This window comes from Cryptomeria japonica, chromosome 10, assembly GCF_030272615.1.
Source record: "Cryptomeria japonica chromosome 10, Sugi_1.0, whole genome shotgun sequence".
NCBI lineage: Eukaryota > Viridiplantae > Streptophyta > Pinopsida > Cupressales > Cupressaceae > Cryptomeria > Cryptomeria japonica.
In genome coordinates, this window is record NC_081414.1 from 501,395,927 (window position 1) to 501,468,015 (window position 72,089).

Below are 72,089 nucleotides of genomic sequence, written 5' to 3' on the forward strand. Positions count from 1 at the left end.
AAGCTTTGAGTCTTAATTTTAGAGAAAATGATTAATTTGATTTAATTGCTTTTCTGATTTCTCAAGTTATCTCAATTTTACCAACTTAAAACTTAATAGGCATATAAGAAATAACACCAAGTATGCAATCACCACATAAAGCATAAACCACATGACACAAGAGTTTATACGTGGAAAACCCAAATGGGAAAAACCACAGTGGGAGTAGGTACCCACAAAGATCCACTATATGCAGTATAGAGATCTGACCGGTTAAGGTCTACAACACCCGGTTAGGGGCACACCCTGTTAGAAGTGTCTAAGCCCGGTGAAGAGCTTTACAACAAGGCCTGTGAGGACCAGCCTTGTTAGGAGCTACCCAAGTTACTGGGATTTGTAAACACAAGTTAATGTGTCACCTGGTTAGAGGATTTAATGATCAGGCATGTTAGGATCCGACTGCACCCTGTTAGGAGTGACCTTGTAAGAGGATTTTCTTGCTGCAACTGTTAGGGAGACAACAAGTACAAATGTTCTCAGTATAACACTTTCAATGTCTGATAAGATCCGCTTCAAAACATTACAACATCACATAAACTTCATCTCTCAACTACTCTGATCACCGCACTATCAAAAATACAAAATTCGCTTATTAATCTTTCACATTTTCAAGCTCATACTCATATATCCTTTCATACCTCATCACACATTTAAAATCATCATTAGGTCAGCTAGAACCTTGTTACAATTCCCTAGGTTCAATGCATCTAGACAATCTTACATTGCACGCTTTATTTATGTCGGCCACCGACATAACAAATCCAATTTTGTGCCATTTTACCGATCAAAGTGATTTTCATCACTACCGGTTAAGTCTTTGTTAGAATACCTACTCTATCAACCAAATCTTGTTCATCTGATTGAATCAGCATGTGCGGTCGTGAACATAACTTCATCTACTGGTCTTCATTGCTGCTGTAAAACTGCATCATCTCATTCTTCATAGATTTCCTGTACCGGTTGTCAGAATAAAATATTGTCTATCTTTTACCGGTTAAAGTCCAAATTACTGGTTATGATAAAACTGTCTCTGCTTACCGGTTAAGCCTTGTCAGTTGACCTGTAGGAATTAGATGATTGTAAATACATAGTTGACATCAATGAAAACATACAACATAGTCATCATACAACAATCTAATCAAACATGTACTGGTTGCATCAAGCAAGCAAACAATTATCGGTTTAAATCAAATGATCAAATGCCAACAATCATATCAATCGAGTATATGAGAATGAATAGGATGTTAAAATACCCTTCAATGATTTGAGTTAATTTGATGAATTATATTTATATGCATGAGCAAGTATACTTGGTGTGTGAATAATTCAAAGCCTATAAGTACAAGGCATTGACTCCACAAGGCTCCACAAGTCTAAGTGTGCCCATATCCCTGATGGTGGTTAAAAAGAGATAGCAAACTAGCCAAATACCTCAACCAAAACCTATCACCCCTTGATTAGGGCAATCTCCTTGATTTAATTACTTTAATTGTTTTATTATTTTGAGCCCCAACTATCACAGTTGATAGGTTTTGAAAACCCAGTTGTCATGTTTAGTTAGCCCATAATGACTATTTATGCATATTCAGTTAGTTGAGATATGTTGTCATTTATCACATGCATCATCCTCATCCTTATCCATCCAAACTATTCCAAAAATTTAAAAAAATTAAAAAATCAAGAAAAATACAAAAAAAAAATCAGAAAAAGTAAAGAAAAATCACTTATCCAATGGTGAAAACCACTTCTTGTGGCGCCTTGGGTAAGTACCATGATGAAAACATGGAAAACATACATCATGTGTAATCCCCTCATCCTCTTACACTCTACACTTGGGGGCAAGCTTCATCCATGCAATCCTACCATCCACATTTCTTATCTTCTATCTGCATCCTATCTAGGTTCATCCTCCTTTCCTATCTTTGATCTTAACTATCCTATCCATATCCTCCATCTCATATCCCTCATCCTATCAAAATGAATCCTCCATTCTTATCTTTGGAAATAATGTATATGCATGCATGCTTTGGAAAACACAAGCCTTAAACGTCTATCCATCCATATTGATTACACATTATCTTTCCATCGCCCATCTTTATTATCCTTCATTCCACTACCCTTAGTGGGGCATTTTCCTCCTTTGCAACATAGTCCTTGGCTCTCCATCATCCTCCACTCCATCCTTTATTCCTCCATATCCATCCACTCAATCCATTTATCTCCTATCCAAGCAATATCTCCATCCATCCATCCATCCATCCTTTTACCAATCCTTGGTTCTCCCTTGTCATTGGTTCCAGTCAATCAAATGCTATCCACCAATCCACCCCATCCTATCCAATTTCTAATCCAATCCTATCTCATCCAATCATATTCTCCATCTCTTCCAATTCAACCATTAATCCCATCCCCAATCCAATCCTACTCAATCATCCATCCCCCTTTCCATCCTATCTAATGATTTATCCTTCTTCCATCCTATCCAATCCATCAAACTGAGCTTTTCCCATCTACCCGAGATTACAATGACTTGTGCCTAATCCAAACACCCATCCATCTTGTGCTTATCAAATCCAAGCAACAATCCTCTCATCTGCAGACCTTGCACATCCAACTTGTCTTCTGTCATCCATCAATCTATCTGCACCCTGCCCATTGGGATAAATCCTTCCCATGTCTAGCAGTTCATCCAAATCCATCACTTGTCCATCTGGATGCATCCTTCCCTAGTCCGATAGTTTATCCAAATTCATGCCCTACTCTTGGAAAGAGATGTCAGTTGATCAGGTGCATGTTGTTTGCATGCTTGAGCTTTTCACTTTAATTTTCATCTCGTGTCCCAGGACTATACTTGTTCAGGATTGCCTTGATCATCCTATATCTTGGTATGTCTTGGTTGGTGTATAATGGGGCATAGTTTTCATGGCATGGTGTGTTTGAAGGTTTTCCTTGTATGAACCGACAACCCTGCATTAGTGTTTATCAAGACTTGCATGATTGTGTGCAGGGCATACCTGTTTGACTAAGCATCAGTCCACGACTTGGATCTTCATATCATCCTGGTTCTTATAATCAGTGGTGTAGACTATCCATAGAAATATCAAACCTAGGTTTGCTCTCTATATTTTCTCGGCAATTAATCCCATCCATTTATCATTTGTTTATCTCATTTCATTCACAAGACTCCATTCCATCCTTGTTCCCTCTTTCATCATCTTCATCCTTTCATCACCTAGTCTTCTAATCCATTTCGAGAGCACACCCACATTCTTCAAACTTGCATGTCCTCTTGAGGGGGCATACAACTTCCTCGTCATCCTTCCTCCTCGTCATTCTTCCCCATCTTATGATTGGGGCATCATGCTACTAGTCCTTATCCTTTTCATCCACTATGTTTTGTTTTTCTTTGATATAACATCATTTCACGACGCTATATCAAAGAGGGGCAAAATGTAGACAACTAAAATTAATATTTAATTAATTTAAGCTTGTCAACATAATTAATTGGTTTAATTGTGTTATCCTTATTCTTCTCAATGTTAATTAAATCTAATTTAATTAATCCTGACACTATTGTCCAATAATTAGTTTATCAAATAAATTTATTATTTCCCTATTCTTCTAAAGTCCCTCCAATAATTATTTCCTCTAAACCCACTCAATTAATTAATTTTAATTAATTAACCTATTCATGCGATTCCTACAAATCACATTTTCCTAATCCCACTCAGCCTAATTAATCCTTCTAGAATCTCTCATAATCATGCTTATCATTATTCTACAATTTTAAATTATCACTCATGTCACATCAACATTGAGCCTCTCAAAGAAATTCAAATTTATTTGAATCCCTCCATGCATCCTTTATTTTGTAATTTTTAATTCCTCGTTTTGAAATTCAAATTTCCTTCCCCTCCTCTTCTCAAGGAATTTTATATTCTTGTTTATTTTCCCAAGGCACCCTTGATCCATGCCTTCCATTTCAAATCAATCTCAACCCTACATAACCAAATCAATCTTGGCCCTTCATTGGCCTCCTCCAATCTATAAATTGGAGGCTCATTTCCTCACAAAAGGATCCACTTCTCATAGCATTCTCATGTTGCCCATTTCTCTTCTATCTTCCTCCTATCATACCCTCATAATGCCCAAATATCCTCTCATCTAATCCAATTCGTATCATTCATCCTCATCATCCAAACCCAATCCAAATATAATCTTGTTGAGCAAAGGAGAGCAATCCACAACCGTATCAAGCAAGGATCACATCAAGTGGAGCATCAAAAGGGGCGCCTTCACTTCATCAAGCTCAATCTAAGGGAGAGGTGAAAGACAAGGTATAAAGTTGGTTGTTTGCATTCGTATTGCGTCATTGTTTGATTTATTTGCATTCTAACCTCCTTTTGTCCCTTCATTCTTCTTCCATCTTTTTCCCCTCTTCAATTAACTAGGTCTGCAAAGAGTTGTACAAAATGATCAATCTCGGGCTCAACATTTAGATTTTCAAGTAGATATTATTTAGAGTGATTCTGGTTAGGAAGGAATCTCCCAAGGGGATCTCTTCTTCTATGCATACAAATATTGAAAAGCTAACATTAGACCTGCATGAATGACATGAATAACTTATTCTACTCTAGGAAGTAAAGTACTGCTATAATAATGTCTTAACAAAATGAAATCCTATGTTCCCATAAACTCTCAGTTTGTCAGCATCCCTGACAACGGTGCCAAAAATGTTAGTTCAAAACAATGGATGTTACACATAGCTTAGTACTCAACTTAGAGACACGAGTTCCTAACTGAGAAACTATCCAAACCCTACTACCTTGACTCATTTATCTTATCAAATTGAGGACGAACAACTTGAAATGAGACAACAAAATATATGCACCACGAGTGCCTAGGAACAAATCTATCCTACTTTAAGCAAATGGAAATATTAAACAAATCTTCATAGGAAAAGAACTTGTTTTGAAATCATAACTTAGAAAGATTATACTAACTTGTACTATCAAAATGTAAATTCTTATAACTTATACAGAAATAACTATTCTACTCTGTCTTGGTTGCAGGAACAAACATAGAGTAATAGTCCATGGATGAAGGAGTAGACAATGAACAATTTAACAGAAAAAAATTAGATAGCTCAAAAGATAAAGTGCATAAAAGATAACCAGATAGAATCCTCACCAAGTGGGCCCCCTTGGGTGAGTCTTCTAGAATGAAAGTTATAGCATAAACTAACATATTGAGCTTGCACAACCATATTAAAACACCATAAGCTTATTCAGAAAGTAGATATACTCTTTATTCAGAAATTAGTTGAATAACATCACATTGCATAATACCAAAAAGTAACTAACTATTTAAGGAGCACAAAAACGATTTATAACATCCATTACTGCAACAATTCCCATAAGAGTCACTCCACTTCCTAATATCTAGGTGGAGGTTTTTATTTAGACTATGAAATCTAGGAAAACTAAGACAATTAGGACTCTATCCCATCCTTGGAAATCTACAAATCTTCCCTAAATATGCTCTAACATCCATCATGACTATTAATAGAACTATTAATGAATCATGACTATTATGAAGATTCCTTAATGAGCTTGGACAACTAGTGCCCGAGTTGCAACAATCCTTGACCCCTTCACGCCTTGTTGTCTAGTCTTGTCCACGTTGCCATGCTTCTATAAATGAAGCCATGTTTCATCTCAAAGAATTTTTCCACGCAGCTAGAACACCAAGATTAGAGCAAGCATTCCCATCCACATTTCATGATCATCCATTACAACACATTTATTAATCACACAAAGACAGTAAATACTTTATACTTCATTCATAAAGTTCAAGGTTTTGTCAAAATAAAGGTCTCAAACTATAGGCAACATAATTATCAAACAGGTCCATAAAGTCGGTTAAAGCATGATATAAAGCCCATCAAAAATTCCAAAGCATTGCAAAATATCTGCAAATAAAAGCATAAAACTAAGGCTCATCAGGTGCTAGGTACCCTAATCTTGGCATTATAGGATGGAAAAATGTTTTAGAGAAAGGGATTACATCGAGTTCTATAAATGCTCCCGAAACTGAGCACAATATGACATAAGTCAAGGGTACAAGGCACAACCACCAAAGTGAGCCCCAAAACGAGTGTGAAATTGTAAAGGGATAAATTTGTGACACTACAACAGCCATTTGGAGAGCATGGAGGTACATACAAATGGCTAGAGAGCATAATACAATGTGGTTGCCTCTCACATTTTATCCACCTATACCTTAGAGGCCTATTCCACACTAGCAAGGAAGCATACCATATGATGAAGAGGCAAATGCATATAGGTGGAGTAGAATAACACATTTAAAGGGATTCCATTAGATTCTGTAGTCATAGAACAATGGTATTGTAACGTTGTAAATTGTAACTATGCACAATTTATACTACTTTTTATGCCCCTGCCTCATTGTGATCCATTTTAGCTCTCATCCAAGCCTATTTCTAGTCTTTCACCTTGAAACTAATGTAATTTCTTCACATGGTAGTCTGAACCTCTATCTCAGGCTATGTACACCCTATCTATGGCTTGTTCACTATGTTTTAGGTGGACAATGGTTCCTAGGGAATCATTGTCCTAGGACAATGGCACCCAGAGCGCTTTTGTCCTCCCAACTTGGGCCAAATTTTGTATATCTTGGTGCATGTTTCTCATTGAGTGGTTTTGGATCATGATGTCTCAATTTGATCATTAGAGGTCGACCTAATTGGGAAAATACCTTGAGAACCCTATATAAGAGCATTCTTCTAATTCATTTACACATTCATCCACTACATTCAATTCATATCCACCTTCAAGCATTCATTGAGAATCAAGGCAAGATTTCATCCCACCATATTCTTCAATATATAGACACCATAGAGCAACAAATTACTTAAATCATCATACAATCATGTGTTTATGATTAGGTCATTCATGTATTGTCATGTTATGTCATGTTATTGCATCAACACTTGTGATCAAATTCAAAGAGCATTGCATCATCAAGCTACAATCATCTACAACAAATTTGAGGTATAAGATTCAACATTTGATTTAGTATTTCAATTCATTTCAAGGGTTAATTACAAAATCAGGGTTTGACTTAGGCAAAGCCCTATTCCCAATATTTTTCTCTTTTGTAGGTGCAATTTACAGGTTCAAGAGCTGTAAATCTAGAATTAGTCAGAGTAGACAAAGACAATCAGATCTAGGTTTTAATGATACAAAAAGTGGAGGATAGGGTTGCTCCACACTCCTTTGACCAATGAATTTCCTGCAAATATTATGTGGTAGGTTATGAGCAACATTTTGGTTATGAAAAAATAAAGTTCATCTACATCCGACATTCTGAGGATAGGGTCATTTAGAGCTCCATTGATCCACTTTTTCAGGATCAGATTACAGTCATAGGTTCCATTCATCTTCCTCATCTCAAATCTATACTTATAGCTTTGTATCAAATTTGCAAGTACCTGTTCATATTCATTTACATCATTTTTCCATCTTTAGCCTTAGATCTAGCTTTCAACTTTCATATTTTTGGTATCTAATTCAACCCTCACAAAGGGAGCCATCTAAAATCAATCAACATTCATCCCTTGGAGGTGAATCTATTGATTTCAATTCCCTTTAATGTAAGGATTGTGTGAAATAGGTTTATTCATTGTTTACATAACTAAACTAGTGAATACCCTATTTCATCACTTCACATTTTGGTGAACTTGATGCTTTTAACATTTTGAATATTCTTTATTTGGTGTTTTCAAATCTAAATTTTCATAATGGAATTTACAAAATCTAATTGGTTTGCTATTTCACATATGATTACATTACTTATTAGTTATTTTGATCAAAACCATGTGTTGGGTAATAGCTTCTTTCACTTCATGTTGCTTGCATTCATTCATACAACTTTAATATATTGCATTATGAGGGTTTTAGTTTTTTTTTTTTCATTTAAATCATTTTTCAAATCTTTCATACACATTTGATGTTGCTCTATAATGATATTTTAAAATAAATTAATGAAATATATGGATTTCATAAAAGCTTTGGTAGATGTTTCAAATGAAGTCTTAGCTAATCTTAGAGATGGTATTGAAATGAATAATACCTCTCCTAGAGTATCTTTTGTTTATGAGGAAAGAATCAATAATCCTATCAATTATCTCTCTAATGGAGATGCAACATTGAAGAGCAACATTGAACCATCCTCTTCTCACAAAGATACTTTGGTGCAAGAGGAACAAAATAAGCATGTTAATCTTAGTACATCTATACCTCTAGATCCTCCTTACTCCTCTAGAACTTAACTGAACCATCAACATACTTTGAGGAAAGATGACGTTATGCACTTTATTCGCGACCTATCTCCTAACATAACATTGAGTAGAAATGAAGCTTTAGATGATGAGAGTACTTCTCCCCAACCTAACAAAAGTGGACATGAATAGTAGTGATATGAATGAGAATCTCCCTACAAAGGATATTCCTTCGTCATCTATTCAACCCTTTGGCCCTTCAACATGTCCTTGTCACAATGAAAATAGTCCCTCTCCTTTATTTATACTCTTACCAAAAAAAATTTCTTCAATCCCTCAAATGACAAGACCTATCCATATTTTCCAATCAAGAAAAGATAGCAAAAAGAATATTTTGGAAACTCAAATATGACAAAAACATTACCCTTCCTTTTGTAACATGTATCAATAATTATAAGAATAAATATGGCGGTGTATATTGCCTTTTTCATCATATTTATTCTCATTATATTGGAGATTGTAAGGCTTTTAAAGCAATTGTACAAGATTTATCTGATAGAGCCCATATTCATATATATTACACCTAATCTCATGCTTTTCCTCAATCCAAACTTGAAAGTAGTGCATTAGAACTTCATCTATTATGTTACTCCTCACTATGTGATCTTAGTAGCTTACCCTTTGGAGGCTCTTTGTCATTCTTGGTGGTATAATTTCATGTGCAATGATACTTGGGTAGCAACATAATGTTAGAAGTATGGTTGTCATTGCACCAAAAGATCAACCAATTAACACTCGATACAAACACTAGACTTATAGAATTCACATGAGACGGTTAAGCCATGTCACAAACACAAGTAAACCAAGGGCACACACCTTGCAACAATCCCCCCTAGCACAAGAAAGGGGGTTTAAACCTATGACCCAAACTCTTATACCACTTGTTAGAAGTACAATTGTCACTACACCAAAAGATTGACCTGTTAACGCTCGATACAACCACTAGACTTATAGAATCCACGAGAGGCAGTTAAGCCATGTCACAAACCCAAGCGCTATGCTACACAACACAAGGAGACCAAGGGCGCGCACCTTGCAACACATAATATCCTAATTCTTGTCTCTACATTGGGAGGCAATAATAGTTTGTTCAATAATTCCTTCTTTCACTTTGTGGAGTTGTGTCTTTTATAACAATCTCTTCTTGATTGCAGAGGTGTTGAGGGTCTCCTTCCTCTTATTGTAAAAAAAATCATTCCTAATGGGGATCTTTTCTTTGTTATAGAAGTATGTGTATTTATAAATGATCTCTCCTTGGTTAACAACATAGTCGTATTCCTTTATTTTTTCTCCATGCTTGGGGGATATAATATATTTCAATCACCCTCTCTCTTTTCAAGGATTTCCTTTTCCTTTGTTGAGTTGTATCTTTCATAACTTGATGTCCTTTCTTGTATAGAATTATCCTCCATGCATGTGCATATGTGTTCTTTGGTTTGGACTTATTCCATGCTTGAAACGGTGCGTCTTTTATGATTAGTCTTTCCTCAGTGATTGTGTGTAGTCAGTCACTAAGAATCCACTTCTTATAGCAATAAGGAAGGTGTGTATTATTATTTTTCTTCCATTTTAAAAGACATCTTATTTATTAAAGATCTCCTCTACTTTTTGGGGGTAAAAATCTTTAGGCAAAGATCTCTTCTCCTTTCACTGTGTACCCCTAAAAAGGATCTCTTTACACTTGTTGCAAGTTATTGTTTTACAACTATCTATTCCTTGCTTTTAAATAGTTATGCCTCTTTAGCTTAGAAGTAATATACATTATTTATTAATAGATATATCTTTGGCATTGAAGGTCTGTATCCTTGTCTCTCATTTATACCTTTAGACATCAACATGGGACTATACTATGTTGACATCTAAAGGCATGGGCGAGGGAGGGCAGTATATATGCGGCCTCCTTGTTGCTTGTTTTTAATTCAATGTTGTGGATTTCCATGTAAACAATGCTTTTCTTGGTTATCCTTGTTCAATTCGTGTTTCAAATTTCCTTGCATACAATGCTTTGCTTGGTTATCCTTGTTGAATTTGTGTTTCAGATTTCCTTACATACAATGCTTTTCTTGGTTATCCCTTTTCAATTCATGTTGTGGATTTCCTTGCATACAATGCTTTGCTTGGTTATTATTTATCAATTTATGTTGTGGATTTCATTATATACAATGCTTTGTTGAATTATCCTTATTGTGGTGTCCTAATAATACATTTATAGTTGCTTGCCTTGTAATAATAAAGCTTCAGTTAGAAAAATATTTCATTACAATTTGCACAAACCAACCACCTTTCAATAAGAAAACTTTGCTTAACACCCTTTTGCGGGATGAGTTAACCAGCATAACACAAATTGCTAAACAATTCAACTCTTCCTTTTCCCTTTTGCAGGATGAGTTGAACAACATAACACAACTTGCTAGACTATCCGACTTTTCCTCCTCTTTTCAGGATGTGTCAAACTACCACAACGCATCTTGATAAACTATCCCGACCCTTCCTTTCTCTCTCTCCCATGGATCACCCAACATAACACAACTTGCTAGCCAATAGAATCCATGCTTCCTTTCTCCTTCCCAATGAACCCATAAGCATAACATACTTTACTAGTCATTGGATCATGGTTCATCATTTGATGCATACTCTGGCTCTTTCCATGTGACCACTTGTTCTCTTGCAATAACATTTTGAGAATGATATTAGTGGTTGAGACATTTTGACTATCGAGGTCTATTCAAATAGTTGACTTGGAGCCTTTGTTTTTAGTACTAACCCCTATTGTGTGTCTTTTGTCTTTGTTTGTCTTTTTATATTTCATTTTGTTTTCGTCTTGCTTTGTGCATCCTTGTATGTGATTGTGTGAGTTAATATCCTAAGCTTGGGGGCTTGTTCCCTCGAATTTATTGATGTCTTATCTCCTTGTAATCCTACTCTCAATTTCTCATATCTCTCTTTCTCTCTCTTTTACTTTACTATGAGTATGCATGTAGGCTCATACTCCCGCTAAAGTGGTGGCTAACAGTAGCATCATAAATTATAACCCTATATAAATTACACCATTTTTTGTGCCCTTGCCTTAGTGCAACCTATTTTAGCTCTCATCCAAGCTTATTTTCAACCTTTCACCTCGAAATTGATGTCATGTATTCACACAATAGTCTAAACCTCTATATTGGGCTATGTGTACCTTATCTTTGGCCTACTGATCGTGTTTTGGGTGCTAGGGTGCCATTGTCTAAGGACAGTAGCACCTGGAGTGCCCTTGTCCTCCCAAACCGAGCCCAATTTTGAATATCCTGGTACATATTTCCCACTCATTGGTTTTGAATCATGATGTATCAATTTGACCATTAGAGGTCAGCCTAAACAGGTAAATACCTTGAGAGCCCTATATAAGAGCATTCTTCTAATTCATTTTTACATCCATCCACTATATTTGATTCATATCCACCTTCAAGCATTCATTGAGCATCAATGTGACATTTCATCCCACCATATTCTTCAAGATCTAGACACCATGTAGTATCAAATTACTTCCATCATCATGCAAGCATATGTTTATGATTAGGTTGTTCATGTCTTGTTGTGCTATTGCATCAACACTCATGATCATATTCAAAGAGCATTGCATCATCAACCTATTGGGACCTCCAAAATTTGGCTAAATTTTGAGGACCCATGTAAAATTTTGCTTATGCACTCATAAAAGCAACTGCAAAATCTTGCCCAAGTAGCTCACTTTGGAGAGCTCCATTTTGAAGCCCATTGATTGTCATGCAAAATACCTTTAGGATCATGTTCTTTTCTTACCATTAGGCATATTAATCAAGTTGCAACTTCCCGATAAGATTGGTTGCTTTTTTGAAGCACTTAATTTGAGGGGTTAACAAAAGTTCACTGTGCACATTTTTAGAAAAGCCTGAGTAGCCTACTTTGGAGGCTTGCATTTTGCACTCAGTTGGTTGTTATGATAAAATTATTGTTCCCCAATATTCCCTGCAATTTTGTGTACCCCCTTGTCCACTCTCAGATTTCCAAGACCTCATTCGATATGTTTTCCAAGACCAAATCTTTTGCAATTTGCCATGTTTTGCAGATTGCATAGTAAAAGTGTTTCAGTGGAACTCACTTTGAGCATTCATATCTTGCATCCAAATGATTGTTTCATCAAATTCATTATTTTATGTGGTTCCTTGTATCTAGATGAGCTCATATGCCAGTTGGTAGGACCCTCAAATTCCATTTGATGCCTTTTCCAAGTTAAAATGAAATGCAGATTATTCAATTTTACTCACAAAATCAGTATTAAATTGATTAAAGTTGCTATGCGTTTTATTTTTTATCTCTCAACTCAAAGACCTGCACACTAAACCAATTTTCTTATTGAATTCTTTGTAGTTCAATAATGTCTTGTGCAAGGTTCCAGACCCTCATGATGTCATTAGCTATTTTTTCAAAGTGCATTTGAAATAGGCTTTGGAAGGGGTTTTGGTAAGTTGCAGTGTAAAAACAGCTAAGTTGTCACCTTTGGAGATTAAAATCTCGCACTCCAGGAAGTGTCAAGTGAATCCACTTTGCATTATGGTTCGCAATATATCAGTCTACGTTCCCGTTAGGTGGCATGGTCTCACGAGGCCATTTGAGTGGTTTTCAAAGATGGTTTTCAAGGTCTCTAAGCATGGTTTGGCCCTTTTGCAAATTGGTAAATAATTGATTTTCAGTGATTTAATTATGTACATTTTTGCTCCAGGTTAAAGTCCAATTATTTGAGAACGATTTTTTTTTAAGCAGGGTTGGCTTGCCTCATTAAACAGTATAATTGTGTTGGCAGAATTAATAATAGTATTTTATTTACTTAAATCATCCTTATGATTTAAATAGTATGCAGAAAAGATTGGGGTATGAGGTAAATGCAAGGTTCAATAATTCTTGTGCACATGTGATATTTTTATTTGCAAGTGAAAAAAAGAAAGATTTAAAATGAATTTCATTTTAAATTATTGTTTAATAATGTTTTATACCATTATTAAAACAATGGAAAGAGGGGCCCACCTTGAAAAGCAAAAGGAATACTCGGGGCTTGGCAAGAAATATAAAAGGACTTCAATGAGCCCCGAGTAGATGATTACATTAGCAAGGGGAGAAAAATAAATCATGCCATTGAGATCATGTATCCTCGGCATTCGGTGAGATTTGAACAGGTCTCTGGGCGAGCCCTGAGTGAAAAGCCTTTTGCCCTAAATTTATGTTGCTAGGGTTTTGCAGGTGTAAACTGTTTTCAGAGACGCCTCAAAAGAACTATGCTCTCATGGCGATAGTAAGTGCATGGAATGCACAAAATGGATTTGATGAAAGCGACTTTAGAAACTTCAGGGCCAATGCAATTTGCAGAAATCGTGAGGTTAACACGATATGGATTTTTGAAAGATTCTGAACCTATATGGCAAGTGCATTGGCAGACGTGGAACCAATTCCACGCCTCTCCTCATAACCCTCCTGCCTGTGCCAAAGTGGGAATTCGAAGTAAAACATGGGAGAAAATGTGGAAGGCGTGGGCAACCATCGAAGCTTAGTCAAGGCACGTAGACTGTTTATGGGTGCCTCAAGGCGATATCACTCCACGAAATACTTTTATTGCAGGATATGCACTGCAGATTTGTTGATTGTGCTTTAGAAATTTGAAGCAAATGCAGTTGACAGGTTCAAAGCCAAATTCTATTACCTCTACCCTAGCTCACGCCCTTTCCCAAAAACTTCCTTGCTCATGCCTGTTGAGACATGGATCAGCTAGGATTCGAACCTAGGATCTTTCATAAGCTGCTAGAGTGCTTGAGCTACTGGCCTTTTTGGACCAGTCGGGACACACCAACACCCTCTTATGCCACACCTCTTGTGTGCTTGGGCTCCTAACCTGATAACATGTTGCTGCTGGAGTGCTCTACGCTACTGGCGCCTCTTGGACCAGTCCACCATCAGTGGAGTGTGACTTATTTGCAACAGCAACAATGCCGATACAAAAATTATGTGAGAGAAGTATGAACGTCCTCCAGATCATAAAAGGTAGTTCAGGTCTGCTAAATGCCCTTAAAATGAATGCAAAATGTGAAGGCCTGGGCGAGGTACATGGATTGTTTAGGAAATGCCCCAAGTAAATATGGTCTTGGGGCAACGATGTGTGCAAAGTGTCGAAGCATAGAGAAGGCGTATTGTCAAATCTCATGCCTAAGCCAATCTGGAGGCTTTGAAATTGGGTACATGTTTCCATCAAAGCATCAAAGAAATTTCAGGCAAATACAATGACAGGTGTAATGCCATTTTCCACAACCTCTCCTAGCATTGTTCTTGCCTGTGCTGATATGGGAGCCTATGAAGTAAAACGAGGACATTCATCAAAGCATAATGTTAGAGGTTTTCTGTTAGATAATGCAAATTGCTTGGTAGATATGGAACGCAAAATGTGGAGTCACAGGTTTACAACCAAAGTCCACAGTCTTCCTTAGCGGTGAAATGAGTGTTTATTGTAGAAGCATGGCACAAGGCGTGTAGGTTGTTTAGCATTGATGCCTTAAAGCGATACCATATCATGAAATGGTAATAATCGTAAAGCATGCATAAAGTGGATTTATTGAGAAAACCACAGAAAACTTTCAAGTGAATGTATGTGGCAGGGGGAGAAAGCCATCTTCCTCTCTGACCGTATGTATGAAATGGGAGCTCAAAGTCGGTGGATTGTTTTCCATCGAAGCATACGAGATTGAGATCTTTGTCAGATGTTGATTGCTGCAATTATTATATATGTATGTAAAATTTGAAAGTGCAGACAAGGCCAGTAAGTTTTGACAGGTTGTATCAAAGAAATGCATCTCATGGAAAGCTGTGATTGCAAAATACACATAAAATGATTTTGTGGAAGACTCTTTGAAACTTTGGAGAATGTGTGAACGGAAGATATAACTGCGATGTTGATTTTCACTGGAGTGAAATATTTAACAAAAGGAGTAAGTACCTATGAAGAGAGAGAAGACGTTTTCACTTTTGAGATAAAATGATGAAGTAGGGTGTAATTTTCACTCAGAAACAAGTCAAGATATTTTATCAGGTAAAACTTTTCAGTAAAGGTGAAGAGCATACGAGATTTTACTTGTTACAAGCAAAAATAAGTGAAAGGTCAACACGGGAGGTTGTTTTTGCATCGAGTGTAAAAGATAAAATAAGCTCATATAATGAAGGGACAGCAAGGTAAATTATTTTCATCAGATAAATATTATTTTCATGGGAATGCAGAGGCAAAATGTTGTTCCAAAGAGGGAATATTTTCAGTTTGTAAAAAGGGAAAAAGTTCTAAAGGGCAGAATGTTTTATCTGTTGGAGAGAGAGGAGAGAGGAAGGGCAGGTGTTGATGCAAATCTGAAGAAGACATGTGGCAAAAGTAGATTAAATCTGGAGTTCTTCTTCTCAGGGTTCTGGAATTTTTCATTTTCCAAACTAGTAAATAGGGTAGTGTTGAGTTTTAAGTTACAGATTAGATCTGTTAATACAGTAGTTTGATGTTATGGATAGGTGAATCAGTGTCTGAAATTGCAATGTTATTGTCATGAATTTGTTTCCAGTTTTGTAAGCTTTACAGGTCTCCTATAAATGTATTGTTTGTTCACTGGTCTCTTTCAAGGAAAGAGTTAAATCTCTCTCTTCAAACAGTTGTAATCTCAAGTTTTGTATTCAAATCCATACAAATTTCAGAATATCAAGGGTATTTGAAAGTTGTCTTCACAGTGTGTTTTATGTGATAGTAATGTTTAGTCATGGGTTTTTTCCAAGGGAAGAATTAAAAACTTTGAGTGAATGTTTGTGGTTTTCGGTGCACAAATTAGATCAGTCAGAAGAGTTTGAATGGCAATATGAGTGAATTTGTTAATGTAAGGCATTAACATTTTGAAATGCACTGGTTGTTTTTCATTTGTTCATATTTTTCTTGCTATGGTTTCTTGTTTGACTCTGTGACCTAGGATCGAGCACTGGTCTATTGAAGGCTGGATGTGTTTTCAGAAACAAATCAAATTATCAAAATCCTTCTATACCCTCTTGTTGTTAGGTGTAGGTTTTACATTAAATTTGCTCTCAGGGATGAGTAGGTGATGTGGAATTAGAATTAAGCCAGTTCTAGATTTGAATCATTTGTATTATGATTAAATATGTTGAGAGCAATTTGCTTAAATTTAATACTCTGCTGAAATGTATAGAAATCCAAGAGTATTACAAAGGTCTACCCACCTAGGTCCTGCAGATCCTGAAGTGAAGGGGAAATTGCTTACTTCCTATTAAGTTGGCCAAGTCCAGTGTTGGTGTTGACCATAAAGTCTGGCTATCTTTTAGATCCTAGCATTTTGTAGATTGGGGGCTCCAACACAACCTACAATCATTTACAATAGATTTGAGGTACAACTTTTTAACCTTTACTTCGATATTTCAATTCATTTCAAGGGTTAATTCCAAACTTGGGGTTTGACTTAAGCAAAACCCTATTTCCAACATCTTTTTTCTCTTTTGCAGGTGCAGGTTACAGGTTCAGGAGTTATAAATCTAGAATTAGGTAGGGTAGATAGAGACAATTAGATCTAGCTTTTTCAAGCATGAAAAGTGGAGGATAGGGTCGCTCCACACTCCTTTGATCAACAAATTTCCCATGAAGATTCTAGGGTAGATTCTAAGTAGTGTTCTGATTCCAAAAAGATAAAGTTCATCTGTGTCTGACATTTTGGGGACAAGGTCGTTCAAAGCTCAATTGACCCACTTTTTTAGTCTCAGATTCTAGTCACAAGTTCCATTCATCTTCCTCATCTCAGATCTATACTTACATCTTTGTAACAAATCTGCAGCTCCCTGCTCATATTCATTTATGCCAATTTCCCCTCTTTAGCCCTAGATCTAGCTTTCAACTTTCATATTTTTAGAATCCAATTCAACCCTCGCAAAGGGAGCCATCTAAAATCAATCAACATTCATCCCATGGAGGTGAATCTATTGATTTCATCTCCCTTTAATGTAAGGATTGCATGAAATAGGTTTATTCCTTGTTTACATAGCTAAACTAGCGAATGCTCTATTTCATCTCACATGTATTACTATCTAAAGAGACTTTAGAGAATTGACATTGATTCATAATCAATCACCTCCTCTTGTTTGAGGACAAGTAGGACACAAGTAGGACATTGAGTTTGGGGAAAATGATAGAACTCTTTAATGTCTTTTTAATCACCTTGTTTATCTTTTAAATTCTCCTTGGAAAGACTATTGAACCTGTTTATATTTTCCCAAACTCATGACTACCATTAAGCACTATATTATAATTACAAATAAAATGATAGATACTTGTATATATATATGTGTTTATTGGTAAGAATGTGTTAAATATTATGACTTATCTTGATATTGAATGCGTGAAGAAGCTAACATGTTATGTAGCAAGGAACATGATGTACACTTCCCGTAGCTAAGAAACACGTAAAAACAACAATGTTTCGAGAGTCATGTGGACCACAAATCTCTAGCGCCAAGCATGGTGAGTGATTAGGTGTCCACCAAAGTTGTATTATCAAATCCATACTAGTAGATAGCTTTAACATTTATTGTTACTAATGTTGTCGTGTCATATATTCACTCTAGTCATAAAAAATTCCTTATAATGAATGTAGCTTTTTTCTAGGACTTTATTTCTAATTTACAGTTGTGTCTTTTAAGCAAACAACCCTCTTCTTAATAATCAAGATTGAGTGATAAATTAGCCTTAGGTAGTTAGAATAGTTAAGCTTATAAATGTGATGGGAGAAATAATGGTTCAGATTGATCATCTTTTAATCATAATTTTGTATGTACTTTTTTCATTATCAATAGTTAAATTCTTGCAGCTGATTATTCTCATGAATGAAGGAATAAGTGGATGAAACATCTCTAAAGAAGCAACTTTATTTGATTGTTTATGTCATTGAGTGCACTTATCCAAGTCTGCTCCCGCTTGAGGTTGTGTGTTATTCACAATTAGTTTCTAGGATTATTGTTGTTTAGTTTATTTGGTATTATATATTCATGATTCTTGGAGGAACTAGTTAATTGTGTACACTGTGCATACTTCAGCTAGGAATTGTTATTTAACATTTTTTCACCCATTCTTAGTTGTGACTATCTTACTAGTAATTATGATTATAGTTTAACAACATTGTCTTTGCTTTGTGATCATTGGCTAGCTTATCATTTTTTTACGAATTTATGTAATTTGAAAACATAATAGAAAATTCAAGTGATTTTTAATGTGCATACAACATATGCATCATCTTAAGTTTACAAACTTGGTTGACAACTAAATATAGCCCATTATAATAAATGATTGCTTAGTTTAGGATAATTGTACCCCTAAGTTGTAGAGCAAAACTAACAACTAAAGATTCATTAGTTGATATAAATGAGCAAACAAAGGAGATGACAAAAGATGTTAATCACTTAAGTATCACAAAGATCCTCACTAAACACACCATCACTAGACCATAAATCAATAGATACAAAGGAAGGATTATGATGAGCTACACGAGGGATATCATCATCATAATTTCTAGTAACATTGTAAATGACCAAACAAGGGATGTTTTTAGAACTAAATTACTAACACATACCACAAAATAAATATTGCCATCAAGAATCATAGTGACAAAGTAGCAAGTTTGTTTCAAATGAAGAATAAAGTGTCCAAGACTATGATCTACCAATATACAACATACGAAAATGAGAAATCGTTAAAATGGAACTAAAAGAGAGATAAAAATCTAGGTAAAATCAACAAAAAAAAAATTAAATATGAAAAATAATGAGAAAATCACATGCAATCATATATGAAACTCAAAAGAAATTATTTTGACTCTAAATTATAGGTGTGGAGGCATAAGGTGCACCCAGAAGGTGAGTTAATAAAAGTAATCAAAAGCGAATCATTGTGAATCAAAGGACACCCACATTTGGGTTTGAAATAAATGTGACAAAAATGAAAGAATATTAGATAAGAAATGAATAACATGAAAATGGATAAACAATAGGGCAAAAACCTAGGCAATCTAAGGTCATTATGGCTCACCAATCTAGGGATATTAAATTGAGTATAATATAAGCCTTGGATAAATTAAGAAGTTGGGTATGCCTGATTTAGATTTTATATAAACATGTATTGGAAATAAGAAAGAAAAAAATCAGGGCTTACCTCGTGTTGGAAATAAGAATGAAATTATTTAGGGCTTACCTCATGTTGGTATGTGGCAACTGATCATACTATTGGGCTTTTGGTGATTTTGTCAACTGCATTTTCTCCCAAACCAATTAATGAGGGAATGCAAGGGGGCATAGCTCCTCTTGTAGGGCTTGAGAGCAAAATTTTCTCATTATTTAATAAAGGAGTTGGCTATTATTTTTGGTATGTAAATTGATCTTTGTAAATCGCTAAAAAGGACTTGATATTAAGTGGTTGTGTAATGTGAAAAATCATCAAATTGCAATATGCTCTTTGTTGGATAATAAAAAGAAAGTGGACAATTATTCTCTATGGATGTAGCTTGCATTGGGTCAACACGCTAAATTTGTGTGTTATTGTGGATTGTTATTTTTGTCTCTTTTATTCTACATTGTATTTAATAATGTTTATTGCTCTGGTTTACCTAAACCCTAACACCTCAAATTTGTTATAGTATGATCTTTGACTACTATGATGTTATAAAATAGAGAAAAATATAATCTAGATTTGGATTTGATATCAAAGGATTTAAACGATTGAAAGTAGAGAGTTTAAAAGCTTGGGATGTTCCCATTAGTATGATTATTGCCTTGATGGCATGATCATTTTCAAAGCAAGGATGATCCTTTGGTATCTATAGAATAGGTTTATCTAGTGTATATTTGCATAAGGCAAAAACTAGGTAGTGCCAAGAAAAAATGTGGAGAGCTACTAAAATGAAGAGAAGGGTGATCAACTTCCTTTTTAGTAACTAGGTCTTGAAATTAAATCACTATAAAATAACATAGAGTAAATAATGGAGGTGAATGCTAATGTAGGCAAACAATTGATGTATAAAACCTAATAGTGTAAGCAACACATATTAAAAAAATGTTGTATTCTTTTATCAATTAATCCTTGTATTGGAATGAATTGGGATTGTGTTCTTACATACAAGCCATGGACAAATTTGAACTATTTCATGTGCACATTGATGGGTAGCAATCATGTGTGAGATTGTCAATATTTTAATGCATTCATTTAAAAAAAGAAAAAAGAAACAAGGGACAAGATCACACTCATAATCTATCCTTGATGATGAAATTACATGTGCAATCTATTCAATAGTAGAAAATTCTATGAGAAATAGACCAGAAATATTTTGAGTGGAATAATATGATTTAATTGAGTCTTTGGTTTACATTTTAAGTCCATAATTGTACCCAAAAATTAAAAGTATGCTAAAATCATACATTAAAGTCACCACACAAAATAACATTAAAGGAGTGAAAAAAGCATTTAAGATATTGTAAGGGTAAAAATAACCCTTTTAGATTACCTTGGCTCAATTAAACAAATACAAGTAGTAAAACACACCTTACCTAGGTAAAGAAGAATTCAAAAGTGATAATTGAAGCTTTATTTTTTGGAAATAAAACGAGAACAAAAGGTGTACTTAGCTCTTAAACCATAAATAAAATATAATATTGAAAAATCATATTACTGATTTATTAAAGTATTGAAAATTGATGTTCTTGAAGTGCTAATTGCATCAAAATTTGTGTAGATTAAAACTCTTTGTGGAATGTAGGTTTGATCTTTGGAGTCTGATCTTGATTTATTCAAACATAAATTTATATGACCTAATTTGCCATGATTTGTACTATCTACTAATATGTAAAAACAAGTATTATTTAAAAATTAGTAAATTGTTTGAATGACATAAGATGATTCTTGGACATGTTTAAACCCCAAAATGAATGCATTTAAATACTAAGATAACAAATAATTGTACAAATGTTTACTCATTCTGCTCCCAATGGCTTGTAGGAAAGGGCAAGAGTTGATATTTTGAAAATTAAAAAAGGAAATTTGGGTTAGCCTTGCACTAGACAAGGAATACATGATTTTGAGGTAGGGATCAGGTGAATAGAAATTTGGGTCAACAATGAGGTGAATATGCAAGATTAAGAAATGGGCCAAACATAACACAAGAGTATGTTACATGTCACTATGTAACCACATTATGACAATCCATCAAAATGAGCCCATAATTGTTATAGATAAATTTTACCAACAAGACTCCAACTTGATAATCAATCTTATGTATTAAATAATTTTTATGAGGATTATCTATTTAAAATTTTCTTTGAAATATTAAGACATATATTACTTAAAACACTAATAAATTATAAATAGAAAATAAAAATTCTGTTTTTTTTTAACATTTTACCTAAAATCTCTCCTTTCCTTGAGCAATTTCCTAAAATTTTGATCAAAATGTCTACAAAAATTAGCCCGTTTGAATGGGTAGTCTTTTATCCGTTCAAATAACAAAGTTAAATAATAAAATTATAACAAAAATTAGCCCCTTTGAATGGGTAGTCTTTTAACCGTTCAAATAAGAAAGTTAAATAATAAAATTTTAATTATTATATTATTATTATTATTATAATAAAACAAAGAACAACATTTTGCAAAAGCGTAATTCCTCAGCGATCATAGGCTGTAACAGACAAAAACACTAATGTATCAAAGAACAAGATTTTTGCAAAAGCACGATTTATGCAGGGCTCTGAAGCAATCGTGAAAGCCATACATTTGGAAGAGCGATAACCAATCGGGGGCGTGTGTTGGCATATCAGTGTGTTTGTTGTTGTCGTTCATGGGTACTGAAGAATCCCTCACAAGTGCCATGGAGAACATTAGTGTTTCCTTTGAAGTTGCCCAGGCAAAGTATTCGAGAAGGGTGCTGATCAAATCCATAATAAAACGTCCGGATAAGGGGCAGGGCCTGTTTGGACAAAGTGTTGTTGTAGGTGGATGGGTCAAGACATCTAGAGCGCACGGAGGTATTACTTTTCTCGAAGTGAATGATGGGTCTTGCTTTGATAATCTTCAGGTGTTGGTAAATGGGGAGGTTTTTTCTCTGGCTCAGCTTACACCAACAGGGACCTGTGTAATGGTGGAAGGTGAGCGGACGCAACCACCTGAAGGAAAAGAGCAGAAGGTGGAATTAAAACTTACGAAGGTTTTGGAAGTGGGTACTGTGGATCCCAGAAAGTACCCAATTGCCAAGACCTACTTGCCCTTGGAGCATCTGAGGAGTTATGTACACCTCAGGGCCAGAACAAACACGGTATGGATATAGAAATTTTCAACCACCCATATCAATTTTAAATCGGAAATAGGAAAATTTGTATGTACAGTAGTAAAACTGTTTCATTTATTTTGGCTGTGGTTGAGACTGTCGATAAATCTCATTTCTTAAAGCTTTAATGTGCTCTGGTTTCTAGTTTTTGATATTATTGATTGGTAGGATGCAATAAAAACTGTCTTGTTACTTGGATAGATTTCGAACTCGAGATCATATTCGAATGCGATTTTTTCTTTTCGTTGGTGAATTGCCCCCTTATAACCTAAGGCATAGATGCTATCATCGATTGTATCTGTTCTGCACCTATTCTCCTCAGTTGAGGTACACTGCCCCCATACACCACTAGTAAAGATATCTATTCTACACATGGTCTCCTCAGTTGAGGTACACTGTTCCCAGAGTTTGATGTAGTATATTACTTGACTCTACACAGAAAAACCAATCTAACGGATTTGAAACTGGGTTTATCCCATTGGCCTATAGAAGTCTAGTTACCAATATCAGTTTTAGAAATATTTTCATTTACCAACTTAGATCTAATGCAAAATTTACAGGAAACATGTTACATGATCAAAAAAGTGATTCTATTTCTCTTTGTTGAAACCAAAATAATGGAAGGTTGATTGTATTGCTTTTTCATAAATGATAAATATCTTTTATGTTATTTGAGTGTAAAGCCAGATGGTGGGAGGCTCTATTGCAGATATTGTTTCAATTGCACATGAATTAGACATAATCACATTGACAAGCTATTTTTGATTTTTTATGATGGTTTGTTTTTCATTTCAGTTTTTTGACCAGAAAAAATTGGAGGTGGACATTAATGAATGCTAATAAACAATATTATGCAAATAATTTCTATCATGCACAAAGATTTTCAATTAACATTGAGAGAAGTTGATTTCTGTTAACATTGATTACAATACATTATCTTTTCTGCAAGAACATGGATGTCTATGGGAGAAAAACAATTGCCAAGCAGTAAATGAGATTCAACACCTTCTTAATATAAGCAATTGGAGTAAAGACAAATGTTTGTATCAAAAGCATTTATTGTCAAAGATAGTATTGTACTCTACATGCTCTCAAATAGTCAGGGCCAAAAGTTAAAAAATTAAAGCATTTTAGTTCTTTTTGTATAATTAGAGCAGATGGAATCATGGAAGGAAATTGTAATAGGCCAGCATTGCCAAGCTGCTCTAGCTTCTAACATTTCACTATAGCATTGGCACGGTCTAGAATTGCAATATTCAGATGGGGTCTGGAACCATTGATGCTATGCATTGAATATGCATGTACGGTTTTTCTTAATTCATAAATTTGCAATTTTCAGATATAATACATCACATACACTGTTTCCGTAACATATTTTGAATTCCAAAGAGAGGACATAATGGTGGCAACTAACTCACTGATGTGATATGTAAATTGTAGTAATTATAGCAGATTCCCAGCTGCTTTTTTTCCATCTGTGCTTGTTCTACAAGCTAAAAGGTATAAGGTGGGACAATAAATCTTTCTTTGATATAATTTTTTGTCAATAGATCTGGACTATTTCATTACATTTTGTTGTCTAAAGAGCCAATCTTGTAATGTAGCATCACAGAAACTCTTTGTAGACAACTGAAGATGGATTGAGAGATCCTTGGCTGTTGCTAAGCTTTGTGAAATTAATAAAATATGGCTGAGGAGTCCATGAATGGTTTCAACTTCAAATGCATGTACCAAATTTACAATGTTTCATGAAACAAATACTCATGTCTGAAAGGGCTGTTAAACCTTGAAGCTGCCTTGTTTTGATGCATGAAAATTAAGCCACAGATTACCAATCAAGTTGTAAATTTCTGCACCTCATTCTTCTGAGGCATTGCAATAACATAATTCATTGAAATTCTGGAGACTTAAGTGATGGCAACTGCCCATGCACATAGGATATGCTGTTATTTCAATTCACAGATAAGATCTATCATGCACTAAAGGATAGCGTGGTATTACTTTCTTATCTTGCACTCCTTTGGCTTCTTTTCTTTATACACAAGATTTGATGTCTTTGACAAAGTCTTTTTTGGTACTTTCTACCAGTATCCACTAACTTGTATACACAATGTATTTTAGTTCTAGATATCTTATCACTTATGGTTAAATTACATACCTGGTTCGTTGAAATGATTCAGAAAGTGTCTTATTAACTACTTTACTGCTTTTTAATAAGCCACAATACAAAACCCATTCATGGGTTGAAGTGCAATGCCTATTGAAAAAATCCATGAATTGAATTGACAAGTAATATTACATAATTATTAGAAAGTTTGTGTTTCCGACCCAGAATGTGTCTTGTGAACTACTTACTGCTTTTAAATGGTCCATAATAACAAAAATATTCATGAGTTGAAGTACATGGGGTAATAGAAAATATTATTAGCTGAATTGACAGGTAATATTACATAAATATTAGAAATTTTGATTATCAAAAACATGCTGTAAAACATGACTATGGTTCTTCAAATTCCAATGCTAGTCCATTCCAGAATTGCAAAAGATTGACTTATTAGGGCCAGTTTTACGCTTTACACCTTTCCTGTTGCTTCTAGGATATTGATCTTCTCAGATGCAAGTGGTTATTAGACTTTCTCCCTGCCAGTTGAAGCTTTCAATGAGATCTGCTTGCTTTTAAACACTTTGTATGTCTTTCTGTGGGGTTTATCTTCAAATGAATTTTGTTTACGCTTGAGTGAAAGTAATTTTTGGCAATATCCTTTAACACTGTTTCTTTAGTTCCTCCCGATTTAATGTTATCAGCTGGAATTTTTTCCAATGAGACGAATACTCTTCTGGATGTAATAGTGTTTTGCAAGAGACATGAATGAATATAGGGCCTTTAGCATCCTCCTCTGATTTGATGTTGGTTTCTAGAAATTTGCCCATGATGAATAAACTTCTTAAGGTAAGAGTATAGCATTTGCTGCTTATTATGGTTTGAACTTTTGAAACAAACTTCAACATTGAATACGTCTGAGCTGGGAAGCTTGTGGTTTGTGCAAGTTTCAAAAGAGTATGCTAAACACAAAAAGGTCCATCAACTCCCACACAGGTAGTGACTCCCCCAATATATGTAAGAGATTTATGCTCATACCAAAAGCTGTAACCCTGTGGCACAAGAAAGCAGCAGAATAGGCATTTAACTTTTAAATTTAGGCACACAAGAATAAAAACTTATGATCCAGAAAATTGTAGGATGTACATTTATTAATGCCAAACAAAGGGTCATTGTGAAATTCAGCATCATGCTAGCGGAGGTGATGGAGAGTGATCTGTCCTAGGTTGACCTTGTCTTCTTGACTGGTCTTTTTACCCTTACAGGGTATAACTTAAGCTCTTCATAGATCCAATCCTCTTGAATATATAAATGTTTTGGAGGCAGATTGGGTGCTAGATTATAGGCAGACCTTTCCCCGAGTGGATAGGGACAGGGGACCGATGAAGCTTTTGAAGAGTGGGGCTCAAAGGACCTGCAAATTAACTTAGCTGACTCCCTCTTGCCATCTATCAGATGGTGATATTTCTTGTCTTGAAGGAGCTCTACCTTGCAATCTACTGTTAAGTTTTTTGGACAAGATTCCTACCTACAGTCAGCGGGAGAGTTGCATCTGCCTTGAGATTTGGAGTGCCTGCAATCAAGGGGATGGACCTGGAAGCTTCTCCATTCAACCTTCGGTTTTCATTTATCAAGAGATGAAGAGTCAAGCCCTATCTGCTGAACAGACCTGGTAGACTGAGCTTGACTATGCTGAAGTTGTTTCAATTTTCGAAGGTTTTTCCATAAATTTTTTTTAGTACCAGATGCCAATTTTTAAAGATAGTTATTGTACTGATATTTTATAGGAAGAACATATATTTTGAGTATTTAGTTTGTCTTCATATTTATTTTTGAAGGAAGATGAAAAATAATAAATAGGTCTATTCAATTTCATTTGTTTTTTATGCCACTGATATCTTAATCCTTGGTTTCTTACACCAAAAATATTTTTGAATATTAATTTGTTTAGAAATATTGTTTCCTTTAGTGCAAATCTGCGCTTTTTTTTTTGTCAGTCAAGTCTGAGGTCAGGGCCCTCACCCAATAGAATAAAAAATGACAACTCTTTAAAGAAACACAACACTTCACAGAGAAAACACCGAACATCAATCAGCCATCACTAAAGAAACTCCAACTTACAGAGGAGAGTCAAATTTTCCTGAGAGAACAAAAGAAGCTAAACCACATGAATAAGCCACTCAAAGATGCTGCTTAATAAACTTATAATCGAAACGGAGGCTGAAGAAACTATTGTCACTCAATGTAGAATCTCAGGGTCTCAAGAATGTTTTGAAAGCAGCTTCCACCTTCTAGTGATGAAAGCATCCATGGTCCACTGTGTTCCATCATCAACCGAGTCATGAGCTTCCATTTTTTATTTTTCAACTTCTGTTTTCCTTGCTCTTTGCTTACCCAATGTTCCACAAATTGGTTGATTATTTCGCGCTCAGTCTGGGAAATAGTTAAAATATTTGATGAGAATAACTGATTTTCCTCATTCTTGAGGAAGTTAATTTCAGGCTCCCACTCTTCTGTAATTTATTGGAGGAAATGAGCCTCATCATCTAATATCTGCTCCACATGGTGTTAAAACTCTTCATCATCACCAATTTTTGATCCATCCAATGATGAGCTTTATCATAAAAAATCTGAATGGGGTTAGATGCTAGAGGAACCCTTCATGGTTTAAGATTATGGTTTAAGATTGTTGAAGGCACGGGCAGCTCTTCTAGCCTCCTGTATTGATCTGGGTTTTGAGATATTGAAGACTTCAATTGTGTGAAAAATTGTACATGGTTACACCAAACAAAATCATTGTCAGGATTGCCAGATTTCCTCACCCATTTTTTCAGGTAGGTAGATTGATGAACTGGGGAAACATGGGAAGAACACCCTGAGATTTTGTGGCCAATCACATTGCACCAAAAGCACCTGAGTAGCAACCCTTCATGTTAAAATTTGGGTTCACGTGCTTTAAAAATGGATTTTGATAGAATGAATGATTAGTTTGTACGTGTTAATATAGGTGCAAATACATGCTAACCTGCAATTAGGTTCATCCTGCTCGGAATCAATTTTTGCATACTTACTCACCTTTGATCTATCAACTTCTGAATGAATTTAAGGTCTCTCATAACCAAAGGAAGATTATTCATGCACAGCCATATCAGAATATTAGAAATGTTGGCAACTGCTGGGTTGAACATGGACCATCTGCCGCACAAAATTGTAATTTTCAACTAAAAGAAACTGCAAGAGAAAGAAATTGTGTTCTAAAGCAAACATGGAAGGTGTGCCATATTGGTCAAAATATTTTTAGTCCAGCAAACAAAATGAGGGTGCATCCCAAAACATCAGAAGACAATAGACCTGCTGCCAATGCTGTATGAAGTTGTATCAATACAATCATCAGGAACATGAAAGTCAAGAGGTTCTTCCGTGAAACACACTCTTGCGTAGGAAAAAAGAGGCAGAATTTTTGACTCTTTTGAGGGGAAGAAATAGGGGCATTGGGATTAGTTCTGCTACCCGGCTAATTAGTTAGAGAATCTGACAATTTTGTCATAGCCAAACTTTGAGCAATCAGGGAAGGAGAAAGATTAAGGTGGCTTTTTAAGATCTGATGCTTGCCAAAATTGCCAGCTGTAGAAGGGATTTTCAATATTTGTGCATTCCTTATACAGCAGAAGGCCTGCCTTACCTTCTGTCACGAGCACTTGAGGCGCAGCTTCTGGGGCAGGGGGTTTTGTGGACGAGAGAAATCCATGCCCAAGACCACTAGAGACATCCCCACTGGCCTTAGATTGGGTGCCCTTCTGTTGACCAATGCCCCTGTGCAGTCCAAACTCCTTGTTACCATTGCCATCTGCTGTCGATTTTGCCTTCTGCCACTCTGCGTCTCTCCCTTCTCCTTTCACTCCCGCATGCCATTGCAGTTACTGCTTTAGGCTTACCGAGTATGGTCACTATGATGGATGGCAGTTATAATTTATCTGGTGCCAAAATCAATAGTACTTCTTTGGCATCTTATTACTTGCTGCTCTTATCCTTTCTCTAGAACACTGATCCAAGTTTTAGTTCATTTTTTTGTTTAAAGCTCTAATTCTCTTGACTCTATCAGGGCTGTTACTTTGAAGGTCATGCAATATATCCAATTTTTTGAGTTTGCTGTCCTTTATTTCTGATATACTGATGATAAGAGAACGAGTTTTAAATGTGTTTTTATTGACAACTGTGATTGCTATGGCAATCAATGGTCTTTGTGTAGCATAGTTTTAAAACTCGTGGACTCGCCACAGACTCGCGAGTCCATGGGAGCCACGAGTTGACTCGACTCACCTCGCGAGTCCATCTGAAAGACTCGCGAGTCTTTTGCACGGACTCGCGAGTCTTTTAGATGGACTCGCGCGACCCAGAAAAAAAGTCATGCAAGCTTTAAAATTGACTTTTAAAATTTTTTTTTTGCCTTCATTTGGCATAACTGAGGGAGTGAAATAAAAGAAAAATAACACCCGACGCCTTTATAAAATAATAAAAGTATTTTTGGCCTCGCGGGGCGCTGCCCCTCGACCTCGCCCTGTATCACGAAGGGAGCGCACAAGGGGCGCTGCCCCCAAACCCCTGTCGAAAAATATAGGGGGAAACTGTGCCGATGGAAGTAGGGAAAATTTAACCTCCGAGTCTGATTAGGCTCCATATAACAGCATAATTAGCATCGAAGAAATCTTGGTATTATACATTTTAGAGTTGAAAGTTTGAAACTATGAGTATGTGACATGTGTAAGGTTTCAATTATGGCTCTTATGTTCTCTAAATGCATTAATTTCTTTATGTTCTTTTGTAAAACTACGGTTTTTTTTTTTGCCGAGTCCTTGCCGAGTCTTTCACGAGTCCGAGTCCAAGTCCAAATTTTTGGTTTGCCGAGTCCGTGGCGAGTCTGAGTTTTTAAACTTTGATGTGTAGTGAAGGCACCATGCTAGTAATTTCTTTGAATGAGTACATGTGGAAAGATTGAATTTGCATTTGGGAAACTTTCTGATCTCGACCAAAAACTAGGTATTCTTGATTTGAAATGTGTTTGGGTTTTATATTTTCTGTCAGAAGTCTCTTTTATGCAAATAAAATAAGTGGTTTGTCTTTCTTTCAGATCCATGGAACTGAAATCAATTCAGTTGAACCTATACCAAGATTAATAGTTTGTTTTTCATGAAATATACTGCTTAGCTTGTATGAGCTGGTTTTAATTTTTCAATCTCCTCTATGTGTAAGGGTTTGTTAGGATGCATCAAAAAAGTCAGTCTTCTCTAAAAAGTAGTTAATTCATTTTCTTTGTTTGGCTAGTATTTGGATTACAAAGCTTTTGATATTTGTATAAGAATGTTGCTGCTGCAAATAGGAATGGAAATGGAAATAGCACTACAGTTGCATCGTGTTTTCTTTTCTTTTGTATCCTATTCAACTCATGCATTGACTATTTTGGGTCTGTTTTGGTTATCGTATTGCAGATTTCAGTTGTTGCACGAATTCGCAATGCCCTGGCATATGCAACACACACTTTTTTCCAGAATCATGGTTTTAATTATATACAGACTCCTATTATCACAACTAGTGATTGTGAGGGTGCTGGGGAAATGTTTCAAGTTACAACACTATTTAGTGAGGCAGATAAGTTAGCGCGTGATTTAAAGGAAAACCCTCCACCTACTGAAGCGGATATGGAAGCTTATAAGCTTCTTGTTAAAGACAAAGGTCAACGAGTGTCAGATTTGAAAACAAACAAAGCTGATAAGGCATCAATTGGTGCAGCGGTTTCTGAGCTTCAGAAGGCAAAAGACCAGCTATTAAAGTTGGAAGAAAGGTTTAAATTAAAACCTGGCCTTCCAGAAAAAGATGGGAACATTGATTTTTTTCATGACTTCTTTGCACGACAGGCATTTCTGACTGTCTCTGGTCAGCTCCAGGTTGAAACCTATGCTTGTGCTTTGAGTAGTGTTTATACATTTGGGCCAACATTCCGGGCTGAAAATTCTCATACCTCAAGGCATCTTGCAGAATTTTGGATGGTTGAACCTGAAATTGCTTTTGCAGATTTGGAGGTAAGCCTAAATGCATCATGATCCATGTTGTAACCATGTTAAGTAATTAATTTAGATGGAGTTTATTATGCATGAATCATTCACATTTCCTATTCCTTCATGTTGCATTTATTATGCTGAGAGGTGTTCTACATTGGTAGCAAAGAGTCTCATGTTGTGACTGTGCACATAAAAACCCTTTAACTTAAATTTAACAGCCATTTACCCATCAAATAATTGGCGAGAGGTGTTTGACTTTGGCAGCAAGGAATCTTATGTCATGACCATCTACATAAAATCCATTAACTTAAATTTGATAGCTATTTACACATCAGATAATTAATATTTAATAATAAACTTAAGTTTAAAAGGCAACATATAAGTATGTTGTATTTACTACATTTTTTAGTGTAAAAACAAAACAGAAGAATTACTGAAATAATGAATGTTATATTTACTACATAATTTAATGTAAATACCAAACAAAAGAATTACTAATGAACAGTGGCTTTTTCAAAAGTAAAATTAGATTTTAGTCAATAAGCCCTTGGTCTGCTGGTGAAGTTTAATGGTTCTGAATAAGACCACCAGGGGTCAAGTCTTGCTGAGTGCAAAGTCCCGGCATCATAAGAGATGAGGTTGAGATTGTGCCCCGGTCGACTTTGATGGAATGCATACTCCTCAGTCTTTGGCTCTTCACTGAAGAGGTTCAGCCTATGGCTTATGCTCCTGTATTGGGTAGTTAAACAAATTGGGGTTTATATAAAACCCTCCAAAGAAAAGTAAAGTTAAATTTACATACAAAAGTAAAATAGCTCTTCAGATAATTAAAACCAATATAATAAAATAAAATAATTCTCTAATAAAAATAAAAATGTATGTGCCAATGCAGTAAATGAAATAACTCTGAAGTAAAATAAAATAACTCTTTAAGTAAAAAACCAGAGAAACGGGACTCGCCCAGACTCGGCGAGTCCGAGTACGAGTCATGCTCGGCGAGTCCGAGTACGAGTCATGCTCGGCGAGTCCTAGGGACTCGGACTCGGACTTGTTCGAGTCTGGGGAGTAAACTTGCCAGACTCGCCGAGTTGGCGAGTTTGGCTCAAAATCGCCAGACTCGGCGAGTCTTGAGCCCTTGACTCGGCTATTGGCTGGGTTAATAACATGACAAAAAAAAAACATTTTAAAAAGTTTTTTTTAAAAGTAATAAGTTTTTTTGGAAGGGTCAGGATCGAAATTTGACATTTTGGTCTCTCCGTTAGGATTATTTTATGGAATATAACATTTAAGTATAAGTGACATTTCCTTATATCTTTCTTCTTTCTTATACTTTAAGTTATATTCCATATATACTATCAGGATGTTTGAGAGTGGTTTCGGGCCTCCATGAGTTATATTGCAAAATCTAGTTTTTGGAGGATTCTTCAGTTTTCCAGACTTAGTCAAATTTCAGGATCAGGACATTCCAGACTTAGCCAAATTTCAGGGCATTTGAAGATCAGGATGACATTCTAGACTTTATCACTCACCAACTTGACCTAGCTCGGACCTTCAAGAATGATACTCACTCACCAAGCAAGACCCAATTAGCAACAAGAGCAAAACCAGGCCCTAAGGAAGACTCTCAAAGAAACCCTAATTCAGACTTGTAATAAGTTTTTTTGGCCTCGCGGGGCACTGCCCCTTGACCCCGCAAGGGGCGATGCCCCTTGACCCCACCTTGGGGGCGCTGCCCCCAAACCCTTGTCGAAAAATATGGGGGGAAACTGCGTCGATAGAAGTAGAGAAAATTTAACCTCTGAGTTTGACACTGATTGGATCGACTAGGTAGATATAGAGGTTGAGACTGTAGCCATGGCAAAGGAGGAGCGGAGAGCACGAGCACAGACAGGAGATTCAGAGGCAGATAGTGACACGGATGTTCCTGATGTTGGTGAGCATGGCATGGTGTCACGGGGAGCGGCTATGGCAGTCGAATCATCTAGGACCTACCTTAGACGCCTTTGCAGGGGGCCGGGGCCGAGGCCGGGGCCGGAGGGTGTAGGCTCCTTTGAGCCATAGACTTGTAGTTGTATTTCCTTTGGTATTTGTATGAAACATTTGATGATGATAATATGATGACATGGATTTTTTATTCCATGAGTTTTGTAATATTGTATACATTTGACAATATTTATATATATCTATGTTTGTTATTTTCTTCAGCTACAATTTGCATTTATGCTTATGTGATTGATGTATACTTGTGTATGTAATCAAATGAGCCGAGTTTGATGATGTTATTGTGTCTTTAAGGTGTATTCAATAAAGGGTGTCTGAAACAAGTTTTAAATATTTAAAAATCTCTAAATTTCTTGAGTTTTTCACTATCCCGAGTCCAGCCGAGTCTGGAGCCGAGTCTGACGTCGAGTCCCGAGTCCGAGTCCAAGTCGGCCTTGCCGAGTCCGAGCCGAGTCCGAGTCCCGTTTCTTTGTAAAAAACATATCTCCAAACTGATATATATCAATATTTTTTAGACAGTTGTATATAATATATCAATGCCGGTAGTATTCTTTTTCATTCATTTCATATATAGATGCATTCAGTTTTTGGCTGGCAGAGGATGTGAATTTGTTTATTCTACTGGTTTTTGTATGTTATCTGATGTGATTTTCAGTAAATTTGAATCTTACAGTTTGATGCCCTGAGAAAAAATTCTCTAAAAAAATTGAGATCTTTTAATTCGATTTAAATAATCTAGTGCTGATCGTTAATGATATTGTTAGAATGAAGATCATGATAAAATCTTACGAATACTGTATGGTTGGTTTGACTGTATAATATTCTGTAATCTCATTTGCAGGATGACATGAACTGTGCAGAAGATTATGTGAAATTTCTTTGTCAGTGGTTGCTTGATAACTGCCTTGATGATATGAAATTCATCACAGATAAGATTGACAAGACTGCCATAGACCGTCTTCAAAAAATAGTTTCAACTCCATTTGCACGTATTACCTACACAGAGGCTGTTCAACGACTAGAGAAGGTTATACTTCTTTTGCAAGTAGTTGTAGACATAAATTATCATTTACATTTCTTGATTTCCCAATCTTCAAACACAATAATTTGAATTTTTTTGCGTATGTTTGTAAATAGGCAGGTCACAGATAAGAAATTTGATAACAAGGTAGAATGGGGCATTGATTTGGCATCAGAACATGAAAGGTATGCAAATTAAAAGATTCACATACGTTTTGCTGGAATGTACTAGAAACTTAACAAAAAATATGATTATACTTGCACAATCCATTTTTCTGAGACTGTTGGATCCAGTTTTTGGGAAGCTGGATGGAAATTTTAATACCCAATTGATGCAGATATTTAACGGAGGTTATATATGAAAAGCCAGTTATTGTGTACAACTATCCAAAAACGATCAAGGCATTTTACATGCGACTTAATGACGATAACAAGACTGTTGCTGCCATGGATGTACTTGTGCCAAAGGTAGGTTCCTCATTTCCTGATGATATGTTTAGGTAGTGAGCCTAGATATAAGAAATAAAATGCGCAATAACCATAAACTGGTTCTCTGAGATTGAGTTAAACCTGATGAGTCCACATATGCCTAAGCTTATGATTGTAGTCACATCTTTTGGTCAGAAGTTAAGCTTATGTGCACTACTTCACAGGTTGGGGAGTTAATAGGTGGGAGCCAAAGGGAGGAGCGATTGGAAGTTATTGAGAAAAGGTATGTGGTACAATGCATTGTCTTTTTCGTTCTTTGTTAACTTTTTGTTTGAAAACAATTTTTTCTCTGCTTAACTTTTTTTTGATGTAAGGTTTTAGTACTACTGAAGAGCCACCTTAAGTTAGTATTTGGAGGGAAAAGTCAACATAGTGCAAAGTGCATATTATAACGACTTTGAACCAAATCTAACAAAAAATGCTTGTCATACCGAATAATTTCATTTAAATTATTGTCTTTAATGCCCTAAATAGTTTGCTGGTCATGTATCACCTGTAGCGGCTTTTGAGCTATGGTATGATCTTCACTATAAACTTGAAAGTGCCATAAAAATCAAGTTAATCAAGTAAAAGAAACATAAAGAAAATATTTGAAGATTACAATACACCAACAAATGAGATTGAGTTTCAAGAGGAAAGAATGGGAAGAAAATCCTGGTGCATCGAGAAGTTGGTAATGGTAGGACATGATCTCACTTGCAATACTTAAGTGTCTTTTTTTTCACATGTGAGGGGATGAGTGTGTGCTAGGTGTTGTTGGAGCTATATATGAATGTAATTCTATGATTCCTATCTAAAAGTATGGAGGAGGTGAAATGCAAGTGACACTTCCATATTTTTTATTATATGGATTGAAAATTCATATGAGAATAAACAAACTAACTTAGGATCTCTTGTTAACTTCAAATAATGTTAACCTTCTCCCGCTCACCGTTAAACTTTATTTTGGGGGATTATGCAGATTTGAAGATTTAGTTGTCATAACGTTATTCTTACCCTTATTAGCAACTTCCGTCATTCCAGTCTTATTGAGCACTGGCCAGATATAAACCGATAGTCATTAGGATCACCAACACAGTTGTAATCAATATAACTTGCCAAAAGAAAATGTGCAATTTGAGGTGCTGTATGCCTAAAGCTGGAGTATTTTTGATATCTCAAATGGTTCTTTTAGCAGCTTTGAAATGGATTTGTTGAGGTTTAGCCATAAATCTAGAGACTAAACCCACAGTAGGGAATAAATAGGAGTAAATTTCATTATAGAAAGTAATTTTACTTCTTAAAATTAGCTGAAATAGGTTTAGGAATTTCTGTGTGAGATTTAATCAATAAATTATGAGTATATTTATGCTAGAAGATAAGAGCCCTATTTTTCTCTTTCCAAATGTGAATACCAAGAAACTAGTGCACCAACCTAAATCTAGCATTTGAAATGTTTTACTCAATGCAAGTTTAGTTTCTACACTTAAAGCAGAATTAGTAGCAGTTAAGATCAAATTATCTACATATAAAAGGATAATAAAATGATTTGAACTGTTTTTGACATATACATTGGGATCATTTTTAGTTCTAGTAAATCCTTAAGAAAAAAAATATGCATTTATTTTGCTATACTTGAAATAAGAATCAGTGTACTTTATTGAAAGAATAACAAGCCTTTTATAGGCAATTACAGTGCAGTTGTCCAAGTTAGGACTAACCGTTAAACTGACTCTAAAAAGAGAAACTCTGAGTTATTCACAGTTCTATCACGAAGTCACTAAAAATATAAACACTAACTAAAGAACTCTCTAAAACTATAACAACCAACTAAAGAACTCTCTAAAAATATAATAACCAACCAAACGACCATTAATAAACACACACAGCTAAAAATAACAATTAAATATTCTAATACCCTCCCTTAATGGTCATTCTATCAACTACCCGATTGATGACCAAATCTGATTATCAAAAAGCATAGAAGGTTGACGACTCCTCATCAAATGCTCTGCGAGATGAGTCTACTCCTGCTCTTGAGACCCTCCTTGGTCGGACTTTTGATCAGCCAACCTCTTTTTGCAGAACCTCTAGGATATGTTCAGGTCCACCACAATAGTGACATGTGGTTTTCTTCTTGAACCCCTCCTCAAGTTTGTGCTGTCCTTTTTGCCGAGTGGACTCGCCTTTGCCTTTGTCCTTGGCAGTAAACACTTATTCCACACTAGTCGTGTCAATGCTGCTACCAAATTGCTGTCTCCACTTGGCTTGCTGTAGGAGCTTATCGCACAACTCATCAAACTTAAAGTCAACATTAGTGGAGGTAATGTTGAGCGTCTCAATAAAGTGTTCGTAGGATCTGGGTAAGCTCTTTAGTGTGATCACGACCATATCCTCTTCCTCCATCTTGCGACCAATAGCCTCTAACTGGTCACGAATATCCTCGATCTTTGTAAGATGTTCTGTAGTGACATCTTCTCATCCATCATAATTGAGAACATGATGTTCTTCAGAAAGAACGTTTGGCTCTTGTTGGATGTCTTGTAAAGATTCTTCAAGTGATCCCAAATCTCATTAGCTTTCTTGCTTGATGGCACTTCTGGGAGCATCTCATCGGTGACTGATAACTTCAGCAATATAACCGCTTTTTGGTTACGCTCATCAAACTTGGTCTGGTTGTCGCTAGCTGTTGCAAGACGAGTTTCTTTACCCAGAACAATTTGGTCAAGGCACCAGTACAAAAAAATAGAAAGCATCCGTTGCTTCCAGGTATTGTTGTTCTTGTCGTTGAAGTGCTGATTACCTTCCAACAAGATGTTGGTCAACGATGCCATCCCTCCTGTTTTCTTATGCACGAAAAATGAGGCAAACTCGAGCTTCAAAAGATGCTGATTTTTTTGTCAAAAACCAAGCAAAAACCTTTAGCAACAGTTGGCACAAATATCGAAAAATTTGGTTTTCAGGTCAAAATCAGTCAAATCGCATGAATCCCAAGACAAAAATTCGTTTTTGAGGAAAAACGGTAAAACCCTTGTACAAATTTCAAGGCACAAATCCCAGGACACAAAATGAGGCACAAAATGAGGTGCTGTGTAGAGCAAGAAATCCCCTGATAAAAAAAATCAGTCAGAAACCAGAATTGCCTAGGTCTTGGAAAATTTTCTGTTGCCAACAAAACCCTAGGCGAGACCAAACACAACAAACCCTAGGCATCTTCAGATATCTGCACACAGAAAACATTATACCCTAGTTGCCATTAGAAGATAATCCTATCGTGCGATTTTCTCGAGTTGTAGAAAACACAGCCTTGTGGAGAAAAAAAACCAAAAACACAACTGATCCGTCATGAGTTGCAGAGGAACAAGAATGCGTGAGAAGAGAAATAAACCCTTAGCCAAGAAAAAATCGTGCGTGCAGAAAAATCATGCAAAAATTGCTGCTGACAGAAAAACACACCTAGAAAACCCTTCGGCAGCTACCAACACGAACGTGAACGCTTTGAAAACAACTGCGTGGGTAGCCCAAATATTTTGCGAACTGCAAATATGAAAACGCACTGCCCAACAGAGTCAAAAATGAAAATCAGACGTCGTGAAAATTGCTGCTGCGAAAAAAATGCGGGCAGAAGGAAGGACGCGCAGGACAAAACAAAGCTGTCGCGCAGTTTGAAGTCGCGATTTCAGAAGCCTGCGAAAAACCAAAAAATGCGTGCTAACAGACCACTCAAAACACAGAAACTCAGACGCCTACGATTTGTGATCTCAGTATTTTTTGATAAAAAAATTACTTTAAAAAAAAACTGGAATATTTTCTAGGTAGCTAGGGCACAAAAACAATTTTTAAAGGCTCATCATCCGCTCTGATACCGTTAAATAAAAATCAGCATACTTTATTGAAAGAATAACAAGCCTTTTAGGCAATTAAAATGTGGTTGTCCAAATTGGGACTAACTGTTAAACTGACTTTAATAATAGAAACTCCCAGTTACTCACAGTTCTATCACGAAGTCTCTAAAAATATAACCACCAACTAAAGAACTCTCTAAAAATATAACAACCAACTAAAGAACTCTCTAAAAATATAACAACCAACTAAATGACCATCAATAAACACACATAGCTAAAAATAACAATTAAATATTCTAATAATACTATTCCATTAGAGACTGCTTCAAATAATATATAAGTTTTCCTATTGGTAAACTAAATGTTCAGTTCCATGTTTAATAAAACCATTATGTCAGAACAAAAATAATTCTTTGTGGAAGTTACTATTTAAAATTGCACTTCTTACATCCATTTGTGAAGAAGCCAATTCATTTGTCCTTGCTAAGGATAGGACTGACTTAAATGTGGGCGTTTTAGCTACAGGAGCAAAAGTTTCAGTCTAGTTTAATCCTAAATGACTGGTTCAGTTTCAGGTACATTGGTATGTATGACAATTTTTTTTGGGGTTTGGTTTGTTTCTAGTACATCTCTACAAAAATGTAAGTCATAAATATATACTTGCAGCCTATAAACATTGATTAAGTTCAGAATACCACATAGCATTGAAATAATAAACAAAACTACCATGAATCAGAAATACTACTTTGATGTCAATTTTCAAACTTGAATGCCAATTCTATGTATTCATTGTTCAAGATTAAATTAATAAAATCAGCAATGAGCATCATATGGGTCTTCATAAAAATTATGAGGATGATCATCAACGTTAGATGATATAGGTAGATTAGAAGAACTGCAAGGAGTGCCAAAAGTATGCTGGCTATTTGACTCCAATAAAGTAGATTGATTGTTGGGCAGCAGCAGCATCCAAGTCAGCTTCCTCTGGTTCTATATCCCACAACTTTGTTGCCCTTGTGGTCATTTTATTGTGCAAATTAAGGTGCAAGTTGGAATACATGTCTACTAACCCAGCCCTTTTTGATGCCCATTCGGTTGTGCTTTATTGACAAGATGAAGATGTATGTACTCAAATTTTGCTTGGATGGAGATGAATTGACAACATGTTGAGTTGAAGTTAGAGAGTTAGAGTCATTAATTTATAATGTATAAATCAAACTTAAAACTTGAAAAAACTTTTTCAAAAATGAAAGCTTGAAATTGAAATTCAGAGAAGTTCTAAGTAAAAAATAAAATGTATACTTGTGATAAAACTTTGATCATGAGAGTTGTAGGTGTTGGAATATGTTTGGCTATGGAAGTGACACCAATTGTGAGCATCCTTTTTATATTTTTAATTGTGAGTTGAAATGCTTTGACCATTGGAGTGTAAAAGATCAGTAAACTTCTTTGTAACTATATCCTTCACATTACGATTAGGGAAGATTCTAGCAGAGAGCCCTTTTCTAATTTCCACATTTCTATATGGCACAATCCTCTTTGACAAATAAAGTACCTTTTTGTGGTAACATTTTGGAGTCTTAAGGATAACTGCTTTGCTTGCTTCCTCTTGCTCTCTAATATATTTCAAGAATCTTGTTCGGGCAATTTTTAATGCTCATGCTAGAAATAGTGCACAAATGGGCTATCACTCAATTCTATGAGCTAAGTGTATTTGACGTCAAACCCATTTTAAATCCAAATATATCCCTACTACTTGGAACTTGTGTTATGCCAACATACTTCCACAAGAGTGAATCGGGGTCGTTTTGAATTGGGGTTGGCCTACAAAGCTAGAAGTAGCTGCCATTGTAATCCCTATAGCAACAAATTTAGAAAACTACACGTAAAGAAAGCTAGAAGTAGCTGCCATTGTAAATGTAGAAGAATGAAAAACAAAACAAAATAGTTTGTTTGTAGAAGGGAAAAAAACCAAAAAAAACTTACTTCTAAGGTTGGTATGCCTACTCCTATGAATCTACTACAAGCACCACATACAAAATAAGGATGTGAAACAATTTCATTAATAATCCTTATATGGTGGAGGTGGCATACTGAGCCAACCGAAATACAAAAAGCTTTCACATACAAAAGCATAAACCTTCAACATTAAAAGACATTACAACCATCGAATTGTTGTTGAAGCTTACATGCCAAAACCAACATAGATAGCACAACCATAATGACATCTTATCAAGAAAGTTGAGAGCCCCCACTAGTTCACATTGGGTCAATTTGGAGCCATTCTCCACCAATCGTATGCTCCTTTGCTTAAAAAGCCATTGTTTGAGCCATAGACACTTAGGTCCTCTATCGCCTCTAATCCATTGAATTTAATATCTTTTATCACCTTGGCTCCCTTGTTTGAGGTTGCAGTAGCTTGTTGTTCTTTAGCCATTTGAAAGTGTGGCCACTTGTAATCTCAGGTAGACCTTTTTGGTGTGAAACCACCATATTCTTATTAACCATATGTAGATCTTGTCAAAATCCAACTAAGGTGTTTAGGTCTCAAATTAAATCTCACATCTCCTCTTGCATTGCCTTGTTTCCACTCCCAACCCACTCACCATTCCTTGCCCAAAACCGTGCACTCATGGGGGACATTTTTCTTCAATCATGGATTTTGATGCTTCACAACTGGTCCATAGCATTTAAAGGATTCACAAGAAGTTGCAATAGGCTATCCCTTACATTTGCCAATTGAATTGCTGCCACCAATTTAGCCTTGAAGTCTTCCAAAATGGCTGCTCGCGTGTGTAGCATCCCATTGTGTTCAATGCCGTCATTGCCCAATATATATTTTATTACCTTTAGGCTGAAAAGTCTTCTTGGATGTATGATTAGAGACTCACCCTTGTTGGAGAGGGTCCCTAGACTGCCTCTTTCAACCGTGATAAATATTAAAACTATCAACCACAAAATCCACACAAGAAACCACTGAAGAAAGGAATATGATAATCTAGTAGCAAATGATGAACATACTATAATAGGTCATACCCCTAAGTTCTAAAATATAAACTTGTAGCACTCATCCTTGTTGTTAATTATGTGATATGCCTCAAACCTCTTTCATCCTTAACATGTTTGACATGCATAAATCTTTTGCTATCCATCATCCACCACATGCAAGGGTTATCTATTAATAATGATACACTAATAGGGGAAGGAAAGGATAACATTCATCAGTTCAAGATATCATCTAATCAGTCCAATCTCTACTCTAGAGCATGCCAATATCTTCTCCAACAAGCAAACTCTCACAGCAAGAGAAAAGCCTGAGAAAATGAAAGTGAAATATGGTGGCTAGGTTAATGTTTTCTTTTGGTTTTAAGTATTTTGGCATTTTAGGTTTCACTTTTGTGTTTTAACCTAATTGTGGGCCCCCCACATCAGTAACAATAAAAAGAGTTTTTTTTATAATGTTTTTAGCACCTACAAGTCATCCCAGACACGAGGGACAACTCCCTGTCCTTGGGATGGCGAGGGATGTTTCTGACATCCCCTCACCATCCCAAGGACAGTGAGACGTCCTCAATGGGAAGGAAACATTTCCAGCCATTTTAGAGGGTTTGGCAAGATTTGGGGACATCAAGGGAGTGTCCCCTTGACATCCCCTTGCCCCAAAAACACGTAGGTAACGAGGACGGGTGATTTTGGGACAGGGGACGCATCCCCGTGTAAGGTAGCTTATAAAGTATATAGTATATACACCCAAGCCCATTCCCCAACATAACTAACTTAAAGGACGTGTGCCAATTTTCACCATCTCCATGAATCCATATGCATTATAATTTCATATCTCTAGGTTGACATTTCATCCCTCCTTTACATGTTCCATCCCCCAATATATGAGAAGATGCTAAATAGTAAAAATGTTGCAAGTCATTACAAACATGATCTATCATCCAAACATCTATACGTAGAGATCTTTTCTTGATTGTACATAGGCCCTAACCTTGTTACATAATTTATTATCACACTCTACTTCCATTTGCCACCATAGTAATTCCTCCTTTGCTTCCACAAATAACCACCACTTCTTTAATGTTGCATATTCCCATACTTCTCCTTTTACTCCAAGTAGATCCATAGTGATTGGTCCTTTGATTACATGCATATCCATAATTAGCGTTTCCTTAGATTCTTCAATGTTTTAAGGCACTTTTTCCACTCTTGATCATTTTATGCATTTTCTCGTGTTCTTCCAATCATTCTATACACTCTTCTTCAACTCCATTCATTTGCTCTACCTTGCCCTTGTTTTTGTCCACATTATGTGTAATATCCTGCAAAGCTAATTATTTCTCCCTATACAAAAGCTTCATTGACTTCTTTTGCACACTAAAATTGAATATTCCCAAAATCTCTAACCAAGATATTTGAAAACAAAATCCAACCCATCAATATCAAAAGCATAAAAATTTGAATGAAAAATCTTATTTTCCATGTTGAGCTTCAAACCTCCAAAAAAATGAGCATGTTTACTTCCATTTGAGCAACTTTGATGTACTTTGCTTGAACCTTTAGTTGCTTGGCTAAGTTCATGTTGATGAAATTATACTTGCTGCTAGTGTTTATGGATAAAATGATCTTTTTAAGTTTGAATGTTTTGATAAAATTGAAATATTGAATCTTCCTTCCTTAAGACACTAAACTGCATGTACTCTCATCCTCCATCTCTTCAACTTCTTTGTTAATATGCTTGGCTAAGTCCATTTGATGATTGAATCTTCCTTCCTTAAGACACTAAACTGCATGTACTCTCATCCTACATCTCTTCAACTTCTTTGTTAATATGCTTGGCTATGTCCATTTGATACTATAAGAGATGTAGTTTGCCATAAATGTGACCTCCAACAAGGGCTAAAATACAGGGGGCAGCAAGAAGTGGATTTGTCATATTTGGAACACTCATTACCATGGGAGTTATACTAGGGTTACAGGCCATCTAGTGGGTGAGAGTGGAAAAGGTGTTAGAGTTTGTGAGGAAATAACTTTGGAACAACAGATTGAAATGGCAATATTGGCTGGAGTAAGTGAGGACAAAATCATTACAATTCACAATAAGAGACGGCCAACATTTATCGATTTGCATGCCTTTTCAAATGTATTAGTTGGAAAGAGTGGAGTTAGAGGGAAGAGGAAAGCAAGTGAGAAGACTTCAGCGATGGGGTTAATGAATGTGCAAAAAGTGAACAAGCTGATGATGTAGTGGCCAAATTCTTTTATGCACATGCTCTTCCATTTCATTTGGCATGGTCACCTTATTTCAAAACTATGCTGAGAGATTTATTCAGTTGGACCCTCTTATGCTCCTCGAAGAACATAGCTTGTGTACCTTCCTCCTTGACAAACAATATTCAAAAGCTACCATGATGATGGAGATGTGACAAACATGGATCAGGACTGGATGTTCCATTGTCATGGATGGGTGGATTGATATTCGACATAGGCCACTCATTAATGTTATTGTTACATGGCTTGCTGGTTCATACTTTCTTCAAGCTATTGATTGTTCTGTAAAAGTTAAGGATGCTGATCTCTAGTTTTTGCTTTTTGAGGGAGGCCATAGAGGAGGTCAGGCCTTCTATTGCTGTGTAGGTTGTGACAGATTCAGCTCGTGTTTGTAAGCTAGCTGGTTTGATGATTGAGAGTGCTTACAAACATATTTTCTGGACTCATGTTTGTATGTAACTAGTAGTGGCAGAGGTTAGAGACATACAATTGTTTGTATGTAACCATCACACTTGCATTATTCCGGTCTTATTCAAATAAAGAATTCCACTTGAGACTAGATTTGCTAGCTATTTTATTTTGTTGGAGAGGATGTTGGAGGTGTAGGATGCCTATAATCCATGGTTGTATGTCTAGACTGGAAAAGGTGGCCTCTATCAAAGACAGATTAAGGGAAGGCAATGAGAGATAGAGTACTTGATGAGTCTTGGTGGGCCAATATCAAGTAAGAAATCTGGAAATTTGATTTTTTTTTGAATTTGTTACAATTTGTTTTACATTTTGTATTTTAAAAGTTTTAATTTTTAAATGTTGATTGCAAGTAGATTTGCTCTATCATATCACCAGCTATGGGGGCAATTCGTTATGCAGATACAGACTCTCGTAGCCTTGGAGAGATCTATGAGACTTTTGATAGCATGCTTGATCAAATGAAGCAAGTAGTTCCTCAAAAGGATCCTGAATTGCAATTCTATGAGTAGCATATTAGACCTATTGTCACAAAGATTTGGAACACAATGAACATCCCTCTTCATATGCTTGCCTATGCTCTTAATCCGCAGTGGTATGCACCTAGACCTGGCAGATTTCTTTTTTCTGAGGATGAAGAGGTGATAGAGGGGCTTACAACAATCGTTGCTAAAATGTATAGCAATGACCAGGCAACCACTCTTCAAGGGCAGTGGCTTCAGTTTGCCGATCTTCAGGGTCCTATATTTAGCAAACCAAAGTCTAGGACAAGTAGGGCCACCATTGCACAACAAAACTCCATTGGATGGTGGAAATTTCATGGGAGGGACACACCAGAATTGAAACAACTTGACATTCGTTTTCTCTCCCAGATTTAACATTGGGACACTGTTAAATAGTATCCTCTGTTGCAATAGTATCCTTATACATTTTTCAGTCAGAAATTCCAGTGATTCATGCAATTTCTTCTCTTCCCTTTGCTTTTCCTTTCAAAAGAAAAATCTTTTTTGAATTGTTGCCGTTGCACCTACCTCCACTTGAATTAGCTTAAGTAGACTTGGGTTGGGAGATGTTGGGGTCTACTTGGGTGATAATGGTGTTTTCTGCAGGTAAAAGGGGATTCAATCACATGAAAGGGCTGCATTCTGAGCAGGCCTCTCAAGCTATGGGTAGCCAGGCCAAGAAGAAGATTGTTGCAGCTTATAAGCATGCCTTTTTCTCCCAGAGTGTCAATCAGGACTGTAGGAACTCCTTTACGATGCTCTGTATTGAGGAAATGTGGAAACTAGCTGAGTACAATGATGACTTGGAGATTAATTATATATTAAGGCTCTTAAAGGAAAATGATGCTCGATCCTGGTTGATATGTGGGATGGAGAAATGTATTTATATGGTGCAGAGCCCTAGCTTTTGAGAAATGTGTTGATATGGTGCAGAGCCCTAGCTTTTATGGATACCATTCTTCTATGTAAACTCTAGTTTAATGAATTGGTGACGATAATTTCTATCATGCTCACCTGATTATTGATAGAATCTGCTCAATAATGCAAGGTAACAAGGAAATCGCAGTTTGGCTGGGCGTTAAGCTCTCCTTGGATACTTAACTCATTTCTGTGTGCTGTACCCACTCTGTCAATGAATCAGGAGAGATGGTCAAAATCATTTTACAAACTGCCAGGAGATTTGTTTGATGATTGATGCTGTGAATGATGTGAAAACTTGTTTAGTTGGGCGTGGCCTCCATAAGTTGCCAAACAGCCGGGTGCTAATAGTCTGTGGAAAGTGTGAACTGTGGATTGTGTGGAACCTTTCCCACTTACACTCTGAATTCATAATCATAAGTGGAAAACAATATCTGCTTTTGCCATAATCTGTGTTTCAACTTAGTCATATTTTTCAAAGCATAGTAGGATGAAGGGCTTTGAATGTTTTAGTAGATGATATGAGAATGCTTCAGTTGGTGTAATGGATCTCAATAATGAGATATTGAGAGATAGAAGTGGTCTGGTCTGGAAAATCTAATTTCTCCTATTCATGATAGAAGTAAAGTTGTGTTGAATTTTTGTGTGATAAAATCTCTGGGAATTTCTTTTCTCGTAGTATAAGCCAGGGTTGTGAAGAAGTATTTTGTGTTGATTTAATTCAACAGCTTTCCTGATAGAATTCTCTATACCCTTTATCACTGTGCCTATGCTCTAACTGATTCGTCCAAGTATAATTTTGGGATGCAAGAATTTTTCTTACATCTGACATGAGAATGGGTGTGCTCTTTGTCTTCTATTCTTTGCTTTTTAGATGGTAGATGATCCAATTGTCTTTGAGATACTGCTTCTCCGGTGAAATTTGGATTATTGATCTTCTCAAATAATGATATTTAGGGTCTTTGGCATCTCTTTGGTTGAATTGCATTGAAATTTATGGGTTTGAAAGTTGTGAAAAGAGCTTGGTTCGCTCTCATCATTTTGCATCTCCCAGTATAGAATGTTTGAAAACTAGCCTCTGTATACAGATTGATTTTGATATAATAAAGGGGTGAAGCAGTTAGAATAGTGTTTGAATTTCTGCTTATAAGTTATATCCTATTGGAAATGAAAATAGTTGTTTTTAATAACTACACTTTTTGTTTACTGTGATAGAATTGTTGTTTCCTTGTGTCAGTCAGTGTTGTGAAGAATTATTTTGTGTTGATTTAATTCGACGGCTTTCCAGTATTGAATTGTATCCTCTATCTCTGAATTTCTCTCTATATCCTATTCTGGAAGCGAAAATAGTTGTTTTTAATTTTTAATTTTGTTTGTTTCTAACTTTCTTGTAATAGAATAGTGTCTTGAGTTTCTGCCTGGATCCTATCCTGGATTTTAATTTCTATTTTTTTTTTCTGGAATAGAATTTTCGGTAAAATAGAGATACTAGGTGTAATTATGGGAGAGGAGTGAGAGAAATGCTTGAATTGTAAATGTCATTTACTCTTCTGTGCTGTGCTTCAGATAGATTCATAAAAAGCCAATGCACCATATTGTTTTTGCTTGATAAAGGACTACAATTTCTGTAGTTTAATCTCTTCTTTGATAGTGCTTCAAAGGTTAGATTGAAACCCATAATTTACGAGGTTCTTTGGATATTATGAAATTTATGTGATAGAGAGAATTTGCGGGAGTGGGGAGAATTGACAGATTGAGTATGAAGTGGGTCCTTACTTAAATGATTTGAATCTGACCGCATTTTCCCTTGTTCCAACGGGATGCATCTCCTCCAAAAAGACTAGGCATTTCTGGGACGGGGATGTTTTGGAGGCATGGGGACTTGGGGGAACATCCTCCTTCTCTCCCACCACTTCCATCTACCTGGGGACATTTCCAGGACATCTCCCTCAAAGGGGAGTTGTTTTTTGGAAGGTCCCTGAGACGTCCAAGGTACTCCCAAACATCTCCTGACCCCACTTGAGACTCTCAGGGACCCCCTGCAGCAGATCAGTGAAAATGCCCCCTGCAGCAGATCAGTGAAAATGTTAAAATTTAGAAAAAAATCAAAAAGATTTTGGAGCTTTGTCCCACAAAACCTAATTTTAATGGTCTATGGGCTCCACCCACACCCAAATCAATCACAAAAAAACTTATAAATAGCCAATAGGCATCTAAGCCTCATTTTAAATCCCTTCCAAAATTCAAAAATAGTAAGGACTTGGTATTGCTGAAAACAAAGTGATAAATTTGTAAACATGTGTGTCATGAAGGTTTGTGTGGTTTTTAAGGCCTTAATTTGTGCTTCTTCCTCTCTTCAACTTCACCTTGGATCACAACAAGGAATGCACTTGGGGTGCTGCCCTCAGACCTTGCGAGGGGTGCTGTGCCTTTACTCCACCTCCAAACCTCCACCTGCGAACACCGCACCACCATTCCCCAATATCCCCAATATAGGCCCTTTGGTCTCCTGTCCTTGAGATCCATCTTTCATGTCCCTTCATCCCCCATCTCGATACACTGGAACATAGGCATTTTCTTGGTACAATTGATGCCCAAATCCTTGATGAGAGATTATGACTGGCACCTAACTCTTTGATATATATTTGTATTGCCTTTTATCTGCTGAAGGGATTGTTTTCCTTTCTTCTTTATTTCTGGCTGAAAATGGATTATTTTTAGGATGCGTTCTCAGTGTATTAGTTCTATAGGAGATAAGTTTCTATAAGTACTGTATTCTTCTGAAGTGCCTGTTTGTGCTGGCAATATGCTTGATGGTTAGCTAATTGAATTATCATAGAATGTGGCTACGTCAATGTGATGATGGACTGTACTAAAATACTTCATCAGCTGCCAGACATTTTAACGTACAATGTACATTCATGTTTTTCCATGATCCATAAATTGGAAGCCTTTCTCAGCATTCTCTGTTTCTTTGCATGGCTGGTTAGTGTAATGATATTGACATTTGTGCTTCTGTGCCCGATAATATTTTAGGATTGTATTATATTGTAATTTTTACTGCCTTTATTCTAATCAACAAATGATTTGTCTTTAATTATATACATTTCACAATGCAGGATTGAAGATATGGGCTTGCCAAGAGAGCCCTATGAATGGTACCTTGATCTACGTAGATTTGGAACTGTGAAACATTGTGGATTTGGCCTAGGGTTTGAACGTATGGTTCTGTTTGCAACTGGATTGGAGAATATAAGAGATGCAATTCCATTCCCTCGATACCCAGGGAAGGCTGACCTGTGAACATGGTAAGTTTGATTACACTTGTCATGTTACATAATATGGGATACACCATGGATAACTACATAGTTGAATAGGTAAAATATTTTTTACTTAGATAAATGCTTGTAGCCAAAGGCAGCTGATCCCGATATATCCTATTTTGGTAAAGCAATTCTTACCTCATGAGTTATCTCAATTTCTGCTATTGTACATTTATACATGGTGGAATTTTTGTACCTGGATTGACTTGCTTTTTATATGATATTGATGTAAATCCTCTAGTTTGAGGGTGATTAATGGAATGTCCGTTTCATTTTTGAATGGGGTTTTAAGCTTGTAGACATTAAGCAATGGTTTATATGCAACTTATTTACTCCTTCAGTTGTGTAACATATTTGCCTCTTACGTGTGTAAGGCAATCGATCAAATGTTTAGGAGCTTTCGTTATATAGCTTTATATCTTGCTTTTACAAGACTACCAAAATTCATTCATAGTCACTGAATTGTGAAGCAAGAGAAATATGTTTGTCGTTTTAATTATGCAGTGCTATAGTTTAATGCATACTCAAAAGATTGCAAATATTCTATGACTAATAGAAGTTGGATCCATTTTCAATGGTCCTATTCTAGACTTATTTGTCTTCTATAGTTCCTTCAAGGATTATTTTTATTTGTCAACTAAGCATATAGTATATACAGACCAAAATGGGAGAACTCAACTGTATGTATATTGAAAATAATTCAACTATTTATGCATGACAAGAATGATGTGGAAATATTTTCTGTAAGCAAAAAAAAAGCAATTTGAAGAAAACTTTCCAGGACAATGAAAACAATATATATGTTTGGTTTATAGCAGTCCAGCTTGTCTAATTTCATTTAGCAAAATATGCTTCATCGCACATTAGACATGAACTTGGAATCTTTTTCCTTGTATCTTTAACTATCCTTAAGATTTCTTGACTATAAGGTAACTATTGTAGGAATGCCAATTTTAATTGATAATGCATGAAGTCTCTGGTTCACATTGTAGATTTTTAAGTCCAAATAGACAGGAGAATGTAGATATCACTTTTTTTTTTTGTTTGTTTCTGGATTTGGCTGTGTATAATTTTTTTTCTTTCTTTTTTTTATCATCATCGTCTTTGGGTCACATTCTGTGATCCATCATCAGGATGAAAGAGAGTTCAAGAGATCACGGAGTGTGACCTGAAACTTTGACGATAACAAAAATTACACAATCAAATCCGGAAACATAAAAGTGATATCTACATGGATTGTGGAAATCTGTTAATGTTAATTTTTAAGGAAAATGTAGATAAATAGGGGAATGTGCCCAGTAATTGAGCAGGATCCAGTGGTTGTGAGTGAATCAGGACATTCAAAGACCATATATTTTATTATTATAGCATTATTTGTCAGGACTTAAAAGGTTTTTGTATTGACCATTACTGCTCTAAGTAAGTGAAACGAACAGATTAGAATAAGCCACATCTAAAAATTAACAAGTCATGGGCGCACAAAAAAGAACTTAATTTAATGTGTTACTATTGGACTTTCTTTCGTTTTTTTGGTATTTTATGACCCCTCAACAAACACTCATTGATATGGCATTATATTTGATGACGTGGACCTGCACCTTAGGTTTATACAGTGAATTTGTGAAATAAACTGTTATAATGATATATGAGTAATTCAAAATTACTTTTGAGTTTGAAAGTTGCAAAGTTAAGGTGCACAACTACTAGGTACTCTTCCCTAACTAATATAACATGTAGGTGTAAGTAAATATAGTATATTACCATCTGCTTTTTTATAAACTTTGTAGCATTTGCCGACTCCAGGGATTTTTAGCATACAACTAAAAGTTGGAGTGAGGACTAGGCTGATTTTAAGAGATTTTATATAAAAGTATTGTTGTCAATCAAGCTCTAATGAGAGGACTAGGTTGATTTTATGAGTTTTTATATAAAAGTACTGTTGTCAATCAAGCTCTAATGTTCCATAAGCTCAGGATCCACCTTGTAGGCACAATGGAACCACATCTTATCACAGCAAGAACATAAAGCAAAGTTTGATTTTGTTTGGTTCATTGTTTATTAGAGTTTTCCTTATAATGTCATCTATGACATGGTATTGTGTTTATTGAGAATCAACTAGAAGCTACCACCTACATAGAAATCATTGTTTTTAGTTTTATATAGCTATTTTTATACTCCCATACAATTTTATCTTTAGGGATCTATATATCAAGTAGCTTTGTTCCGACAGGGAAGCGAGATCATAGGTAACCACTATTTTTGTGATCATGTATTTATGCTTGCTAGTAGCATTGAGGTGGCAATACAAAAAATGTAAGGTTAATTGTCATAGTGGGGCATAGGGGAAAGGAACTAGTAGGTGAGTATGTTCCAATAGTTATAGTATTTGATGATGTTATGTCTAATATTTTTAATAATACATCACTAATAGTTGTGATTTTAATGTTTTAGTGTTGATGATGAGTATCCATAACTGAATATAATGTATTCCTTAGGTCTAAAAGCAACAAATCATGTGATGCCACATCAGAATGCCAATAAAATAGGACTTATTGCACAAGTACTACTATAATTTTTTTTTTTTGAACATCTTAACAAAAAGTATACTGATGTGGCTCTGAAACATTGGCTGATTGAGTAGTTCGATAATTAATAATTAAATACATATTAAAAAATAAACAAATTAGCCCAAAGCAAACTAATAGAATTTCATGGCAAGCTGCAAACTACAAGCGGCATTTATCTTTCAGATAAGGTAACATGGATCTTTATTGTTGAAGGTGTGTATCTTTACGCTGATGGAATATTTGGTCACACTCAAGCTGGACAACACCCAAAGTGAACCAATTAAATGCTATTGGAGCTTAACGAGATGACAATAACAATTGGAGCTTAACCAGACGACACCACCAAATTTCTTTATGCTCAATTAATTGGTCTTGGGAGTTTCAAGGAATCTGTAGTCATTGGATTGTTAGGCAGTCCCAAGTATCCTTAATCATTGATTTGTACATGTAGGTCTACATGGTTAGAAGAAAGCAACCTTCTGCTCTTCATTTTAGATCTTCGTGTTGTCTACGATGTTTCCATCTTTTTGTTGGGTCGATTTTTTTTATACAATATTATGATTTAAGAGGTAGTTTTACTAGTTGCTTAATAAAATTTATTTATGTAGAAGCTTATTAATGTGCGAGTTGGGGCAATTGTTAAAATATGATATAACACGATTTGTAGTAATAGGTTCGATGGAATTGAATCTTCCACACATGTATATGGTCTTGCACATGATTTACATTACTCAATGATGTCATTATATATCTACAAGGATGCTATGTTTTTGGATAATAAAACTGAGTTTATTTAGAATTGTTTTCGTAACTTCAAAGTTTGAACATAAACAAGAATGACATCCACATATTATTAGAAACCAAATTGCAGCTTTGAAATTGATTTTTTTTTTTAGAATAACTTCCTAGAATTAAGAAAATATCGATTTCTCTTAGATTCCATTTTAAAAGCAATCTGCATTGTATTTATCTTCAAAACATCATTGGTTGTGATTATTTAAGAGCTTTTGACCAAGCACTCATTGAGGATATGCATGCATGTTTCTTGTATTCATGTCTACCTATTTGTGGTTTTTTCTTTCTAGGCTTCCTACCACTTTCCCAAGGAGAATGTTTGGAAAATAATTGTGTTCGTTTCATTTTTGAATAGATGGCTTGTTGGAGTTATGATTTTTTTTTTTTCAAAAGTTAAACACAAGAGGGAAAGAAAAATAAAGGATAATATGATTCTTTGGTTAAATTGAAGATTAATGAAGAATATTTATGAAAATTCTATTAAAAAGGAGGAACAAATATTTTAATTAAATAATTATTAAAGACAACCATTGTGAAAGGGTGTCATTGTTTGAAAACCACCCCTTAAGATTTATATAAAGCTTTTATATGAGATTTGAGACTTGACAAGAGACAAGCAAAATCCTATGGACACTAGAGAAGGGTTCAATTCGGGGCATAGGATACACTTAGGATTGGCTTGGCTAGGGCTTTGATGTGTAAGCATGGTGCACATAGACACATCCTATGTTTTTACATAGGTGCCTCAAGGTTTGTCATAATTACGAGGGCCAATGTCATTAAAATCTTCATAAGAGTGAGAGTGATCTTTCCAAGTGTTGTGATTTAGTTAAGTTTTACTTATTCAAAGATATATTAATTATAAATGTGATAAGAGTTGTTTTAATTAAATTCTTTTAGGATGATGTTTTGTTTTTTGGGGTTATATTCAAATTGTTAGATGTCAATTTATATATTAAGGGTGATACTCTTAATGTGCTTAAGGTAGTTAACATTCATAAATAAGTATTTTATACATTTGTATTAAAATTATAGATAAATCTTATAATATTAAACTTAAATAATAACACTAATTAATATGTTACAATATAACATTAACTTTGATATATTCAAGTTATATAGTAGTTGTTTGATGTTTTGTTGGGCTTAATGCTTAATGCTTACCTAATGAAAAACTTTGATAAATTCAATCTATCCAATTTATGCTTAGAGAAAAGTATTGTTACTTCTTGTTTGCCTTAGAGAAACATGACATATTGCTATTTATGCTCAAAGCAAAGTGACACATTTGCTACTTAAATGTTTGTCCTAAACTAAGAGAGGAGATTTTGTCTTATATCGACATCAAGAGCATGAGGAGAGAATACACCAAAACTCTCCACCTACAAGTTCAATGCCTATAGACCCTAAACCCCAAAAATATGATGTATTTATTGTGTCACCCTAGTACTAGGGTTGGCATAATGTTGCATCAAGGAAACCTATAGCTTGACCATCATATTGCAATGAGAGGACCAAGCCTCTCGGTTCTCAAATCTAAGCAAATATATTTCAAAACGAAGAGTTAAACTGCCACTTCTAAGTAGCCTAGAGCTTGACCCACACTCAGGGATGGCAAGTTTGAGTTTACTATTAAGTTGGTCATGAGGTGAAAAATCCATATGAATTCCTAGTAAAAATTTCACATAGACCAAATTATTGGCTCCCTTGACGAAGTATAACATTGCCTTTCAAACAAGATTTTTTTTTTGAAATGGACGCTCTTGCTTCCGCTCTCTCCAACGGGCAGGTTTCCGTTGCTCCTTGCGACCAGCCTTGGCTCCCGTTGGTGCCTTCTGCCTCCCCTCCTATTGATGCTCTTGCGGCTCTTTCGTCTCCTTCCCCTGCTTTGGTTGGGTCCTCGGACTTGTCGAGCCTTCCTCCTGTCGGGCTCTGTTCTCCCTCCTCCTGTGCAACGTTTGGTTGCTGATGGAGGCTCTCTTCCATCTTCACCCACACCCTCTGCGCAGGGGTTTCATGCTGGGTCCCCCACAACTGGTGTCTTTGACCCAATTTTGGATTTGGATGCCCTTGCTGCTGCGGCTGGTGATGCTCGGGGTGAAGATGCTTTGCCCAGGCCCTTTGTTGGTAAGCGTAGCTTTGCCCGTGTGGCTGAATCTGCTGCCCGACCATCTAAGGGTGTTCGTCCTCTTCCTTGTGCCAAGACCTCTCCTGTTGTGGTCTGTGGCTGTGAGGTTATGAAGAATGTTGACTTCTATCAACACAACGCTCTAGTCTGCAGATTTATAGAGTTTTGGCCTTCCCTCCCGAACCTCCATCGCTGGGTGAGTGATTCTTGGAAGCCCCTTGTTTCTTATGGCATTGAGCTTTTCCCTTGTGCTAAGGGTTTTTTTGTTGCCTCCTTTACCTCTACTCATGATCCTGATTGGGGGTATCACTCCCTCTCTATTAAGCCCTGGACTCCTTCCTTCAACTCCCTTACGGAATCTCTCTCGGTTCGTTCGGTTTGGGTCTGCCTCCCCAATCTCCCCCTCCATTTCTGGGAACCTTCTTGTTTTGAGGCCATCGGTAACTCCATTGGCAACTTCTTGAAGGTTGATGATGCCACTTTCTCCTTGGGTCATTCCACCTTTGCTGCCTATTAATTGATGTTGAGATATCTCTGGCCCTCCCTAGGGATGTGGTTCTTATGGTTGGGGATAGGCCTTGGACTCAACTGCTGGATTATGAGGGCATCCCTTTTCGCCGTCGAAGGTGCTTCTCAACGGGTCACCTTGCTTCTGACTGTTCTCTCTCTCGTCGCAAAGGTGCTGCTACTTGGTGGAAGGATGCTATAGAAGACCACTTGATGATTAATGCTTCAGATTCTGTTTCAGTTGATTCATCTCAAGATGAGGTGCCCCTAACTGCTAACGAAGCCCTGATTGATGTTATTGTTGTTGCGGACCCTTCCGCCCCCTTGGTTCCTACACCTGTTGCTCCTGCTCCTCACCTTCACTCTGCTCCTGCCGATTCTTCTCTTGTTGCTGCTCCGCTGCAACACCCTGTTGCCGCTCTACAACAACAGTCTGGCAGTGACTCTGTAGGGTCTTCCTCGCTTGATTCTTCTTTGAAAGTTCTTGATGATAGTGTTGCCTGGATGGTTGTTTGTCGTAGGCGGAAAGCAAAATCTAACTCCCTTTCCCAAGCCCCCCCTTGTCAAGTTTCGGGTTTTTCTCCCCCCTCTTGATTTGGGTTGGGTTGTTGATGGTTTGACAAGTTGGTTTGGCTTGTCCAACTTTGTAAAGGGTCAGCGCCCTAGTTAACGCTGCTTTTTTAATAAAAAACATTGCCTTTCAAACTCTCTATGCTTAACTCATTTTTTTTGTTTTGTTTTAAACAACACTCCCATAAATATTTAATGTTTTAAACAACACTCCCATAAATATTTAATGTTTTAAACAACACACCCTTGGATTGTAAAACCATGATGGTTTGCTTCATCCCTAACCTTTCCTCCCTTTTGTTTTCTATCCTTGTTCATGACTACATCAATATGGTTGGGGACGAACCATGTGAATAGACATGTAGATTCATGGTATCGACACCAATTAAGCGTAGTTTGATAAAGAGAGAGTGGAACATATAGACATCATCACCAAAGGAAATCATATGGAAATCAACAATGTTTGAAATTTCTTCTTGAGAAGGATTTGAGTAAAACCAACAATAATGGTTAAGAAATTATAATAACTTGTGGTTCAAAGGTCATAATGAGGTTGATGGATTGATTCTAGGCACTTGTATTTGAACAAAACCAATAACATTGTGTAAGAATTTTTTAAAGACAACATACTGCATTTTTCTTTATTTGGAGTAAGTGAGGGTTGTTTACTATTAAAAAGTAATTCAAATATTTCTTTTTGTTGTACAACTAGGCTTCCATGATTCTCTATAAAATTCTACAATTTTCTTAAGTTTTATTGTGAAGGTTTAGATTTTCCTAGAGGGCTCTTAGTAACTTGGCAAATTCCCAAAGTACCTATTAGACATCTCTTGTGATGTGTAGTTCATCTAATATTATCAATGTATTCAAACTCTAAACAACTATATAAACACGATATCCCACTTGAAACCCTCCCTCCACGAGTGATATAAAATTTTAATATACACATAAAGGTAATCTTGATGATTCACTCATGTATCACAAAGCTCTACAAAAGTGACATCTAAATGGATTTGGTAAACCCAATTGAAAATCAATTAGGGTGTATTAGTTTATAGGAGAATAACTTTATAATTGAAATGACTCAATACTTGTGTTGTGATTCCATCTTCATGATCTTTTAGTCTAATAAATTTAAGAGAACTTATTCATGTTTATAATAAATGTATAACAATATGTCTGCTCCCAACAACTCTCCTGCTTAGCAAACTATGAATGGCACTATTGTCTCCCCCCTGCGTTTGCTATGGGTGCCATGACTATCGTCCTTGTGCACTCAATGGATATTGCTATCGGGTGATTTCTTCCGTTATCTACAGTTGTTGCGCCTATTACCATTGCTACTACCCCTGACCCTAGTTCATTTGGGGCTACGAGCCTGTCCTCAACGACTCCTTAGGTTGTGGGCGGGTCAGATGCTCTTGTGGATGGTGGTAGGGCTTCCTTTGTTGCTGGAGTCCCCCCTCCTAGACCTTTTTCTATTGCTGGCGGGCGAAGCTTTGCCTGTGTGGCCAGATTTGTTGCTGCTCATCCTCCCTAGGGGAAACCTTGTCCCCTTTCTTGTGCCAAGACTTCCCTTGTAGTGCTTTGTGGCCAAGATGTGGTAGAAAACATTGGTTTCTACCAATGCTGTGGGTTGGTGTGCAGATTTGTTGGGTTATGGCCTTCTCTCCTTAAATCCGTCGTTGGGTGAGTGATTCTTGGAAGCCTTTGATTGTCGGTAGCATTGAGCTTTACCCTTGTGCTAAAGGCTTTTTCATTATTTCCTTTGCTTCTCACGATGATCGTGAGTTGGTGTTTAGTAAGTTGTGGGATTGGGGAGTTAACTCTCTCTCAATCAAGCCCTGAACACCACCTTTTAACTCTCTTACTGAACCACTCAATGTGCGTCCGGTTTGGGTGCATCTTCCCAACCTTCCCATTCGTTTTTGGGAGCATTCTTGTTACTAGGCTTGGCAAATTCTTGAAGGTTGATGAGTCCACGTCCTCCATGGGTCATTCTACCTTTGCTCGCATTTTAATAGACATTGACATCTCTATGCCTCTCCCTGGGGATGCGGTTCTCATGGTTGGGGATAGGCCATGGACGCAATTATTGGATTATGAGGGCCTCCCCTTTCACTGTCAAATATGCTTCTCAACGAGTCATTTAGCTTTGAATTGTTCTCTCTCTCACCATAAAGGTGCTGCTACTTGGTGGAAAGATGCTACTGTTGATCATTTGACTGTCATGGCTTTTGATTTTGATGATGATGTCTCCTCACATGGGGGTGAGGACCCCTTCCGGAATGAGGTCGTGTCACTAACTATCGATGTGGCCTCTGTTGGCCTCCTCATCGCTTTTGTCGTGGCCTCCTCTGGCCTTGAGGCTTCTTCTTCTGTTGCTCTTGTTTTGTAGCAATGGTTTGCTCCTGATGAGTCTACCCTTGATGCTGTTTTGTAGCAACAATCTGTTCCAGTTGCAGACATAAACACTGAGAAGATCTCCCAGCTTGATCCTTCTTATGATGTTCCTAATAATACTATTGCCTGGACTGTTGTTTATCATAGGCGGAAAGGGAAGTCTTCACCCCCCCCAAAATCCTTTGAATCGAGTTTTAGGTGTTTCTCCTCACTCTTGAGTCGAGTCATTTTCGGCTGTTACTAGTTTAGCATGCCTTTAAGAGTAGTTTTGTTTGGTTGTTAAAGGCCTGTCTAGCATGTGCTTGTTTAGGGTCAGTGCCCTTGTTTTGTTGCCTTTTTTTCCCACCTACAGGCCACTTGTATAAAGGGCCAACACCCTTGTTTTGCTGCTTTTTTAATTAAAAACATTTTTTTTGGATATGTAAGTTTTGGATTAAGGCAAAAATAGGTTTTGAAGGGACCCAAAACCCTTTACAAAAAATATCAGTTTGGACTTAACAAGATATTAAGCCAAAACAAATCACTACAAATAAATAGCCCCATAGAAACATATTCAGTAAAACAATAATGGGGTAGAGATAAAACCGACCTCAAAAAGGGACACAAAGAGGGTTTAACCAACATACACCCACAACTTGAACAAAAGTTGCACAAAAAACTAGCAAGCAACCAAAAACCAAAGAAATGGCCAGAGAAAACTCCAGCCCAATCACCCACAACCAAGGACCCTCAAGATTTACCTTTGGTACTGCCCTTTTGGGAATGAAGAGTCATGTCAAAAGAGGTCGTAGGCATCTTAGATTTCTTCCCCTTAATAGTTATCCAACCCTCTTCCACCTTAGCATCCGCATCAAACCAATCCGATGAACCCAACGTTGAACCACCAAAAATCTAAGAAGGAGCACCAACAACACCCCCCTTCTCAGAGGCCTGGATACTCCCTCTAGGCAAAGCATCATCATGAACGCTACTAGAGTTGACAACCAAAGCACAATCAGTATACGTAGACACTCGAGGCACAATTCTACCCAAGAAATCAACATGAGGGACATGAGACTGCAGACCAACCTCAACAACCACACCACCGGAAGCCAAAATAATCTGAGAAGAAACAACAGTATCCTGCATTGCCATTTGAGAGCCCTTTTTCTCAACCGTGCAATGTTGATTTAAAGTACCCTTCCACCATGACGCTGACAAAGTCTTCTTTTCAAACCCACAACGCTCAACCACATGACCTGTTTTGAAACATCTTCGACACCTAAAGAGTATCCCTTCATAGTCCAAAGATTGAACCCAACTGCCCATAGAAGAATTGATAACGATCTCAACAGGCAGTCCTTTGAAACATCTAACTCAACCAAAATACGGGCAAAGGTGGAGTGAAGAACGTTAGACGAATCATCATCCACCAACAAAAAATCCCCAAGAGCATTACCAACTTCCTCAAAAAGAGAATCAACCCACAATTTTTGGACATGTAAGTTAAGAAATATGCACATGGCCCAAAAAAAAGTGCACATGGTGCTATTTGAATTTCATGATTTTATCATGACTTAATTATTTATATTAATTCTACTATTATAAAATCTTAGATGAACCTTGTGTACATTAAGATTTGAAAATTGGTTATGATTATATATAATTAAAACGGGGCCTAAGAAATTGATCAATAAATTATTTAGGAATATATGAAACATTATGAATTGAAGAAATCTATTATCACATAATTTTGTTTTTGATAATAAAAGCAACAAAACAAGACCCTTGACAAAGATATAGGCTTAAAAGGTTGCAAACAATTGGTTAAGAACAAACCTTTGACAACAAAGGCAAAAACAAACCACTTCTAGCATACTAAGAGAACAACTAGTAGCCCACATCAAAGGTGGGTAGAAAAATCACCCACAACTTGGGGAAGAGTTTGGGGAGAGGGGGAAGAACAATCTTCCCTTCGTTGTCGAACAACAATCCAAGCAATACTATCAATTGGAACACCATAACAAGGGGGACCAAGAGGGGGGAACCTCATAGTGAGACTGTCATCACCAGGAGTAGAAAGTTGACCAGGTAACAAAACCTCCATCAAAGGCTGGCATAGAAAAAGAGCAATAGACAAAGAACGTTCCATGGGTCTAGAGGGGGCCACGCCAGTAGCAAGAGGTGGAGGATCCATGGGGTCTAAGGAGGCCACACTAGTAGTAGGAGGAACACCATAATCCTGGGAGGAATCATCAACAACATGTGAAGAGTCATCAGAGGAAGAATCAAAAGCTAGGATAGTCAGGTGATCACCATTAGCGTCCTTCCACCAAGTGGCAATGCCTTTACGCCTCTAGAGAGAACACTCCCTGGCCAAGTGATTGGTAGAGAACCTATAATGGCATTGAAAGGGGTGGCCCTCATAATCTAGTAACCGAGCTCATGGCCTATCCCCAACCATGAGAACCACATCCTTAGGAAGAGGCATGGAGATGCCAAAATTGATTAGAATGTGTGTTGTCCTCATTTTTGTAAATAAAAAATGAGGCAACTCACGCAAAATTTTCTGAAAAAATTCATGGTGTTGCTTCTCAATGCATGCATCCCAATGTATAATTTTGCCTTAATTCGTGTTGGTCGTTTGCACAAGTTTTGGCTTTCTTTTCATTTGTGTTTTTTGTCTCCCATGGTGCAATTTCGGGTTTGAAGGCTTGGGGTGCAAGTAGGGGGTCTTTTCCTCTAAGTAATAATTTATTAAGACCTTGTTATTTTAAATATAGTTACTTGTAATCGGGGGTTCAAAGACCGAATTACAAGTGTTTCTTTTTGCTTGTAAATGCAAGTTAGTCTTTAACTTGCAATCGTTTCATAAAGACTTGATTGCAAGTAGATTTGCAATTGGGTTTTTATGACCCGATTGCAAGTAGATGAATTGTTAATAAAAGTATGTTCTTTTATTTACTTACACTTGCATGCTTGAAACCTGAACTTTGTTTTTATTTCTTTCTAACTTGTATGTGGGTGTCAAAAGCCTGATTATAAGTGTCTTGTCTTCTCAAAAGTAATCTTCATCTACTTGTAGTTGGCGTTTATGATCTGACCACAAGCTCTTGTGAAAGGAGCTTTTATCCATTGCATTCTATCTCATTGAACCTGATTTCTTTGGGAGGAGTGGTCTTGCATTTATGTGTGGAGTTTTTGCATCCAAGGAGGAGTCTTTCTTGAATATCGGCTATAAGAGTCCTTGAGAAGTTCATCTCAAAATTTCATTACTCTTTCTAGTCGTGTTTCTTGGCTAGAATGACTTTCTCTTTTCAAGTATGGTCTTTCTCTTGATATTTATTTGTTGTTTTGTTGTTAGGGTTTCTACATTTTAATCTTTGTGTTTTGAATGCTAGCTGCATTCCTTGCTCGGTTTTTGTCTTTCCTTATGCATATTCCAAGTAAGGATTTGCGTCTTTCCTGCGGCTTGCGTTCATCCTTGTGCTTTAAATAAGTTACTTGCAATCGGCTATTGATAACCCGATTGCAAGTGTCTTTCCCTTCTATCATGTTGATGAATATTTTCATTGGTGCCACCATGATTGCGATGGTGAGTTTGGCGATTACAATTGCTAGTTGTAGTTTACTTGCAATCGGGTCTCTTAGACCCGATTGCAAGCTTATTCATGAGCAAAATTCTTCCCCATTTTGCCTAAAGTGTAGTCAGGTCTTTCTTTCATAAGTGCAAGTCATAATGCTCTCAATGGAAATAGACTCTCACTTGCAGTTGGGTCTTCAAGACCCAACTACAAGTATAAATTGTATCGTTCTACCCTCTTTACACACTTGTAATCAGGTCTCCTGATCCTCGGCTTCGCTCTTCTCCTGGAAATTCTGTTCTTCTTCAGCAGCAGTCTGCTGTGTTTCTGCAGCATCAAGCTATTGGTGTGTTGTTGCAGTAGTCTGGCAGTGTATCTGCGGGGTCTCCCCCGCCTGATTTGTCTTTGAATATTCCTAATGATAGTGTTGCCTGGACGGTTGTTTGTCACAGGCGGAAAGGAAAATCTACCCCCCTTTCCCAGCCCCCTCTTCGTCAAGGTGTGGATTCTCCCCACTCTTGAATTGGGCTGGTTTGTTGATGGTTTGACAGTGAGTTTGTTTGCCCTGTCTAACTTTGTTTGTTTGGGGTTTTCACCCTTGCCTGGTCCGTTTTTTCTTCTTCTTTCAATTATCCATTTAGCTTTGTAAAGGGTCAGCGCCCTTGTTATCGCTGCTTTATTTATAAAAAACAAGTATCCATTATCGCTTGCCTTCAAATTTTACACTTACACTTGCAGTCGGGTTTTGAAGACCTGATTAGCTGTAAAGGTTCATTTTACTTGCAGTCATCTCCCCAAGATTCGATTTCCTCCTTATCCACAAAGCATCTTTGAGTCTGTCCAAATTGTTTCATGATAAAACCCACCCAAGTCTTGGCATGAGTATTGGTTTTCAAAGGTTTTGGCATCATGGAATTCCCAATAGTTGCTGAAGATGTTCTCACCCTTTTAAGTTTTCATCACAGTGTTGTAGATTCTTGTTTGATGACAGAAGAGCCAACATCTCCTTCCAACAAGAAGATGAAGTATAAGTATGATAAATATCAGAATGAGATTGCTCCCACTCAGGTGGTCTCTCTCATTGATGAGATTCGAGACACAAAGATCATACATGTTGACATGTCTAAGCTTCTGGAAAGAACGAAAGGATCACCAACGCATGGCATGCAATTGCTCTTGAACAACCATATCCATTTGGTCTCTTCTTTCCTAGTGGCTACCCTGAAACTTGGGTTCGTGCTTGCATGCGCCTCTCATTTTGATAAGGAGACTAGAACAATCAGAGTTGATGATGGAAACGTCATAAACAGGTTAGATGCAGAGACCATTAACAAGATCTTCAAAGTTCCCACAACTCTTGTGTATGCAGACATCACTATGAAGAGTGCTTTGGATTATTATAACCAGAGAGGATCTGACTGCATTAGACACATCAATGCTAAGTGGCTTAATACTCCCAGGACTTGTTTTTCAAGATGGCCTAAGTTGTATTGCTATGACTTCATTGAAGAAGTTGGTGACATAATCACTCTTCTCAGTAGAATAATGGGTTTGAGACACTCTAATGTGTTCAAAATCTGGATGTACAAGTATATTGTGATCATGAGGAAAGGGCAATCTCATATTTTCTGGGGGGAAGTCATCAGTGACAATCTGTGTGAGCAGCTGTCGCAAGTCCCAACCACCCTCACTTTCTATCTGAATTCATACATGGTGTATATCGCAATGTTGCTCAAACAATTTCCTAGTCTTTCTACCAAGGGTGACAGGTCGCTTGTGCCAGTATGGAAATATTATGAGCAACTGACTCCGAGACCCAACAAAATTCATCACAGGAGGGTGCAAGATGCATTCTTTGGTTATTTCATATGCCTTTTTGACAAAACACTCAAGAATAGAAGAGTTTCTGAGGCAACTTGGAGAAAAGTGAATGAGTATGGGTGTTTATTTCTGCGGTTCCCAACTTTCATTTATATGAGAGTTGGATGCTTTGAGGGCCAACCATACATGCTGCCAAGGTATCTTACCGACAAAATCATCTTGATGGATTTGACCCGACAACAATACAACTTGCCAATCACAAGTTAGGTATCAATATTTTCTCTCATAATCCATTGCAAATTGGTCAGTATTCTTTGACCAACTCAACAAGAGCCAAGCCAATGGAAACATAACTTCAAGAAATTAAGTTGAAGTTCAAGGAGAGGAAGGATTTTGATTACCGAATGACGAAGGACAAAATCAAGAGAGCCTTCACGCATGTTCATCGCCTCGAGGATGTATGGGTTGATCTCTGCATTGAAGAAGATATCAGGAGAATGGATTACAACAGGCTCACTCTGGAGCAGATTGTAGATTTGGATTTGACCATAATCCTAGAAGGAATTGTGGATGATGGGAATGTCCTTGACCTAGAATATATAGAGCAACGAGTTAAAGAAGCTCCTCTTCCTTCTCCTTAATGGTCAAAGGAGTGTGATTCTATTTTTGACATATTTCATCCTATTCTTGCTAACACCAACGTTTGGCTGAAGAATAATAATGTCAAGACCATCAAGATTAAGGGTGGAATGGAAGGTGATTCAGCTAGACCTATTGGGCGAAGATCTGAGGTCAGGATCAAGTCCAAAGAAGGTGCTTCCTCTTCTGATACTAGAATCAAGTTAAGGGTCAACATGGCTTTGGTTATTCCTCCACTAGAAGTGTCACTGAAAGGAAAGGAGACATTACAGGTGCAAATTCATGTTATTGATCCAGATGGTGATTAGCATGAAGAAAATACAATAGGATCACCCCCTTCTATAGGCTCAGATTATCCTCGTACAACTGTTCCCCAATTATAATTGGATGTACCCATGTCCCCAATTGATACAAATGTGGATTCTTTCTCCACCGTCCATGTGGATCCTATGGAACCAAGCGCGTTTGTTTGTGCTAGCATAGGAGTACCTGTTGAGACCTCTCATGGTGGCTTGGAGAATGTCTTTGATGTGAATACCTCATATGCCATCCTGTCCAGTGTATCTTTTCCCGAAGTTGATACTTCTGCCATGAGTTTTAATAAGTTTTATGACAAAAGCTAGTCATGAGTTGCCACTTGAACAATCGCTTGTCGCTTTCTAGACAAAGACTTCTCCTAGAGTCACAACTGTGGTAGAGACAAAGCTTGTTTCTTCTCAAACCACAGTTGTGGTCTCAGATGTGAACTCATTAGAACTACCCCCTTGGTTGAGTTCAGTCACACCCAAAAGGAAGAAGCAAGAGGTCTCTCCTGACATATTTGATTTCCAACAACTTAGGAAACCTAAGTGTAGAGGTACCAAGAAGGCAAAAACAGTCTTGCGAGTGGTGGTAGATAGCAATAAAATGAAATATGCAGAAGTGACAGAGCCTTTAGTTGAGAAACAGCCAAAAGAAATGCAGTTGTCAGATTACAGGCTCACCAAGATAGAACTTGGAAAGAAAACACATACAGGTATCATGCATGATGCTACGGATTCAATGGCTTCATTAGTCCAAAGTTATGATGAGCTATTGGCAAAGAAGAATGAGCTCAAAGAGAAAAAAATCAGAGCTCATTACGGTGATCCAGAAGATCACCAATTCTTCAGAATAGGTTGATCCTTTGACTTCCTCCACATCTGAAGAATCTATTAAACAATTGGAGAACACTGCTCAAAAGGCCAACCCAGTTGCAATTAATTGATCAAAGTACTCAAGTGGTGAAGAAAGCATTGCATGTGTTGAACAATGTAAAAGTAGCAAAGTTGAAGTTGAATCAGACTTTGGAGACTTTTAATCAAAGTCTAGGTTCAATTGAGAGAGATCTAAAAATCTAGCATGAGATGGATCATATCAAATTGGAAATCCTGTGCGACAATATGGTGATACCTGACAAAGAGAGATATATAGAATTTGATGAACTTGTGACAAACAAGTCATTGGTTATCAAAGACCTCATCAAAGACGTACAAGCTACACTTGAAATGAGTGATGAGATGGAACATGATATACTCTCTAATTTTGACAAAATGTCTTGCAAGATTCTAGTCATGATGGAGAGTTGCTCGCAACAGATTTGATACTTAATGAATTGGTATCAAGTCTTCGCTAGGGGGATAGAGTCTGAATTGTTTATTGTGGATTCGATCCATAAGTTTGTAAGTTATCAAGTGTTTTTCGATAAGATGCAAACTGTTCTTGAGGAGCAGAGGGAGGCAACAGTGAGATACTTTGATGTCATCACCAAGACAGTTACCGTTGCTAGGAATACAATAGGTCCCGATCCTGATGAATTGTAGAAATCCATCGACAATTTCCAATCCCTCATGGCTAGAAATGAAAAGGATAAAGGTGTCTTTTGACACTCACTTTTTGTATATGCATTTTGTTTTCCACAAATTACATGTAATGTCAGGATTCATGATTACAAGTGAATTTTCACTTGTAACTTTGTAAATTGTAATTAAATGTAAACAAATTACAAGTTGGTTAGCAATAGAACTGTAATTTGAATTAGTAATAGTTAGTTAGTTAGTTGTGGGAAAAAAACTAGTTAGTTAGACTTCTCCCACATTTTGCTCACATCTCCTCTCCTATATATACACGAGAGTGCCCTTTGTAATTTTTTTCTTTTTGGCAAGCAAGAAAACTCTGTAGAATTTTGCACTCATAGAGACTTTGAGCTTTATAGTTGTAAACTGTTTTCTCTCAAGCAATATCAAAGAGTTTGGAATTTCAGACTTTGTGTTGAAGCCATACTTTGTGTCCATTGTGTTCTTATGTCATATTATTGAGATATTTCTTTGTACTTGCTTGAAGTTGTTAAACAAAGATTCACTTTAAATATCTATAGACTTTGTGCTACAAATATTAAAGATTGAATTAGTTTAGTTAGCGGTTAAAATCTGAGAAGAGTTGCAAGACTTTTTGGTTGTGGTAATTCCCATTTAAAGTGATTTGAAAGTGCATTATACTCACAGAATTTGCGCTGCCATATGCCGTATATTGTTCTTATTTTATCATTATGAAAATGGTAGATAGGATTGTGGGAACTAAAGACTTTGTGCTTAGTTGTTGTTTTCCTGTCTCGTTGGAGGTGACAAAAGTCTTTGTGCTTTCAAGAAACTTCATTTCCTGCCTTTGTTTTGTTTTAAGAAGTTGTTATTATTTCTTAAAAATTGTTGTTTCTTTTCTGTGAAGAGGAAAGAATATAGTCCATTTTGAAAAAAGAGGGAAGGTTTTTGTCCTATCCAAATTAGATTAAGTATTTAGTTAGTATTAGTAGTAAAGGGGGAGCCTTCCCTAAATTAGGAGAGTTTTATACTCACACGTTGTGGTTGAAACCACAATTTTGCACATCCTCCTGGGTGTACAAAATTTTCAACCAATAGTGTGCAAAAGTAGAAAGACTGTGGTATTGTTTGCTTTCAAGAAGTGTCTGATAGAGTTGATAATTGTTTTAAACAAGAATCTTCCCCAAAAATGACAATCTTTTTAAAATGGAGAATGAAATACAATAATTCATGATTTTAGCATTTATTTTTATTGAACTATGTGAAGGTTGTTGATTGACTAAATAAGACAATGATAATGTTCTTACCTAATTGTAAAATATTTTTTTGGATTCATTGTGTGGATTTTTAGATCAACATTTCAGATCACACTCAGTGATCCATCATAAGAAAGAGGAAGAATGAATTAGGATTGCAGATAAATCCTTATGAAGAGTAAAGTTATAGAGGAAGTTGAATTACCAAATATAAAAATAAATAAATGATCAAATATATAAAACTAGAAAAAAGAAAAAGAAACACAGAATAACGAAGAATAAGGAAAAAAATAAATAAATAAAAAAGAAGAATGAAAGAAAAAAGAGAGGTTGAAAATAAGATTAAAAAATAAGGAATCATCCAAGATAACACTACTAATAATTTAAATAATATTAAATTATTAATATAAATAATAGTGTCTAAAGAATTAGTTACCAAAAATGTAAAATCCAAACTCTTAGATAAAGAAACACATAAATTAATCTTTGTAAAAAATATTTTGGATAATAAATATACCTTATAAGTTGGGAGAAAACACAATTGAAATCACACAAATAAACATACATGAATAGTGGTACTAACAAACAAAGAGGTTAAAAAGAGACAAATGAAGCATGCATATACAATTGCTAATATATGCAAGAGATAAAATAATTTAACAATTAAAATTTACATTGAACAAGATTTAATTAAGGACATTAAGTTTCCACAATTTATGAGATATTGATCAATTGTTTCCGGAATTGATTGTGTAAATTTTTTGCATCAACGTTTCAGATCACACTCAGTGATTCATCATCAAGATGAAGCAAGTTAGAGTGTTTCGGATAACACTCCGTGATCCATCATTAGCATGCTCTCTAACTTGCTTCATCCCGATGATGGAATGGATCATAGAGTGTGATTTGAAACGTTGATGCAAAAAATTTACACAATCAATTCCAAAAACAATTGATCAAGATTTAATTAACATGCAAAAGATGTCACAAAAACAAATGAAGATAAGTAGAATTAATTTTAACAATCATTTTAATAAAGCTTAGATCTAATGAAGGTAAGAAAATAAAGAGTAGAAACAATCATCTAATAAGAGTACTAATCATAAATATACACCATAAAAAATTATTAGAACAAATAAACGAACGATACATTACAAAAGAAGAATATTAATACACTTAGACAAAAAAAAAAACTATCCTCTTGAATTAATATACTTAGACAGTCTGCTGGTGTATTGTTGCAACAGTCTGGCAGTGTCTGCGGGGTCTCCCCCGCCTAATTTGTCTTTGAATATTCCTAATGATAGTGTTGCCTGGACGGTTGTTTGTCGCAGGCGGAAAGGAAAATCTACCCCACTTCCCCAGCCCCCCCTTCGTCAAGGTGTGGATTCTCCCCACTCTTGAGTTGGGATGGTTTGATAGGTGGGTTTGTTTGCCCTGTCTAACTTTGTCTGTTTGGGGATTACACCCTTGCTTGGTCCGTTTATTTTAGTTAGCCGTTTAGCTTTGTAAAGGGCCAGCGCCCGTTTTATCGCTGCTTTATTTATCAAAAACATAATCGTTCCATTCAATACAAGAGTAAATAAAAGATAAAACAAATTCAAATTGAAAGACACTAACAAAAGTGAAAAAAATATAAATGAAACAAAGTCACAACTCAAATTATAGAATAAAAACTAAAGCTAATTGAAAAATAGACATAAAACTAAAATAAAACTATGCTACGTAAGAAAAAGAAAAGAAGTTATTAAAGAAAAAATACCAAGAACATATACAATTCATAAATAAAATAAAAACTATCCATCTAATTTTATTCAAATTATCCTAACAAAAACAAGTAAAAAGGATTAAAAAAATTTAAAAAATGACAAATCTAAACTCCAATATCTAAAAAAACACTAGTACTAAAAAATCAAAAGTTGATTCCTATTACTAATGTAAAGAAAGACATAAAATATTACAAACACAAAAAACGGAAAGAAAGACTTTGTCTAAGGAAAATATATATGATGAAACTAGAATGAAAGAGAAAATTTAGTAAAGAAGAAAGAAGATAAAAATAAGATAAAGAAAATATTACTTCTTACTGTGTGTGTGAAAAGTGGTAATCATGTAAGCTGTAAGACACAAACACTTCAATAAATCAATGCATGCATGGTTAGACAAATATAATCAACGAATGTAAAAATCATATCAAATCGACCTATTGCCTTCTAAAAGATGTGAGTATAGACTTGCTCTCAGATTTATCTAAGCAATACAAGTGACTAGACTACATCAAGATGAAAGATTTCATCTATATGAACACAAAATTAAACTAAATGGATGCAAGATTAAGCTAGATGGAAAGATTAAGCTAATTAAACTAGATGGATGCAAGCAATGATTATCAAACTATATGATTCTAATCAAGCTAACATGATTAAACTAATATGCAAGAAAGCTAAGATGCAATAATCTCAATGCACAATATTCTCAATGACTTGAGAGCAAAAAACAACATAATAACAATAAATCTCTAGGGGTGCCTTGATTGAGAGGTGAAAGGCTGAATTTATAGTGAATCCAAAGAGAGACCAATAGTCAAGATTGATTATTGATGAACGGTTGAGATTCCTCAAGAGACAACACAATCCAGGTGAATTGAAATGATTGGATGCTTTGATTCGGTTTCATAGGAAATTAAGATTGAGTTGATCTTGAGATAAATTCAATAAAGCTTGATTTAATGCATTTGGATTATAAGTCTGAGTGTGCATTGGAGATAAAATCAATTGAAGTCATGCACTTGAGATAAAATTAGTTAATTCCATGCATATTTCTTTTATTTGCTGAAGACTATTATAAAAAAAAGTCAATTTTAATGCAACCAAATCTCTTTCTTCAAGATTGCTTTGAGTTTAAATTTAGAGAAAATGATTTATTCAATTTAATTGTTTCTCTAAGATTTCTTAAGTTATCTCAAATTTAGAAAAAGAAATATCTCAAGTTGATTTCTTTTCTCAATTTAATTCCCTTTTTTGCAAATTAATTCTTTTTTTGATGATTTAATGACAAATTTATTAATTAATTAAATATGCTAGGATATTTAATTAAATAAATAGGATAATTGATTAAAATGATTTACTTGGAATGATTCATTAATTAAATAAACATTTAATTAATTTAAGATGATTTATTTGCCATGTGACATTGATGATTTAGAAATTAATTAATTAGGTGCTCAAGATTAATTTAATTGCCTTTGGTTAGTACCTTGGTGATGTAGTCGAGATTAGGGGCCCATGGTTTAGATGACCATTTTTAGGGTATTACATTTGCCCCTCTTTGAATTGATGTGCGAGAAACACATTGATTCAAATAATAGTTGATGTCAAATAGAAGTTAGTTCTAAACTTGATGGATCACAAACCGATGAAGAGCGAGATGTTCAACTTGATTTAATGAGATGAAACTAAATAGATTGATTAAAGCGATACCGATCCGACCTTGATTAAACTAGGACCGATGAAGAGCAAGATACCGATCTTGAACTTGATGGATCAAGAAACAAGTATCGATCTAGAATTTGATTGAACTAGAATCAATTGAGCAAAGAGATAAAACCGATTCCGAACTTGATTGAACAAGAACCGATTAGCGAAATAAAATATCCAGCTTGATTTGATGCGATCTAACTCAACAACGATTTGAAGATTGATTCAGATGAGGATAAAAACTGATATGCCCCTAGAGATTGTTCTTATTCGACATCGAAGAATATCAACTTGATATGATGTGATTTAGTTAAGATGCCCCTAGTAATAAGGTTTTCATTGATTTGATTTGATTGATACTCGATTAATCTCTGATTAAAAATATTTTCTTCTCGACTTTTCAATGATGTAATCACTGATAATGTTGATATAATGAGTATGCCCCTCGGGAGCGAAATCGAAAGATAGCGAGATCGCAGTGATTTTATGCAATTTTGTTTAATAAAATGATTTATCGATGATAATATGAGCACAAAGATTGATGCAAGAATTGATTTGAGATAAGTTGAAGAAATTCGGAGTTGATGCGGAAAAGATTTGAGCACAAAGTGATGCAAAGATTGACCTGAAGATGAATGTGCGAAGTGGTCAATGTTGTGAGAATTTGACTAGAAAATTGACATCAGATTTCAATTTCGATCCCGAAAATGGACTTAGGATGGTCTATTTAGCTAAGAGTACAAATTTTGTGGCAATCAGAGCAAGTTTGAAAATTAGGGTTTCGCCTATATAAGTCGACTTCATTGTACTTGTGTTGATTGATATTAGATGACTTATATGTATGTCTATATTGCTTATGATCATGGATGTTTTTTTTATATGCGAATGAATGACCTAGTGGTTGAACATGATGATGCAAATGTACATGCAAATGCCATGTTTATAACATTTTTATTTTTCATTTTTTCGATGTAATAATATGGATGTAAATGGATATGCAATGGATTTTTGGATCTATATGATATGCATATGCAATGGAATTATTATGTCAATACACACGTACTCAATCGTGTCGATAATGATGATATGCAGTTGACCACTTGGCAAAGAAATGATGATTGTTTCAAATTCAGGTTCTTATTCAAATGATGAAGAGAACAATGTTATCATGCTGAAATCACTTGAAATGCACAAACCTTAGTATGAATGCACCCTAAAACTTAATCACTGGATTTGGTATGCTTATTTATCATCACTGAGCGTTTTACAATGTCAGAGATAGACATGAGCACCAAGGCATGAAGAGCCATGATGACCTGAATGTTGCGTCGTTTTGATTTAGCAAGTGAACATAAGCATCAAGGCCGAAAGAGACAAGATGACCTAAATGTTGCTTGCATGCAAACACACTAGACAAAGAAGAGTTCCTTCCTTTTCATATGCAATACTGATTATCTTGTTCGCAATGACCCTTTTATCATTCATATCCTAGGACAAATTAAGCATGCATCCAGATTGCATAATAAAGAAATTTACTCAAAACAGACAAGGAAATGGTTCCAACCTCCCTGTAGCATACAAATAAACGGAGTCGAGGTATGTGTGGCAATTTCACCTTGATGTGAAGGCACTTATCACAGACACCCAACTTATGAGATGTTTCGAGATCATCAGAATCATTCCTACAAGCAGAAAACAAAGAAAAGTATTATGCCCCTTGTCCTTGCTCCTCTTAGTCAAGATAGCGTTCCTTGAGTTACT

General features: G+C 36.1%; 1 protein-coding gene across 2 annotated transcripts; it reads left to right on the forward strand.

Moving 5' to 3' along the window:
- The first annotated feature begins 22,122 nt into the window (after positions 1-22,122).
- On the forward strand, positions 22,123-51,948 carry LOC131039373 (asparagine--tRNA ligase, cytoplasmic 1). 2 transcript variants are annotated; one of them, XM_057972106.2, is made up of 8 exons: positions 22,123-22,779; positions 30,379-30,969; positions 33,791-33,976; positions 34,091-34,155; positions 34,308-34,437; positions 34,623-34,681; positions 48,565-48,753; positions 51,549-51,948. In XM_057972106.2, exons 1-7 carry the CDS (start codon positions 22,306-22,308, stop codon positions 48,746-48,748), a joined length of 1,689 nt encoding a protein of 562 aa, XP_057828089.2. In that variant the 5' UTR covers positions 22,123-22,305; the 3' UTR covers positions 48,749-48,753; positions 51,549-51,948. The 2 variants fall into 2 exon arrangements, with proteins under 2 accessions (XP_057828089.2, XP_057828088.2); XM_057972105.2 differs by lacking the exon at positions 51,549-51,948 and having other exon boundaries at positions 48,565-49,048.
- The last annotated feature ends 20,141 nt before the right edge of the window (positions 51,949-72,089 follow it).

Excerpts from the sequence above, each read along its gene's own strand:
- LOC131039373 (XM_057972106.2), top strand. The coding sequence starts at position 22,306 with ATGGGTACTGAAGAATCCCTCACAAGTGCCATGGAGAACATTAGTGTT. Across the intron at positions 22,780-30,378 it reads TCAGGGCCAGAACAAACACG|ATTTCAGTTGTTGCACGAAT; the intron begins GTATGGATATAG and ends ATCGTATTGCAG. Across the intron at positions 33,977-34,090 it reads CTGTTCAACGACTAGAGAAG|GTCACAGATAAGAAATTTGA; the intron begins GTTATACTTCTT and ends GTAAATAGGCAG.